The sequence below is a fragment of the Netta rufina genome (assembly GCF_964035555.1).
Source record: "Netta rufina genome assembly, chromosome: 3".
In the NCBI taxonomy this organism is placed as follows: domain Eukaryota; kingdom Metazoa; phylum Chordata; class Aves; order Anseriformes; family Anatidae; genus Netta; species Netta rufina.
This window is the reverse complement of record NC_140125.1, coordinates 96,626,222-96,684,071: the sequence shown is the minus strand read 5'-3', so window position 1 is coordinate 96,684,071 and position 57,850 is coordinate 96,626,222. Positions and strand designations below refer to the sequence as shown.

At 42.6% G+C, this 57,850-nt stretch overlaps 1 protein-coding gene across 1 annotated transcript; it reads right to left on the bottom strand.

The window, feature by feature from the left end:
• Window positions 1-22,907: 22,907 nt before the first annotated feature.
• Window positions 22,908-54,857, bottom strand: GCLC (glutamate-cysteine ligase catalytic subunit). The gene is made up of 16 exons (XM_084284898.1): window positions 54,577-54,857; window positions 42,763-42,875; window positions 41,267-41,449; window positions 39,079-39,192; window positions 38,238-38,296; window positions 38,006-38,142; window positions 35,527-35,601; window positions 34,487-34,603; window positions 33,605-33,743; window positions 32,979-33,091; window positions 32,186-32,278; window positions 31,347-31,451; window positions 28,501-28,582; window positions 28,302-28,405; window positions 28,077-28,197; window positions 22,908-24,634 (listed from the first exon to the last, which is right to left on the bottom strand). The coding sequence occupies exons 1-16, from the start codon at window positions 54,724-54,726 to the stop codon at window positions 24,429-24,431; spliced, it is 1,911 nt and encodes a 636-aa protein (XP_084141024.1). The 5' UTR covers window positions 54,727-54,857; the 3' UTR covers window positions 22,908-24,428.
• Window positions 54,858-57,850: the final 2,993 nt, after the last annotated feature.

The following is a 57,850-nucleotide window of genomic DNA, read 5'->3' as shown; positions in this document are numbered from 1 at the left end:
GCTGAAACCTATTTGTCTCCTTCATAGTTTATTTCCAGTCCTTTGACACAAACCTCATTATTATTAGGGGGTTTATTGAAATAGATATATATATATTTTAAAGGCAGTAGGAGCAGAACTTTAAGTGAATGACATGATTGCACTATTACCAGACACTATGTACCAGCCTGTCACATCAGTCTCTGGTCCTACCAAGCTCCAGTGTGCTGAGTGTATGCTGTGGATTTTGTTAACTACTTCCAAGAGTGGGAAGGTTTAGTAGATCTACACATATGAGCAGTCACTTTAAGAAAATATTGGGATTATGAGACCCAGTTCTTGTTGTGTTTTCTTCTTTCTTTCTTTCTTTCTTTCTTTCTTTCTTTCTTTCTTTCTTTCTTTCTTTCTTTCTTTCTTTCTTTCTTTTCTTTCTTTCTTTCTTTCTTTCTTTCTTTCTTTCTTTCTTTCTTTCTTTCTTTCCTTCTTTCTTTCCTTCTTTCTTTCCTTCTTTCTTTCCTTCTTTCTTTCCTTCTTTCTTTCCTTCTTTTCCTTCTTTCTTTCCTTCTTTCTTTCCTTCTTTCTTTCCTTCTTTCTTTCCTTCTTTCTTTCCTTCCTTCTTTCTTTCTTTCTTTCTTTCTTTCTTTCTTTCTTTCTTTCTTTCTTTCTTTCTTTCTTTCTTTCTTTCTTTCTTTCTTTCTTTCTTCTTCTTTCTTTCTTTTCTTTCTTTCTTTCTTTCTTTCTTTCTTTCTTTCTTTCTTTCTTTCTTTCTTTCTTTCTTTCTTTCTTTCTTTTTCTTGTCTGCCTTTATTTCCTTGCATAACTTCAATTTAAATGAGTCAAGTTCCTCTTTTTGAGACAGTTTTGTCCTCTTACATTTAACACTAATGTTTCCAGTGATTTCTGCAGTAAAAGATTCTATATCTAAATTTGATCTCTTTTTCTTTTTGCCTTTATCAATATCTAATAGCTGTATTGTTATTATTTGCTAACTTTAAATACCAAATTTTTATGTAATCAATTTTAGAGAAAATCTGTGCTGTATGCAATTCTTGAAATTGGCTTTTTCTCATTCAAAAGGAAGAGATTCAATATGATTGTTCTATTATCTGTTTTTATTATTATTATTGGAGTAATATTATGCACTGATTTTTTCTAAAATCGAAAAGCTGTAGCAATATATATCCAACCTCAGATTATGTTTATGTTTTGAAACAGAAACCAGAAGTTGCTTTCAGTGCTCTGAAAAATTGACCAAAGCAGCCCCAGATATATTGAAATCATCAGTCTATTTGAATTTTTGCAGCAGTGAAAGGCAAATAACTTGTATTAAGTGTAAGTAACTCCTGCAGCATGACAAAGCTGTAGGGGTCTCTGGAGTTTATTTTTCTCAAGTTACATCTCGTTTATTAAAATAAGAAAGAAATTAGGTATCTTTGCGTCTACTTCTCTTCAGCTCTGCAATCCTAGACTTTATAAGACCTCAGCTCGTCAGCTTTAAGTCATCCTTGAGTTAACTTATTTCATTAAAACATGGGTAAGAACCAAACATTTCTGAGCAGTCGCTTTGGCTCCAGCCACAGTGTGTGTGGGAATTGCTGCTCTGGGATGTCCCCAGACTCCATCTCTGGGAGGGCTTCTCTGTGTCGGAGGGAAACAGCTGGAACTCAGAAACTCCATGTTACTGACATTTAATGAGTTACCAGGCATCACTTCAACCACGGAAATAAATTGTTTGTACTCTCACTTCCTGTTGGAAATGAGAAATAAAGTATACAGCATAAATCTTCACTGGTTGAAGCTGGCGTGCATTGCTCTTGCTGTGGCCCAAGCTTTTAGCTACTGCTGGTGTGCAGGAACTTGTTCAGCTGCAGGGACTCAATTCAGTGTCTGAGCACTTACATACATTTGAACTATAACTAAATTAGCACTGTGTATACCAAGGACACTTATGGTTGCTAACAGCTCTTCTTGGCACCAGAAGCTCCTCTAGGCATATATATGAGTGCCTCCATACTTGTAATTATAGTATCACTACCGACATGCTATAATTAGACAAGTTTAAATCGCCTGAACTCCTACTTATTGGTGAAGTGTGCTAAATTCCAGATGCAGTTGTTGCTGAGAAAAACCTCTTTGAAGCTTTAGCTTAGCATAGGCGGTGTCCTCACACCCTCCTCACCTTTCACTTGAATGGAGCTTTTTATGTGGGCTTAACCTGCACGAATGGTCACTGTAAACAGCTCTTCTCGTCTTTCTGTTATATACCAGGAGAAGCATCAGAAGCTCAATGGAGTACATTAAAAAAAATGATAATACTCTTTTATGTATAGACACCTACCAGCCTTAAGGGTCAGAATTTTTATTATATTATTACAGCAGTTTCACACTCACACACTCACCTGAATATGTTTATCTTCCGTGCTGGGCTCTGCACAGAGCATCCTCTGAAACACAGGAGGAATAATCAGTTCATCCCTTTATTCTGTGCAAGGACTCTGTGCTCCCCGTCCTTTACCTCTTGCACATTGCAGGTGCATGCTCTGCACAGCATGAACAAGAGGTTCTAGCTTTGAACTGCTGCCAAATTCAATACACTGTCAGCTTCAATATATCTTGCTTTCTTCAACCTACTTTTATGAGGAAAAAAAAGAACCACCATAGCCTATTTGCTTTTCACTATAAACTGCTCCTCCTCGTATCATCTTGACGAGGTAGCTGCCTTGTTACATCTCTTGTATGGATCATTGATTGTGCCTCTTTCTATAAACATCACATTTTTGCTCCAGCTCTGTTGTTGGAGCACCAACCCTACAGGAAAGGCAGCTTGAAGTTTCAGCTTCTGGCCCAGTTCTCGTGACAGCAGTGAATTCATCGTCAAAGGCTCTCATCAGAAATCCCCATTCCTCAAATAGTTTCTTATTTGTCTCCTAGCTCTTGGCAGGTTTTCGGCTTCCACCCACATGGTGAAGGCTTGTCTAATAATGGCAACAGCACGAAACCCATTAAGATCAGAATTACAAGCTAACTGAGCGTAACTCCCCCTTTTGATAATGGAGGGTTGTCTTCTTTAAGGAAAGCAGGGAAGTGCATCATTTTGGTTTAATAATAGTAGGGCTGGCTTCAGACGTCTAAGCAGTAGTGTGTGTGGCCCTGTGAGTGCCTGAGCTGTGTTTGTAGCGTGCCTGGTGCAGTGAGTGAGGCCTTGCTCCCTCTCTGGGGAGCTCCCCTGGGGCCACAGCCTGAGGGCAGGGCTGTTCACCGCCCAGCTGCTTCCAGCAGATAGCTTTGTTATACGCAGATCTTGCGTTTATTTCAAGATACAGCGCTCGCCTTTCCTCTGCCCTTTCCTCAGCCCTAATCTCTGCCTGAGCGACTGGAAAGTCGCAGTCACTCAATCCCACCTGAGGTGCCGGTTCGGACAAGGAGGCCTAGCGTTCCCACCACCAGCACTTCAGAGGACATCTGCCCCCAGGGACAACACCATGGAACGACAACAACTTTTCAGGCCCTGAAAGCCTTTGAAGTCCTCTGCCTATATGTTAGCACCACAGCTTAGTTCCTGTGTTTAACGCTCACATTACTCAGTGTTTCTCATTACGCCAATACACTATGTGCAGTGTGGATTTTGACAGCAGGGCAAGCATATGCTCCCCAAATGAATTAATGTACACAACGTAACTTTGTAAAGTATGCATCCCCAGTTCATGAGTGTTGCCTCCTTGTGCTAAACTCCATATCATTCCTAGGAACTCATCTGGGAGGTGGCCAGAAGTCATTACTTTAATTATTTAAGCAGAGATGCTCAAGCTTCTGTGCCTGGTTACTGTTTCTGGAACAGCTTAATTAAATAAATAGGCATAGTCCATAATGTGGCCGTGTGACTGATCAGCAAACTCCTACCACAAAAGAAGGCTCAGAGGAAGTAGGCAAGGATGATGTTCTTATGAAGCTCAGGAAGGAATGTAGAAAGTGACCACAACGATTGTAAAGGAAAACGAACTTATCTCAACCCAAGTGGACCGGAAGATGATCACTGTTGCAGATAATCAGCTCTATCAGTTGGGTGGATCAACTGGTTGTGTAAATGGCATAAATTCCCTAAAATGGTCAACAGAAAGTATCTTCGTGAGCTAGCCAGGCCAACTTGGGGGAAGTGTATATGCAGCTCAGCACAACATGGGGTATAAAAAGTAAATAACCATCAAAAATGAGTTTTGAAGAGAACAGATTTCATCTGGCTTCAACCCACCTGTTCCTTCATGGCAACTGGGAATGTGCAGCATTGTGGTTGTGTACATGTAGACACCGGTAATGGCAGTCATGTTTGTATAGCGATTCAACTGTATATTGCAATTGCTGTATTGCACTTGTGTTGAGGTTTCAGTATATTGTAATAACTATGTAAAGTCAAATATCTTCAAATAAGTGTATTTGGTATTAAAACATTACACCCTGCTCCCATGGAGTATCTAAAAGAACGTGTTCAGAGAGTAGTGGGCTCTGGCAGGCTTCATGAACACTGATGTGGGTGCAAGGGAGAGGTTGGGAACGAGAGCTGGGAGCAGGGCAAAACCACTCTTCTCTGCTCCAGTGAGCACTTATCCAGAACTAACAGAACATGGAAATACAGCGTCAGTTGTCACTGCAGGCAGATGTGGGTGCTGTGGTGCTTACTGCAACGTGCTCTTGATGATGGTTTCCGTTTCTAGAAGGTACCTAGGATTAGACCTCTCATCTCCACCTCTTGTTTCAAGCAGACTTTTTGCAAGTATTGACTTCTTTTTCTGCTTTAATTGCTTGCAGCCTCTCAAAAACGGGCACCTAACACATTTTCTAATTTTGTTCTTCAGTATGTTTTGTTGTTGTTGTTCTTTTTCTTCCCTGAAAAGGTTTATTTCCCTGCACTAGCTCCTCTTTCATTGCCTGAAATTGCAAGGAGGAAGAAAACTGTACTCTCAGATCTCATACAACAAGAACTGAAAGAAAGCAGCTCTACAAATACATGTATTGACTGGACCTCTCTCAGTTCAATCAGTTTTTCTATTTGTCAGTGAAGCCTTAGAGCAAACGAATGCTGTGACTAGCCCCAGAGAATCACAGCATGTCCGCAGGTGAAGGGAGCAATGGCTGCACTTTGCAGGGTCTCAGGAATGTCTCTGAAGCTTGTTAGGATGTGCAGGGTAAGACCCCCAGAGTCACACAGCTACAAAAAACAGTCACGTTCACTAAAGCTGTCCAGTCCTGTGTACTTTGGAAAATTCACATAGACCTGTTGAAAATCCACAGATCCAGCTATAGGGGTAATATGATATAAAGCAAATATTTGTCAAAGGAGCAAAATGTTTTTGGAATTATCTTTAGAAACGTTTATTTAGAACAGAGTGAAACTTAACGTGGTGTAGATTTGCTGAATTTCTTTCTTAAAAAAGAACTGACCTAAGAGACTGATCTGGTTTAGGTTTTCACAGAAACACATCCCAACTTCTTCTTAAATTGCCATTGATTTTAACTGCAGAAGGAATGAGCCTCACATTGATTTAGACAAAACTAAAAATTAGATTTCATCTGGCAAACTCTTCTTAGATCATGACAAATTGTATCATTTTGGGTAAAAGCTATTAAGAATGCCTTTGGGTAAAAGCTATATGTGTTCCTCTTTTAAATACCATTTTATCTGAAATAATCTCTCATGAAGGTATAAAAATAAAAATTCGTTCTTCAGTTCAGTTGTCATTACTGGACAATAATTCTGCATTCTGTACAGAAATAGAGAAGTGAAATTACAGATACCACGGACGAGGATTGCAGAGCAGTCAGCCTGCCTTTACAAGAAGTCAGCGCTCACCAGCTGAATCACAGAGCATGCCAACGTGCAAATAAAACACATCGTTTTAAAATTCCTTCAAAGACAAGGCTGGGAACATTGCCTCGGGCACTTCTTTAAATTCGGATGACAAATGATTACTTGCCAAACTCTAGTCACCCAGCTGTTTGCAATCCCTATTGTAAAACACCAGGTGCCAACCCCCCAGTCCTTCTCTGATTTTGTTCAGACCACTTTAAATCTAGAGGAATCCCACTAAAGCCAGGGGATGCATTTTGATGCCTTTTTGGGTAAATTCATAGCCTCACCTAGGTTCAAATCTAGGTATTCCCAGCTGCTCTTTCCTTTGCTTTCCACTTCTGCCTTACCACTCTTCTCTAAATAAAGCATTTTTGTTTCTTAGCTGTCTTGTTACTAAACTGACAGTTTCGACAACAGAATTTAAACAGACCATGAATACTGTGAAAGACACTTGTCACGTTCCCACCCAGAGCATAACAAAGACACGTGGCTCTTCCCTTGCAAAAGCTGCTTGGTGGTTGCTGGTTTATAAACTCTGTGCTTGAGGCGGCAGGCTTGTTCAAGTGCATTATCCCTTGGGAAAGGAAGGGGAGCCACTAAATTCCACTTATGGTGGTGATTAAGGGTGGTTTAGGGTGGTTTAGGGCCTGGCTACCCTGCAACCATCTTGTCCTAGGTGTTGGACCTAGGGTATTTTTCTTGAAGGTTCAAAGGGAAGATCTCAGCAGACCACCACTGTTTCTGGTGCCCTGGAAGCTCTGTGTTGTCACAATGTCCCCTGCTGCCTGCCCTGAGAAATCCTGGGTATTTTTGTTTTGCTTTTTGGACTTGAAGAAACAGATAAAGCACAAACCGCACCACTGGTGCCAGCTGAAGCGTTTACCATTTGCACAGATCTCTATGCCAAGAGGAGTGGACGTGATACCCCTTTTCCAAGGGTGTGAAGGAAACGTTGAAGTAGGCAACCCCTGCCAGGGCAGCCGGGCTTTGCACAGCACTGGAGATGAACGAAACGAGCAGGGTTTCCATTGCAGTTTCCTCTCTGAGGGTTGGTGTGCCTGTGGTGCGGGCCGGGCCGGCCCAGGCCAGGAAGCGCGTGGTTGTTTTCCCGGCCGTGAGTCAGGGCTGCCTCTTGGCCTCCTGCCTCGGGATGTGCAGTGGCAGGCCACTCCCTGAGGTACTGCGAGGCATGTTTTCCTGAGGAGGCTGAGGGATTTGGGTTAAACCCACAGACAAGCAGCCATTCGGCTTGGTTCATGCTCCCACCTCACCCCAGCTCTGAGGCGCCCAAGGGCACCACAAGCTGCTGATAACATCAGTGGCGGGGACCAAGATGTTACAGCAGATTTGTAGGGACTAATTGCTCCTGCCCTGTCTTCTTTGCATTGCTTTGGCCTTACCTAACGTGCAAGCGTGCCCTGCCCTGCCTTGGGGCAGGCAATACCAACTGTTTCCCTGAGGTGCGAAGTGGAGGCAGGACAAGTGCATATTTCTTGCAGTGAACAGGAGGTGCGAAGTCCTCCATCCTTCTCTAATATCTATTCTGTTGGTCTCACCCCTTTGCAGGGCAATTTTTTTTGTTAGTAACATGAGCAGATGCTTGGGATTTTCTGCCCCCACAGGCTGTCCTACTGACTAATGTGTCTTCCAGGTTGAGTCCATGCTCTTCTGACCAAGGCTGTTGACTGCAACCTTACAGCCCAGCATTGGGATGTGTGGAATTAGTTCACCAGAGCAACACAGAATTCTCTTTCTTCACACTAAAACTGTGTGGTCATGCTGTCCTCTTAACTTAAGAACAGACTGATCCCTGCGATCAGGAGATTAGCTCCTCCATCAGGCCAAAATTCATCCCTCAGATAAATCCCAGTCATAAAAGCATCCATCCATTGCATACGCAATTCTTCCAGCACCCACATTGTTAGCTTCTCTCTGCAGGTACTTTCAGAACATCCTTTTTTCTTCTAAAATACGTTCTTCCTTTCTGCGCCTCCATTCTTTTTATGTTATAAAGTCACATCACAATCACACATATTTATGGTGTTGGCATTTCATTTTAGTTAGTTGGGAAAAAGGATCAAAAAAGAAGCTCTGAAAGCAAAATTGAAAACCTAAGGAAATGATGCAAAATCCTGGAAAGGGAAAACAGTGAAGAAAACAAAGGAAAGACACCTGTAGAACAATAGCTGCTCAGCAGAAAGAAATTAGATAAGGTTTGAAGAAATTGTAACAAGGAAATGCTGGCTGAAGAAGAAGATGAAATTTTGAACAGACTGAACTGTAATAGCATTAAGAATACAGGCAATCATATAAAATCTGGTTTAATATCCTCTTTTTGAAATACCAGCAGTGAAAAATAAGATCATAAATATCTCACTTTGAACCAGCAATAGAAGCTATAAGCTCAGCTTTCTTGGAAATACTCCCTAGTGCTAGCAACACAGCCTACTGAAGGCAAGGAGCTCAGACTTCACTGGACCTGAATCCTGCTGCCAAAGAAAGGCAGAAGAGAAGAAACAGAAAATACCAAGGACTGTAACTGCTTCCAGTCAGTGCTCAGGCCAGGCCATGGTACAAAGGGCAATCCTTTATGCACCAGCAGTGCTTTACTTTCCTGGGAAACAGAGGGTGTATTAATGTGCCTCAAAGCCCTGTGCATGCCACGGAGAGGGCACACGAGGGTAAGCACCGGGAGAGCCACCGAGCGGGATGGAGAGCACAGCGCTCTGCATGCAGAGCACAGCAGCAGCTAATCAAATAGCCCTGATCATTAGCGATCCCCTGTGGCTTTTTGTAGGGTGCTAATCAGCACCTTGGATATTTTCCAGCCTGTGTGATTACATTCTGCCTGCTGAAATTACTTTCAGCAGTTTAAACCAAATTTGACATCTTTTTTTTTTTTTCTTTTTTTTTCTCCATGTGTTAGTAAAGCAAGCTGGTTAATATTTTTGCTGTGGTTTCCACATGGCTGGAAACTGCTCTCAAAGTACAAAACGTGGCCCCAGCCTTATTAGGGGCCGAGGCCTTCATTGCCATTGCCTTATTTGAAAGCTCTAAGTGCTGTCTAGTACTTAGGGAAGTGTGCAGGCAGGCAATCGGGCAGGTTCCCAGATGACAGTTGGCCTCCACTACCTGTTTGCTGTCAGCCCGCAGGATTATCATGTAAAACCTGTTAGCTGCAGGGATTCAGCTAACTGAGCCTCATTTCACAACTGCCACGGGCTGAGAAGACAAGGCAGAGCTTGCCGGTGCTACACGGGGAGCAGGAAGCTGCCTGCAGGAGCAAGCTGCTGGGAGCCACAGGCTGTGCTCGCTTCCAAATGGCAGGCACCTGCCACCCACCCCGATCACACCTTGTGCCTCAGACCCACAAGCAAAATCCTCTCTGCCACTGCTGCAAGCTTGGATTTTGCTTGTGCTGCTGAGAAGCCTTAAGCTGGCTGTCACACACCCAGTTACTGCGCTCCGGTTGACAAACATTAACTCATTAATCATGGTAATTTACCCTCAGAATACCACTGCAAGAAAGGGGATCAAATTCTCTCAGCTCAGTTTGGATAATTGGGCTACTTTTGGGAGTTTAGCAAGAGGAGTGTCCGACCCTTAATCTCCCAACTGTCACAGTTGCTACACGGAGCTCCTCCTCATGAATCCTCTGGGTTCTCAGGCAGTTCTCCTGGTCCAAATTGCTCTGAAATTAAAATAAATAAAAAAGTAAATCTGTTCAGGCAGGCTTGGCTGAATGTTTCATTGTTCCTTTGTTCCTTTGTTTCTAAAGACATGGAAACACATTTACGTCTGCTGCTGTCTAGCTAGAGGAACAACTACTAAAAAACCCACTGAAAATGCAAGGGGAAACAATGGGGTTTTGAACCTGAGAGGCCATAAGCCCCAAAAGAATAACTTCTGACAAATAAAAAAAAAAAAAAAAAGAGTATAAAAAATATTTATTCCTGCTATATACAAAACAAACTCTATTTTTTTAAAAGCCCGTAAGAACAAATGCCCTTTGTTTTCAATGTGTTTTTGAAAATGGTGGCATCAATAGCAGGGAAAAACAGTTTTAATGCCTTGCTTGGGGAAAATGCATCAGCGCTTCCTGTCTTTGTCAATGAAACGTTCCTCAGCCTTGGCAAACAGGCAGGCCCCTGGGCTGTGCTGCCTGAATACACTTGTCCTTCTCCCAAAAGCCGTGTTCCCCCTTCACTTCCAGCTGTCAAGTTCAGTGTTTGCTCTGAGGTCACCGAGCAAGCCTGTTAGGTAAGCACAAGGTATTGTTAACACAGAAATATTCCTAAGCCAACCTTGTGACAAAAATTTTGTAATACTACAAAGGATATGCCAGCTCAGTACTTTTAGCCAGGCAGCAACTGTGAGGAGCCAAACATTTGATAGTTACAAATGTGTTTTTGTGGGCCATGGAGGGTTTTACTGAAGGCAGAACAATAAACTATAATGTATGCACAATCCTTTTGCTTGATTTCTTACTCTTTCTTCTAGGATCCATGAGAAGCTTAGCTTGCAGCAAGAGGTAATTGGTTTTGCTATGAAAACAGCACAAATGAATAGTTTTCGCCTTAAAAATCTTAAACTGCTCACTAATCTTAAATACCAAAAGATGACAATAATTTAAGGGAAACCACTTGGAGCGTTTTGTGACCTAATTATGCTTTTGTGTCTTCTGGCAGCAAGAAAAAGCTTTAAAATGTGGATACACCTGGGGCTATTTTACCTTGCCAGAAAGATGTGTGTAAGCACATGTGTCAGGAGGGCAATAACCACTGTCTTGTGTTGCAGTGATTTGAAATTGTATGGCATTTTCTTACATCTGCTGTGAAAGGGAAATTAAGGACAAGGTCTAAACTCAGCAAAGTCAAATATCATACCTTCTGAATTTTGCGAAGGATGAAGCTTTTATCAAAATTGAGCTTTTTGACTTTTGTCGAAAAGTCTTTTACTTTCCCTGTTCCTGTAAAAGGCACAATTCATGTGTACAGTTCTGCACAATGCTGAACATTCAAAAGGGGAAAATGTTCCTTTGGAACAGCTTTATCTCTCTGCCCATTTGGTGCTTATATCTGCTGTAGTGGAAAGGACTTGGCAGCAGACAAATGTGCCATACTCCTGGTCTGCCTTCCCTTTGTAAAAATCTTAAACAACATTTTTGCTGAAATAAATTCAGTAAATTTGCAAGAGACTTTAAGGATATTGCCTTTATATGTTTATACAAACCCTGACTGCATGTGTAGGTGATATAACATTGCCAATGAATGGGTAAGCAAGATAAGATCAACAAAAGATAATCTGTTTACCCCTTTCAATTGCAAAACCCTCCTGCTGGATGACATTCTGCTGTCACTTAGCCTAAGCATAATGCTGAGGTAACCTCAGAGCTCTAACCCTGCTTTTATAGCAACACAGGTGAGAGAATTGGAATTTGGCTGCCTGCCTCTTTTTGATACAAAGTGCTCTGGACATCAGTTACCATCAGGCGATGAATCAAAGATCTGCATGGCTCTGCACAGGCTTCACAGATGTGCTGCTTTTAGGCGCTATCTTTTTTAGATAAATGCCATGCAGCTGGTAGAAGTTGAGGGGTGTAAATTTTGGCATTGAAAACGTGCCTTGAACTGGAAATCTGTATGAACAATGAGAGCCTGGAGGAAATGTGGATGTGCGTTTGTGCTTTAAAGATCGGGAAGGTTTCTCCATGTACAGCAAATGGTCTAGAAAATGGGCACCGAGTTGGAATTTGAAAGCAAGCATCAGTGGGAATATTTAGGAGGAGGGATATGAGGACATCATTCATCACGAGGTGGGTATATGAGGACATATAATCTGTTCTGTAACAGCTAAAACCAAATTGCTGATGTGACCACCTGTGTGTCATCTGACACAGGTAAAGGCCCTGCAAAGCCTTTAGATACAAGCAGGCATGTTAAATTTGAGGAAATATAAGAACTCCCATTAAAATGAGACTTTATCTTCTGTCTTTTATCCTCCCTTCTGCACTCCTCCCTCTCTGTTCATCCTTTCCACCATTCTTTCCATCTTAGACCTTCAGAGGAATAAAGATCTACTTTTCTGCTGCCAGCCTCAGCCTTGCCTCCGGCCTCAGGTTGGTCCCAAAGGCAAAGGACATGAAGTGCTCACAGACCTGCAGCTTTCCAAAGGTTCTGGGTTTTTGCATAGGTCCTGGGTATGCTCAGAAACAGGTTCAAACTTAACAAAATAAAAATAAAAATAAAAATAAAAATAAAAATAAAAATAAAAATAAAAATAAAAATAAAAATAAAAATAAAAATAAAAATAAAAATAAAAAGGAGTACAAGAGGTGGAATCGGGGACAGGTGACCCAGGAAGAATATAGAGGAACTGCATGACATTTGAGTCTGGAGAACATCAAGAATGGTAACAAGTCAAGGAACAAAAGGAAGACTATGTGAAGACTATGTGGTCCTGCTTTTGAGTGGGGCAAAGGATGTGGTGACAGAGTGAAAAAGCTGATGTACTCAAAGCCTTCTCACCTTGGTCTCTACTGCTAAGACTGGCCTTCAGAATTTAAACAAATTGGACATATACAAGTCCATGGGACCTATATGATGCACCCATGAGTGCTAAGGGAGCTGGCCAATGTCACTGTGTGGCCACTCTTGATTATCTTTGAAAGATCTTGGCACTCAGGAGAGGTTCCCGAGGACTGAAAGAAAGTAAACATCACTCCTATTTTCAAGAAGTACAAGAAGGAAGATTTGAAGAACTGGGATGGGGCTGGTTAACCTTGCCTCAAACCCTGTAAAGATGATGGAGAAAATCTTCCTGGATGCCAATACCAGACATGTGAAGGACAAGAAAGTGATTGAGAGTAGCTACTATGGGTTTATGAAGGAGACATTTTGCTTAACCAACCTGATAGCCTTCTACAATGGGTGAGTGGCTTGGTGGATGAGGGTGAAGCAGTGGATGTTGTTTGTCCTGCCTTTAGCCAGGCCCTCAGCCCTGTCTCCGGTAACACCCTCATAGACAAGCTGATGAAATATGGGGCTGGGTAGGTGGGCAGTGAGGTGGACAGAAAAAGGGCTGACTTGCCTGGCTCAAAGGGTTGCCATCAGTGGCACAAAGTCCCGACGGGTCCCTAGTGGTGTAACCAGACATTGATACTGAGGCCAATATTATTTAACATCTTCGTTAATAACCTGGGTGCTGGGGCAGAGTGCTCCAGGAAACTTCTGGAAACTCCATCTGAAACTTAAAAAACCGTTTTCACTGTGAGAGAGATCAAACACTGGCACAGGTTGCCCAGAGAGGATGCAGAGTCTCCATCCTTGGAGACATTCAAAACCCAGCTGGACATGGTCCTGAGTGACCTGCTCTGTCTGACCCCACCTTGAGCAGGGGGCTGGACCAGATGACCTCCGGACATCTCTTCCAACCTCAACTGTTTTGTGCTCCTGTTCTGTAATTTCTAAATTGGTGTGCATTTGAACGGCACTTTCCTTTATCAGGAAAGCAAATCAGTTCCTGCTCATGCTGTAGGAAACAGGCAATGCTATTAGACCTTCTCCATGCCTGAGAACATCTGTTTGTTATTTCAGGCACAAAGTCTGGATGTAGCTTTTCAGATGTTTTACCAAAAATTTGACTTGGAGACAGTGTGTACCAGGAACATTTATTATATGAGACTCAAATGCTGCTTGACTTTCACAAGGTTGAATCATAAATTTCTGAGTCTGTGCCATTGCCTGGAGCTGCAGTACTTGACCAGCCTCCTCATCTGTGAAGGGCTCCTTGGGTCCTGTATAGTACACAATGTGGCATCAAGTACTCCTGGATATAACCACAGTAGCATAAAATTCTAGTTTTCTAGAGAGTCAGGTGGCAAAACCAAGAAAATATGGGGGCGCACAGAAGCTGAATGTCATTGTGTCTAATTTATGGCTATAGCCTGCTTTCTCCAGTGGATATTGGTGTGAGGATCTGTAGTAGTAAATGAAACAGACCAAGGAGGCCAACTCACCTTGAGGCCAGTGCAGCTCATGTCCATACAGGCAGATTCTCTCCAGGCAGATTCAGGCAGACTGCTGGTCAGATCAGGCCAGGGCTGTGCCAGGGAGCAAGCTAACCATATGTTTTCTGTGCATATATCGCCACCCAGGACTGTTTGCTTTCCTAGGGCTATAACTGAGCCCCAAACTCTTTGTCCTCTTCATGGGGAGGGCTAGCTGTCTTTATGGTTCAGTGCAACCTGTACTTCCATGGAAGGGGCTAGTTAATTTTAACAGGCTGTTGGACATGATTTCCCAAGATGTGGACTGTACCCATTAAGCAGTTCAGAAGAGATGGTTGGGAAAGTAGCTGGGTATGAGAAAATGTGAGTGTAAGTCCATTAATACATTACTACTGAGGGAGAGGGGCAAGAATGAATGAATTCACCTAGAGCAGGAGCATGGAGTAAAACTGCTGAAAATGCTGCTATGTAGCAAAGTCAGCAGGAAACCATGAGGTTTTCTTACAAAACACTTAGTATTGTTAGAAGGGTAGCACTGTGAGAGCTCTGAGTCCTCTGGAGAAGAAGAGCCTACCTGCTCTGTGTGATTGCTGGAAGAGCTGGGCAGACTTCACCCTTCTGTCAGGGAACATGGCAATGTTGCTGCAGCTGGTCTGGGTGTCTTCTGTACAACACCACTGGGTTTGGAGGGCTCCCCAGAAAGCTGAAGACTTGAATTTAGATGCACCTCAGTCAAAGGATGTTCAAGTCATTAACAACCACCCCACAGAAGGAGCCCTCAGGCTGTGTTCAAGGCTCCCACCAGAGATGAACACATGTAGGCCTTGTGATTGGGAAGTTCACCCGCTAGGTGAGAGGTCTGAGTGGCCCATATCCTCTTTTTCTGTACTCTACTAGTGACTTCTTGAATAATGGACCAGCTCCCCAAACCCAGGACTCCTAACCTAGTACCTGCCTGCTAGGCTGCAGTCCTTCCTGTCTCCTGTGCCCTCTTCTCAGTTAACATTGAATTGTGTAAGAACACAGAAATTGTTTAACTCAGACAGACCAGAGAGACATTATTTTTCCCCTTACAGATGTGGATGCTTAGAAAAGAACATGAGAAACAGCCTGTACAGAATGATCTGTCCCTGACATATTTTCCATCTTCCAGCAGTGGTTTGAGGATTTCCTTGGACAGAGATGGCACCCAGACCATGGCAACCGGAATGCTAAATATTAAAACAAAGAACAACAGCAGTAGTAATAATAATGATGAAGAGCCACTATCTAGCTACTGTAGCTGTCTTCTCTGTTCGTTTGGCTAATTGCTTGCTGAACCATCTATATTTTGGCCTCTACAACATCTTGCAGTGATCAGTTCCACAATTTACTCAGGTGATTTAATTTTATGTACCCCTATCATAGTTACCTCCCAGATGCCTGTTTTCCAAGAGTACAAACTCTAATTTACTTAATCTCTCACTTTTTTTTTTTTTCCCCCCTGAATGTTCTCTTTGGTTTTGGCCATCTCTAGCTCTATTTTATGCTTTTTGGTTAGGCAGGCAGAACATTGCATAGTAATGGAGATGCCAGTACATCATAGAATTATAACGAGGTTTAAAAATAATGAGGTTTAAAAATATATTGTTTTGTTTTCTATGGTAGCAGAGTCCCATGGGGAGGCTCAAGAATTTGCGCCAGTTCCAGAGACCCTTTAGAAAACACATTCATGAATTGGTTTAGGTGCTCTGTGTGGAGATTAAGTGTCTTTGAACCTTCTGAGGCAAGAAAGCATCTGGCCTTTCACTTTCTGAGAAGTCCTAACTGCAAGGGTCTCCTATGAACTTTAAGACACCTTTTTTTTTTCTGCTAAGCCATGTTGAAAAAAGAGGCCACTATTGCAATTTGTGGACTGCTGTTGCTTGTTGTTTGCCTTCCAAACTGAGGCCCTCTGGGATGTAGGCATTGCTGGTTTGGACATTGACTGGATTTACACAGGTCATAGAATAATAGAATTACATAATGGCTTGGGTTGGAAGAGACCTTAAAGGGATCACCTAGATCTAACCATGGGCAGGGACACCACTGACTAGATGAGATTGCCCAGGGCCTCATCCAGCCTGGTCTTGAACACTTCCAGGGATGGGGCATCCACAACCTCTCCAGGCAACCTGTTTCAGTGCCTCACCTCTAATCTAAATCTCCCCTCGTTTAGTTTAAAACCATTCCCTCTTTTCCTGTCATTGTCTGCCCAAGCAAAAAGTTGTTCATCTTTTTTATAAGCCCCCTTTAAGTACTGGAAAGTTGCAATGAGGTCCCCCTGAAGCCTTCTCTTCTCCAGGCTGAACATCCCCAGCTCTCTCAGCCTTTCTTCTTAGGACAGGTGCTCCAGCCTTCTGATCATCACCCACTCCAACAGCCCCACATCCTTCACGTGCTGGGGCCCCAGACCAGGACACAGCACTCCAGGTGGGGCCTCACAAGGGCAGAGAGAAGGGGACAATCACCTCCCTCGCCCTGCTGGCCACCCCTCTGTTGGTGCAGCCCAGGACGCAGTTGGCCTTCTGGGCTGCAAGCACACACTGCTGGCTCATATTGAGATTTTCATCCACCAGAACCCCCAAGTCCTTCTCTGCAGGGCTGTTCCAGGTCTTGTGGTGCTCGTTGCTATCTGGAGGTGCCTGGGAAGGTCGGAGATGAAATGTGAGAGGAATCTGGAGCTCAGGCCCCTGCAGAAGACAGCAAATGAGCAAGTGTCTGACATCTTGGCCCATCGTGGATAAAACTGTCAACATAAGTGGACTTTTGTCACTCCTGATCTAGATAAAACATTGCTCTAAGCATACAAAACCAAAATTTGTGTTAGGGTCACCACTGTGAGTGTGACATAAAGCTTCAGCTGCCATCCCATGGCAGGGTGACACAGCCTGCGCTGGTTGTGCTGGACCCAGCCACTCTCCAGCCTCATCCCCACAAAGCTCTCTTTCCACAACAGCAAGTCCTGAGGCACTTAAAATGAACATTTTACCTCAGAAATGCTGAAGTCCTTTTTGATTTATGTACGTCACACAGGAAGAAGTGGAGGACGGAAAACCAAGCTGTCTTCACTGAGGAGGAATCGTTAGGAATTTCAGAAGAAGTGTTGCTGGTTGCATATCAAAAACCTGCTCCACATTAACCCCACACAGAGAAGCTCTCTGCCTGCCACGCCACATGCCAAAACTAATGAAGTAAGAACGCAAAAACATTCCTTGGCAATCATTTGTGGACCTCTAAGTGGCAAGGAGTGGCTCATAATTGGAGTGGTTGGTTTGTTTTCAGCTGTGTATTTAATTTTCTTGTCAAGATAAAATTTTGCAACCAGAAAGGCCTTCCTTCAGTCCTAACTAGTGCAACAACATTATCTCCTTGGACCATCAGGCTCCACAGACGCCCTCACCCTTGCTCCATTTTGCAGTCTTCCCTGGTTTTCTCTAGTTCTTCCCAGCCTGGGGTTCCCTCCTGGCTACCTCCCCACTGTAACAAGTTGCCTTTGGTGGGTTCTCCTCCTCTTCTCACCTCTCCTATATGCCCTGAGGGCCTCCATGTCTGCCGTCTCTCCTGTCTCTGGATAAAAGCAGAATTTCATTTGCCTGTCTCCTGGCAGACAATTTACAGCTATTTCAGACTTCTTCTGCCCACAATTAAATCTCAGCTTGTTCCTTTGAGATTAGCTGACAGATAAGCTGAGTTTGGCCAAACCGGGACTCTTCAGCATCTCCCTCTTTTTCTTCTTCCTTTTTTTTGGTTAACCATGGACAAAAAAAAGACACACACAAAGGAGCTTGTTGGAACTTGGTCATTTAAACTCTTCCCTCTCCCTCAGTTCCCACGTCCAGACCACCTAAGCCTTGTGGAGTCCTCTTGAGTAACAACAAAAAATAATGAGGTGTTTCAAAGAGGGCTACGGGTGGCTCACTCCTGTGTCTGACTCCACAGCTCTTCCTGTCTTTTCCGTCACTTCAGCTGCGGGAAGAAGTCACCATCTCCTGGTTTGCTTCCTCCTGGTGCAGGATTGCTGGAGGGCAGCTGCAGAAGGACATACAGCCTCCTTCTTCCCAGGCAGTCAAGGCAAAATCAGGAGGCAGAGCTGATGCTGGAGCAAAAGGAGCGCTTGGACAGGAGACTCAGTGGTGGAGAGTCTACCCGGGGAGAAGATAAGGCTGGGAAAGTGGGAAGTAATGATGAAACTAAGCCTTCTTCCCTAAGAAACATCTCTGCATTTCCTCTCGACTAGGTTCAAGAGCTGATGGGAACTCCAGGGGAGTGGCTGAGGTTTGCTCCCATCCCTACCCAGGGAGGAATCATCACATCACAGAACTGGGAACCTCATGTTATGGAAGTTCCCATCAAAGGATCTTTGAAAAGTAGCTGCTAAATCACTGGCTCCTGTTGTAGGGCCTGTCACAGCAGCTCATCTCCCGCTGGAGATATGCCATGAAGGCTCAGCACTAGGATTTAATGATAATTAAATCCATCTTTAATGCCTCCTGGGAGGCACACGTAGCCTGTGGTACCCCAGCACAGCTCACAGATGTCTTTTCAGTGTAGGTGTCAGAGAAACACACATCTGGCAGATTACAAGTCCTCACGGCCAGTGGGCTCTGCTAGTGAAAGATGGCAATGAGGAAAGATGTCAATGAGACCAAATTTGTACACGCTGTATTTTCTCATGATAAAAAGTAGGAAATGGGTGTGTGAGGCTGTCACTGGGTCACCTCTCTCAGACTCCAGGCATGGCTGAGGAAATTCAGTAAAGACAGAGCAGCTCGGTAGATAAAATCAACCATGTTAGTTGCAATTAGGGCACCAGACTCAGCACACCACATCATCTCTAGGGTCTGTTTGGACCAACACTGTGCCTCCAGTTGTCACACATCAATGGGAGGCACAGCGATTCATGCCTCGAGCTGCACATGGCTGCAGCAAGCTGTTACCACAGTTTTCAGACTACTGAACTCCTTTGGTTGCATTGGGACAAAAGGAAGATTAAAAACTCCCTTTCTGGGTGGATGTAAGTCTGGAAACAGATGCCAGATCTGGTGGCATCCCAAACAGTGATGTGCCTGGCAGATTGTCCCTTCCTCTGGACAGCAGGGCCCTGGAGGAAGCATTCCTCTCCCCTTGAAGAACAGCTCACCCTGGTCCACCTTGCCGAGAGTTACAAAGCTTTATAAAAACATGAGCACAGAAGGCAGAGCCTTCCCCTGGATACTCTGGTACACAGCTTGAATCCTTCAAGTTTCCTTTCTGTAGCATGGGTTTTGCTTTTCCAAGGCAGGATGAGGAATAATGTCTTATTCTAGTGCTGGGTTCGGCTTCAGGGCAAGCACCGCGTTGCATCAGCTCATGGCAAGGCCAAACACGCCGTGCTGCTGGAAGCTGGAGTTGCAGCCCGAGGGATGCAGCAGGACTGCCATCTCTCCCAGGCATGCCACACCTTCATATCCCCACAGCCTGAGAGGAAACAGGCACATACTGATGATACCACGCGTGCCTGGATGACAGGGAAGTGGGAAGTCAGAACAAGTTCCCAGGATATTGTGGATGCTTCGGAAAAATCCCTCCTGCCCTGCCTTGCCTTGCCTGGGCTCTGCCTTTCACATCGCTGAGATGCTCACGGTGCAAGCAGCAGCACGGTGGGGATGTGCCCGGGGTCAGGGAGCCCAGCACTTACTTGCTCTCCCCCTCAGAGACTGCCGTGGGTTTCCCTACAGCTACTCCGAAACCAGCCCGAGCCCTTGCCCAGCAAAAGCAGTGGGACCTGTGCCAGTCAGGCTGGCCGTAAATAAAGGGGGAAAGACAAAAATCTGCAAAACGTTAGTTAGTAATTCTCTGAGCTGCCTTAGACAGAGTTGTTTTTATTTATTTATTTATCTCTAAAGTGACGTTTGCTGTCCAGAAGCGAACATTTCAAGAGCAGCACCTCCCTACACTGTGCTTGAAAGCAGAGCTCCCAGGTTCACCCCGCAGAGCTGAGCCGGGTGTGCCGCAGCCGGGAGCACTTGGCAGCTCCGCAGCCTGACTCAGAGGGGACAGTTTTGCTCTCAGCAATGCAATCAGCTGCACTAAACTCCCAGAAGGGACGGGCTGCCCTTCTTGCAGCCCACCAGGAGAGCTGCACGCGAGGGCTGGGAAGCGGCCGGAGACGGCCAGCAGCATGGGCTGGGACTTGGATCGGGGCAGACACTTGGGGACAAAATCCAGAGAGGATTTGGAGCTGAAATCCTGAAGCTGTGGCTCTTTAGTTTTTCTCCTTATTCCTCCCAGGACAGTTATGTTCTCTCCCAGCTCACCGCGTTGCCTCTGAACTTAGGAGGCCACCTAGGGCTGGCCCTGGGCTTAGCAGTGAGCTTTTCCTAACCTCATCCCTCCCCGTGTCGTGAGCAGACCCCCAGCGAGGACTGTGGCTTGTTTGGGGGATTTTTTGCTTTGCCAACAATTTTAACACCATCACAACTTAAGGACCCCATCAGAGTTGAAAGTGCATCTCTGTCGTTCACCCCGGGACGAATTAGAGGCCGGGGAGCTTGGTAGCCTGGTTTACATCTGGGACACGCAGCCACATCTCCCAGCCACCCAACCCAGGCCTGGCCTCCCCCCAGTAACATCCCTTTCCGCGCTGCTTCGATCCGGAGGCTCTCAAGCTGGTGCCAGGGGGCTGAGTACGAGCCAGGCAGGCCGCGGGGTGCTGGCGGTGCGGAGGTTTTGCTGGCACGCCGCCCTGGTTTCCATCAGGCAGCTGCACGATGGGCTCTGGGCACGGAGTCGCAGTGCCTTACACGGCCAAGAGAAACACTCGGAGCTCCCGGCCCCTGAATGCCCATGTCGTGAGTAAACCGGGGAGGGGGGGGTGAGGCGTCCGGCCCTGCGTGTGCGTGCTTCCATGGGAAAGGACTGGGAAGTGTAGAGCCCAGCCTCGTAAGTGGTTTAAGAGAAGGAATAAACTGAGCTGAAAAATGCCGGGGAGCCGGAGGTCATCCTGGCACAGCTGTTGCTGCCTGGGGAAGCAAAGCATGGGAAGGAGCAGGCGGTTTCAGACTCTTCGGCTTCACTCCTTCACGCTCTGTTCCCTACCACCCCCAGCCTCTTTTTCTGCACATGACCTCTCCTTCTCCTTAAATAAATTCCCAGAGCCTCTTCAGGCGGCTCTGTGTCATCACGGGCTCCCCCCGCGAAACAGGGAGAGCTTGGCCGTGAGTGTCCTGCTGCTCTCAGGTCACTTTGCACCACTGAGCAGCAGAAAGTGGGGCTGGCAGAGCTGCGAGCCTGGCAGCATCTTTATTTAATCATGTCATTACTGGCCTCTAGCAACACAAGAGCTCTCAAAAGTGTCTGACCATTGCAGGAAACGTACAAACAACGAACCCTTAATTTATCAACAGGTATTAGACACAAATTTTACTTCTTGTGCAGGACAAAGAAAAATAAAATTTGCACCCTCCCAGGGCAAGAGCAACATACACAACACAACCCCTTGCTATGCACTTGGACAAGGCGCTATTTGGGATGCCTTCCTCAAAATCTGTGCTGTCATCTTCATAACAACCTGCTTTCCTTTTAATCTAATTGCAGTTAATAGGAGCTTGGACTTCCTCCAGAGAAAGAGCAGTTGCTGTTGCTTCAATATTTATAAACTAACATTTTTCTAGCCAAAAAACAAACTCTTGGAAGCCAGCAATGAGGAGCCATCACACATGAGCATGCCTGTTAGCAGCTTGTCTCTGGGCCTTTCTCTCCCTTTGCTGCACCGCAGTCATTTTTACCTTCTCACTGTCGGGATGATTACAGATTTCCCTCTAGGTGTATGCAATGGGCAGATTTTGGAAGAGCTTTGATTAAACTGAAGGGCCAAATTAATAGGTAGATACGCATGGACTTAGAAAAGTTATAGAAATATAACCTTAGAAAATATCTTACTTCACATAAGATGTAGATTTTCACCCGATGTTCAATTCATTGACAGCATTTATGGGCGGTTGAACTTTTCTTCTGGAGGTTGCATTTAGGTTTCCAAAGGGAACATTTCCCCAGGGCTATTTACATGTTTATTGGGGAAACCATGTGGGAAAGCAGCTCTGGAGCTGGCTGCACGAACTGACCCCATCCACTCCCAGAGAAGCAAAGTGCTCGCACTGCTCCGTGCATGCACACACACAGTGAGCCACGTTTTGGAGATTTAGGGCATTGTACAAGCTTAGCAAAAATAATTCAGGAAATAAAAGGTACTTGTACTCACATAGGTTACTGTCAAGAAAAACATGGCTGTCAGGGTATTGTTTATAGTGTTGAGACCTCAGGAAATCAGAAAAAACATCTTCCAGCTGAAAGCCAAGTGGAAGGCAAGAGTCGAATCACTGTGGTTGAACTGGGGCCAGAGCATTGTAGTGTTTATGGGAAATGCAAAGATCACCACGTTAATAGAGTTTTGGGATAAGGAACCAACCACCTTTCACCTCGGGTGCTCTGTGCTTCTTCCCCTCCCTTTGCGGAGGAGTCAGTATCTCCATGAGAGCACCTGGTGACCGCAGGACCCAAATTCCCAAATCCATAACTTGAGGCAGCGTCTCGTGCTTTGTGCTGAAGGTCAGCCAGAGCCTGCCAGCACCAGCTTGGCCTAGGGCTTGCTTCTCCACCTCTGAGTGGGCGAAGACACCGCAGGCTCGTCTCCAAGGGCTTATTCAAAGCCTGCCCTTCCTGCAGCAACTGCGCGCTGCCCCAGGGCCTTCACCACACGCCTAGAACAGGCTGGGGCACATACCTGAGCTCCTCATCCAGCAACCACAGACACCTTAATAAAGGAGCAGCAGCCTCGTGTCCAGCCTTTCCCATCCTTTCTGGAACTATGAACGCAACACATTGGACACCACAACTCAGGGCTTTTAAGTGCCAGGACAACAGCTAATAAAACTTCGGCCACCAGTCCTGAGAAGTTTCACTGTACAAAACCAAAGTCTGGCTTACACGAGCTCTGCTTGCTCCACATGCAGCTCTTCTGCTTCTTTGAATCTGAGCACAGGGGTTCAACTGATGCAAGTGACCAACACATACTGCAAATTTTATTTTTATTTCCTTATTACAGAAACTAAATTAGCATATGCCTACATCTTGATTAAAACAAATTCACCACTGCAGAAAAAAAGCATTTTATTCTCTAAAGCACACCTGTGAACACAGAACAAATTCTAATGTCAGTACATAAAAGCTTCTTCTTAGTGCACCTCTTCATTGCAGTTTCTCCATTAGTTGTTTGTAAAAATTATTACACCTTAGGTAATTATATATGCTTGCATTAAGCTTTGCAATTCACTTTTAGGAGTCAGTTAAGAAGCTAAATTAAAAAGGGACCATTAATTTGCTTTATTTACACTTGCAATGGCTAAATTTTAAATATGCTACAGTCACTCCCAGCACTGGCTCCCAATCCAAAGGATTAGTACACTCCATGATTTCCTTTATCTGCTTTATAGAAGGGATTAAGTTGCCCATACCCACAGCTCCATGGTACCTCAGCTAGCTACATGAAGTACCTTGTCAGAAATAAACTTGCTGACATATTTTAATAAAAAGACAAATGAGAAACTCGAGCTTTAGGAAGAACCAGAAGGTCCTTGGTTTTATGCTGCGGTTGCTGTTAACTGCAGTAACGTGGGAGCAGTGCCACAGTCCAGAGCAGTTGTCTGTGCTATCCTTGTAGAGATCTTTATGTTTGCTTCCCAATTATTCCTCTCTTTCACTGCCTCTCCCCGCTTACTGTTTTTTGTTAAAACATAAAGAAACACTCAGGCAAGCTTCTGAACCATAACAACATACTTGTGAGGGATAAAAATGATGCTGCTACAGGGAGATGTCTTCATGTTAGTCCTTTGCTGCGGGAAATGCAGGTTACTAAACCACAGGGCAGCCCTTACCTAAGACTACAGTTATCAGGAGACAGGCAGAGTTGTGTTATCTGAATAAAGATTGATCTCTTCCTCCCAGTTTTACACTCTATGACTGGATGCAGGTCTTGTGGCAACTGAGAAACTGTTGTAGAGATTGAGAAAGTTGATGCACATGCAGTTATCTGTTCTTACATACTTTCAAAACCAGAATGGAAGGAAGAAGTCTCTGTGAAGCAGGTAGGTCCAAAAGTTTTTTTTTTCTTACACAATAAGGTAGATTACTCAGCACATTCCAGATTAAAAAAATTACAGTAAACATTCAGTAACTGGAATGCATATAATATACAAGTACCATTACATTTACAAAGCTGTCCAGGACAATTTTTCTTTCTAGAATAAGCATAAAAAAGTTACAAGCTAATTCACAATAACTTTAGATACAATGCTTATTAAAATACATTGATGTTAATCATAAAAATATTTTACTATTTACATGTACATTGTATAAACCTTAACAATAAGAATATGCCCTATTTAGGATGCCTTAAATGAATATTTAGGCAGATTGGCCCATTTTATAGTGCAGTATCCCTGTTTTGGTCTTCACACCATGAAGCTGTATCAGATTCACAGTATCTTAGCTAGTGCTTTGCTGAAAGGCTTGAACTCTCTAATATCTGAGAAACATTCATTACAAGGAGCCGGTTTTGTTTCCGCTTTGTTTCTTGTTAAATCCTACCCCCAATAGTTCAGGGCACTCCGCCTGGCCTTGTGCGATCTGGTTGCACTTCCAGATAAGGCTGTAATTCATCTCATCCGTTATCACGCTGTCTTGCTTGTAGTCTGGATGCTGTGCGATGAACTCCCTCATCCAGCGGGCGACTGTCATCAGCTCTCCTGTGGGCAAGATCAAGCCAAATTTCACAGTTTACACATCTAATTTAGCAGTAAAAGCGTTGTGTGCGTTACATACACAATTAGTGAATAGCCTATATTTTTAGGAAACATGCTCCTATGTGTATTTTTTTGCTATACAATGACTAAACTTCAAGTATACTTCAGCTGACATATCACTGATAGTCCAAAACTCACTTATCTGGTATGATCTTCAAACTTTCAGCTCTTTAAATGAGACAGAGCAGAGAGAAGTGTCACACCCAGCTGTTGCAGCAGGTGTTACTGCCTTCTATTCAGGGTCACGAGGTGACACCCACCACTTGCTGGAGACCTGATTTCTCAACAGGTAGCAGCTGGAGGCCAGCTGGATGTCAGTGCTTAGGGAGCTGAACCTTGCTCCTGCACACAGCATCCGTAAGGAAACCTCCACCAGTACAAGTTTAAGGTAACTCTGGAGGTAAGACATTGCTTGAAGAGCCTAGCTAAACTTTTACTGCTCCCTTATTAGAGAGAGGAAAGAGCCGCAGGCTTCTACTACACTTTTTTTCTTAAGAATATTATTAAAAAACAAAAGGAATCAAGTTAGGGAAAGCAAGGATGAACAAACAAAGTAAAAAGCATCCAATGTGTCATCAGTACTACTTGAAGATATCCTATGAGTGGTTTTGAACAGAGGCATCCTAACACAAATAAGAAAAATTATGAAAAGAACAAGAAAGGAAAGTGTAATATGGAAAGTTATTAGAAATAAAAACATCCTCAAAAAACAAGTCATGTTTTTAAACAAATGAAGCCAATGTTATCCACTTCTATATAAAAAAGGGGCAGAAGAAAAATATGCAAGGCACATTTGGTGAAAGCACTAAAAACGTGAGAGGAAGCTCTCAAACAAGTCAGAAGCAGAGGGCTTGCAAGAAAAATCAGCGAGGCCAGGAGATGAGCAGAGCATAACAAGAGACATTCCTGCACTCCCAATGCTGTGAAGCTCATACAACACTGACACCTGGTGGTCACACAGCCCCACCACTCTCCACCGACAATAAATGACATGGTTTCTAGCTCTATACATCTGTATAAAACTGTGTAAAACTTCACCTTGAACTCCTCATGAAGTTCTCAAAAAGAGTATACTAGAATCAGGAAAAAAGCACCACAGACTGACAAACATTTAAGACGACTTCCAAGTGGAGAAAGAAAGGACAAAGAGTATCTCAAGGATGGAAGAGATTTTGAGAAGCTTGCACAATCATCAACATTGATCAAAAGTGAATAGAAACAATGATAATAGACATTATCATCCCACAGTGCAGGAACCAGAAGCCCTATAATGAAGTTATTGGGAAGCACATTTAAACATAAAAAATAAAGGAAATAATTTTTTTTCAAAGAGCATATAATAAAATTGTGGCATTTTTTTTTGACTTTGTGGGAACAAAAATATAGTTGCTTCAAGATGGATCTGACAGAGATTGTGGAAACCATGTTTGTGAGCTGTTATCAGGCACCATGCTAACTGTGCTACCTATGGCTGCAAAAATATAAAAATGCCCATGCTGCAGACAGCCAGAGCGAGCCAGCACAAGGATAACCTGCTGCAGCTCATCCTAACACTACTTTCTGTAGCACTTGGTGGTGGTCAGCAGCTGCTGCTTGCCTAGCACATCTGTAGTCTCACTGAGCGTGGTGACAGTCACAGAGCAGCTACATTGAGACCAGGCAGGGCAATTCCTAACCATGCTGTGAAAGAAGTGACCAACAAACTATGCCAGGGCAAGGTTAAATCCTCAGCAGCTAGGGCACCAGCATTCAACTCTCACAAGTGCTCTGTGTTCACCGTTTGAGGAGAGTAATGTGACAAGTGGCTGTTCTGTGGACATGTCCCATGCTAGACAGCCGGCAATTCAGGAACATTTGATTTCAGATCAATGGTTCACCAGAAAAATCCAGAGCTCATGACTGAGAAATATGGCACAGTAACATGACGCCTAATGCTTCTTATTCTGTGTATTGTTGTTCTTATGAAGCTTTACTTAACAATTATTTCAAGCTTAGAGTTAAGATATACACCCTAGACTATTTGTCCTCGGACCTTCTACATCTGTGTAAGTCTAAAAGGTGACTTCTGCAGGGTCCACAGCTTCACATCACAAAGCAGAGGTTCTTTGGAATGGGAACACCTGTGACACAGGGCTGAGCCTGGGCAATTAGCTCTTCACAAACAAAAAAGAAAAAAAAACTTTATACCATTGCATTCCTTTTTTTTTTTTCCCAGCAGCATTTTTCTGAATGAAAAATATTTTAAAAAAAAGTATTTTTGAAGCATTGCTACTTTGAGGGTTGATGTGCCTCAGATGTTTTCTACCTGCCAGTTTCTTTCCTCTCTCCCTCTGTTAAGCCAGGCATCAAATCCCTGGGCTGTGTTATCTGAGGGACAGAAGCCTCCTGCAAACAAGCAGCCTTAGGACAGAACATTTTCAGTGCAAGCAGGAATTAATTACAACTTGTTAGCATTCTGAAGTGCTACTAAAGTATTAAATTACCAGACAAGGAAGAGTCCTGATTTTCATCTCACCTTTAAAAATGTCTTTATGTAGAAGGCTCTACAGCAATTACCAAGAATTGAAAAGGAATACAACATTTAAAACCAATGAATGCATCATAAATAAAAATCCGTGTCTCAACTTTTAAGACTAAAATTAACTGTCTAGATAAACTTACAGCAAGAAAGGCACATGAGAGATTTACACATCAGTATAAAGCTGCCATGTGCCCGGTTTTGAATGAAAGCATTTAGCCTGCATCTCCTATTCAGGATACTGTTGCATTTTAAGGAGCAGCATAAGAAGTCATTATACCACCTATCTGGGAAAACACTGCAGCAAGAGAAGGGCAGGGAAAGGGCCTGGTTTACTTTGACCTGAAGGCATTTCACTACTTCCAGAAGGGCTGTCTTATTGGGGAGCTAAAGACAAGGCCCTGTGCTCTGGCATATCAGAGCTTAATCCAACTTAATGCCAGCATGTTTAGGAACTGCACCAATTACCTGGCTATCAGACCCAGCCTCCTATACCCTTAAAACATTTGAGTTCCAGGAAAAAGGGATTGAGTAGTTTATGTACAAACTACTACAACATAGACAGTACACTGGCAAAAGCAGCAGTGCTGAAAAAAGTCTTGGAGATATAATTGCAGCTTCGGGGGTAGTGTAACAATTACTCCTGATTTAAGTCCTAAATAGATCATGAAACACTTAGGATCAGAATTAAACAGGACCAAATATAAGCCAGAGAACACATTCCAGTCCTTTGCTCCCACGATTCAGCACTTGCCCAGACAGCCACAGTTGCCACCAGTTTTACCAACTGATAGTTAGAGAATATCCCAATTACTTTCTAAATAGAAAAATGCCAGGAAAACAGATGTCTGAAAGTGTCAAACATACCAGATGCTCTCTTTTTTATTAACTTCAGGTAGTTTAGGATGGTGCATCTTGTGTCCACGTCCACTTCCATATTTTCAAGGTAAGAATTCAAAATTGGGATCAAACCAGGAAAGACTCCCTCCTGTATAGGAGAACACAGTTAACATGAAACATGGTTGATCAGATTTCTGAGAGGATGGAGAGGAGGGGAAGAGGTTGTGTGTTCCAGGTAGAAGAGGTTATGACCTTCCCATTGATAATTGTATCGATGCTCATTAGGATGTACTCTTCTGTGTCTGTGCCTGTCCCATTCTGCGCAGAGCCACATCCATCCACGACGACATTTCCACCTTTATAAGTGACAAAGGGAAAGGAAGCAGCAGTTAGAAGGCAAGAGATACACTAATCATCAACAACTATGTTGCCAGATCACTCGCTGGGATACCTTTGCAAATATCCTTTCTGAAGTAAAACATTCCCTGACGGACAGCATCTCTTTTCTGGGCCACCTTCATATTTTCATCCACCTGGAAAAAGAAATATTGCAGAGATTTGTGATACTTTTGAAAATTAGGATTCTCCAAGCCCTCACATTTTGGTCTTATTAACTGAAATATCCCCTATGTTTTTTATTATCTCACCCCAGAAGGCTAAACTCTGGAGAGAGTTTTTTTTTATTTCCTGTGCAAAACCATGAGGAGATCACATTCTATAAACCTAGGTCTCTTCAGCAGAAAAGGTGATATATAATGTTAGAACATGCCATGCTAAGCTTTTAAGTTGGACTGAAAACAGGCAACAGGTTGCATCCCACCTTAAAGTTCTTTGCATATTCAGATGCAACCTAAATGAGTACAGATGAAGAAACTGCCACTTTCCTAGCAATAGTTTGTTGCTTTTATTAACAAAATCAATGAAATCTTTAGAAAAGTTAATGCTGAATTTGAAAAAAAAAAAAACTTTCAGAAACAGAATCCCAGTAACATTGTATGAGAATTATATCTATCCCGTACCTGAACATCTGTTAAACAAACTGCTAATAAAGTAGTTCTAAGTTACAGGCTTCCCAAAAAGTCTACAAAGTACAAAGCACTGCTCATAAGTTTCCAGACAGATTTTGTCCAAGTTTTTTTTTTTTTTTTTTTAACAGGAATGTTCTTTTGGAATTAACAGCACTTTGCTTTGGGATGCTAGCTTTACTATGTTGTCTTTAGAAGAAGGGATACAATTTGCTGAATTCTTTGCTCCACCTCTAATGGAAATAAAATCTTAACTCTTGCCTTTCAAAGCTTTGTTTTTCAAAAGCCTGGTTTTGTTCATGCTGTATTATGAAATTTGTTTACACAACTAGCTAACTGAAATACAATAGTACTCAGACAGAAAAGATCAGCCCCATAATCCTTTATTCTTTTAATTTTAAGAGGTGGGTTTACCAATGGTTGTGCAATTTGGTGTTGCATTACCTGCTAAATTGCTTGGCAGGCTCAATTTGGTTTCTCCATCAAGAACTCTTCACATTTTTCCTGCACCCAAGCTCTTTTTTGGTCATAACTCGTGTTCATTAGTTAAGATTTTTGCACTTTTAAGACATCCCACTTAACATAACTGTGAACTGTAAGTGCTAATCTACTGTATTAAGTATGAAATCTGAACTCCCCAACATAAGGAAGAGAATTTCTCTTTGTGGTGTTAGTATGATTTCATACAGAAATAGACCATTACAGTAATCATACCATATATATATAGTTGTTAACTGGCAACTTCAGTTTTTTTCTCCGTTTTGATTAAAACCATTAGAAAAGCATCAGGACTATTGCTACGCCACAGCCAGCATCGGCAGTGTTTTTTGTTACACAGCCTGTCAAAAATCTTCTGCTGTACAAGATCTTCTTTAAAGTCACCTGTAACATTGCAGGACTACGCCTTTAAAAAGGTATTTTCTGGTCAGGTGCCTCCGGAAGGCGTACAAAGACGGTTTCCTTCAAAACAGTTCAGCAATTGTGAGGCCAATATTAAGGAAAAAACAAATTTTGCATGGCTAGTTGCAGTTGTGACCAGAATCCAGAGTATCTGTTTTCAATACTGAGTAACACTGAATGTGCTCAGCTTCTTTCCCTCTCACCCAAACAAAAGCAAGATATAAATAATGTGAGATATAGGCCATAGCCACATTAAAATAAATAACTAAGGAAGTTATAGTTTTAGCCTCCACAGATTACTTTTCCCCACAGAAATTCCACCATCAGCAGCAGGCAGGGCTTCAGGGAAATATTTTGTTCAGCTTTCACTAAACAAGCATGAAGCCTCACAGCAACCAAATAGGAAAAGAACAGTACTGCGTGGCTACTGCTCACTGAAATGCAGCAGCAGGTCTGCAGAAAGAGTTTGCAGTTGACATGAAGGCAATGGCGTAATACTTTTGTGAAAAAAAGAATGACAAACTCTCCACAGACCTGTTTCATTTGGCAACTGTGATAACATTTCTTCAGCAAAGCTTATACACTATTTATTCCTTCCTCCCTTTCCAGAACTTGCACTAGAACAGATGCCTGAAGTTTAACTTTTATTCTTGCTCTGGATGCAAGACAACAAGATAAACTTAGGAGGACAGCTAAAGTACCTGGCCACCAGCACTGGATGGCACAAATGAAAATTATTACCGGGAGAATAAATTTAATACAATGCCAAATTTTTAAATATGTAAGTCAAAAGGAAAAAGTGAAGAAAGAACAAGGAGGCATGAATTTGTGTAAGCTGCTGGAAAGGTGGATCTTGGTGGGAAAGCAAACATGGAAAAGTCAACTTTGGCAACCTGAAAAAAAATAGTTTTATAATTTATGTTGAAGTACCTTTGGCAAACATATTTTGGCTTTGTGTAAGAGGAACAAAGAGAAGATGCAGCAAATTTTCTTACTGCTAAAAGCTGAAGGCTAAATTCAGATTATTTCTTCTAAGAACAGGTAAGACATTCTTGCTTCTGATAGCTTAAAAATTTCTGTGAACAGTTTATAAATAATGGTCCATCAGACATTTTTAATGGAACCATAAAATGCAAATGGGAGAAAGCTAACCATTTGTCTGTAAAGCTTAATGCCATTAGATAGTAGTATTTTTTTAATATACTGTAGAAGTGAAGTTGATGCCAATTACTGGTCCAGATGAAAACTGTCTGAAAAAAATGACTGTTCTGAAAGTGTACAAATATTAATTCCTAGCTTGCAGAGGATAACAATCAACTGGGATACAAATATTTTGCAATTAGCTCTAGTACATCTGACCTTTCACACCTACCTTGGACAAAGGAATGAGAAAATCCAGTTTGTATGACAGAATCACTCTGGTTAGCAGTACCACAAACACAACGTATGCAGAGTTTTCGAAGTCTGTTAACTGGACCTAGACATGAAAGGATTAGAGACTGAATTACTCTAGTGGGAACATGCTCATAGAATTAGATGGCTATCTGGGAGAGTTTAAAAGTGTGACTCAAGCACTCATGTTGATACTTGTATTCACACACACACACACTACTAGCAGAGATGGTGATGTACATACTGGAATCAAGGCCTTCAAATGCACAACGCAGTGCACACACTTCAACAAGCTCAACCCTTTAATCCAATGCCAAAGCACACTTGTGTTTCAAAAGGCTAGTAACTTGCATCTTTGGGCTCTCTGTGTAATTACAAATGCAGAACAGCTTTTAAATTTCTACTTAGGGGATTCAGTTCAGACAGCTCTGAAATAGACAGCTATAAAATAAAAGCACTTCCAAAACACAAAATAGTGACTGTGGAATTGTTCAGTACCAACAGAAGTACTGGATAAATAAGGTCCCTGGAAACTAAATGGCTCTTTGTTTGCAATAGCTTTAGTACAAGCCTAATTCCTTTCCCCATCACCCCAAATCCATTAGCATGCTTTGCTGTGCTACAGTGGATTCTCCTGTCAGTCGCATTCCCACAGTCCGTGTCTGATTAAACACTGCTGTCCAGTTCATTTGCGTCTGGCAATTCAGAGGGGAGAAAACACAGCATAAGTAATAAGGGCCTGACACTTGATGACAGCAGGCCCCATACTCTTCCACTTAAAAGTGAACGTGTTTTTGTGCGTATTGACTCTTTCCTTACCTCCATAGGCCTGAATTCCACTCTCCATCCTATATCCGAATTTGGAGGAGGTGGCTTAAATCTCATTGTCTGCCAGTTTGTAGACTGTATGTTCTGCAAAGCACATGAAAAAAATCTGTCACAGTCTAGATATGCATCAACCTATAAGATCAAAGCAAAATGAACAAACAACTACTGTCTTAGTCGTTTCCCAAGAACAGCTCATCAACTTCACAGAGAAATGCTTCCAAACTGAGTTGCTCAACTTCCTAAAAACTATAATGTAACTACTCATCCAAGAAGCAGATATGCTGTACTTTCTCATGCTGTTTTGTTTGAGGATTACATAAAAGATATTAGGATGTGTTGAGATTATGCTGGACTTTCCGTAAGAGATCAATTCATCCAAATGTAAAAATACACAATATTACTATAGCTATTACTTCATAATCATTATAAGATTATACAAATTTTAATAAATATACATAAGACACACACACATGAATCAGAGAAGTCATGCAAAACAGTTTTCAGGAAGTCACAAAAAATACAATTCCCCACAACAATGGGGATAATTAGTTTGGGCCCTTTGTATTTTGTTGGATATAAAATATGCTATCATCTTCTTCAAAGTAAATGGTGAAACAAAAATATGTGCTTACAACTACAAAGTCACATGCTAAGCAAGTAGCTTAAGTGAAAAACTCAAGAAAAAATATTCTTAGCTAACAGTCATCCTCCAATTAAGCAGTACTATAAAACATTTCACACACACACCTCTACATCTATTAAATTCCTCTAAATCAGATACAACCTCAAAATGATCAGATTCATTTGCATCATCAAGATGTATTTTCTCCTCAAACAAAGTCAGTGGGTCTCGAATGAACAAGTGTGCAATATGCTGTGCCAAAAGGTGGTCAATACCTACGAAGTGAAAATTAAGAGAAACATTTCAGACATTGCAAAGCAGGCTCTAGGAAACAACTTGATTTATAAGAACCAAAAATGAAAAATTCCAATTCCGCAATACTATCTTAACCCACCACATCCTGTTAAGGTTTAAATGATTACTTTGGGAAGGAAGGAAATGATTAAAGAGAAAAATGAACAAGTTCTCCTTTGGAAGTGGCAACTGGATATTGGTGTGGCTGCCATTCTTTCCGTTTTCTGATGCAACTCTGTGCCATGTTTCCTAATGCAGTTCTGCTCTCTCCACAAAGATAAACATTAGTACACGAAACACTAAGCTTCCTGAATTGGAATTAGGGACAGTTTCTAATTCTAGTTATTTTTAATTTCTCAATACCACAATGCACAGATACTTTGAGTAGAATCACTATCAGGGAAGCATGATCAAAACAAAAAGTTAAATGTAAAAATATCCCCACACACTGCAAGCATAATTCTAAACCTGCTCATAATGAAGCAAACACTTACCTTCCTTTATTAGGTGCTCGTAGATATCTTTGTCTATTGTCAAATCAATGTCATTGTATTTCTCACCACATTCAGATAGATAACTGTCTATGGAATCATATCTGGATTTACTGATTCTATAATGGTTGTTCTTCAGTGGCTATATAATTTAAGAATACAATATTTTAACAGCTTGTTAACAATGTTACCTAAGTTTTGCTCACTAATGACACTTATGTGAGAATTATTATCCTGTTTAAAATATCCTACAGCCTCAATTAAAATTATTCAAAGTATGAGTCTTAAACGGAAACATTTTCCTGATGTAACAGAACATTATTACCCCGACTGTCTGGAAAGCATTATTATACCTATTGCAACACATACTGATGCAGTTTCATTCACACACATTGTTAGAGATATTCTTAAACTGTGTAGCTCAAGAAGTATTTCTAGTATTTTTGTTTGCTTGTTTTTAATTCCCTAAGTGTCCTGGATGCCAATTCTTGAAGTTCTAGCAACTGGCTCTCTTCACGTAGCTCCAGTTTACACTACTAGATTACTCAGCATCACCCACTATTTAACTCAAAGCAATTTTTGCCTTTTGGGCTTAAGCACAAAATGGAAATTTTAAACACAGAAGGACAATTTTTAGCAAGCTGTGGAGGAGTGAAAGTGGAGTTTTACTGGAATTCCATATCTAACTGAAAACATATTTGCTAACATAAGCTGTACAACCAAGATGACTGTTTGCACCATCTCTCGTGCATTTACCACAACGACTGCCACATTCCCTCATTAGGGATTCTGATGACCACAGGCAGAATTTGATAATAAAGGAAGTTAAAAAAAATTTTTGCCTGGAAAAAAAAAAAATGGACACCTACTACTTAAATAACTTACCTCCAGCCCCCTCTCTTCTCGTGTTCGATCATCTACAGATGCAGAGATTACTCCCCAGCGACAATCAATATCAGACACATAGCCTCTGTAGAACGGAGATGCAGCACTCAATGCCATCTGAAAGAAAACAGCCTGATATGAACACAAAGGACAAGCCAAGGAACCAAACACACTATCTTAATCCCATAGGGAAGGGAAATTTGCCAGTCCAGAAGTAACTGAAGTACAAACTACGGTTTGGCATGTAAATGAAGCCCATACCATAGTCTCTCAATTGTTATCTCCATAAAATGCCTAGACGAAAGGTCAGTATTACTGACACAACAGCTTATGCTTTCCAAATGCACTACCTCTACAGATGAGCATTTAAGGAACAGAAAGTTGATACAGGTAGAAGCAATTGCGTAAGAAAAAAATCAGCAAGGATTGTGCTTGCACACTCCTTTAATCCCTGGGAGTTCACTTGGCAAACATTTTATTTCTGTTTAGCTTATCGGCCAGGCATCTTAGCAACAGAGCTGGAATATACCTCACTGAGAGCAGGAGTTCTTCCTGAACAGGGCAAAACTTTATAACACCCATTTCCACATGTTTACAAAAGGGACAGAAGGTGAATCTATTATATGAGACCAAAGCTAAAATTTTTGAAAATTGTTTAAGGAGCAATTTTAACAAGTTTCCATGGAAGATTCTCCAAAATTTGTTTCTAAAGTAATTCAACTAAAGTCTTTTGCATGTGGGAAGCAGGGTAGAGGTGGAGAAACAGATATCTTCTGCTTTGTGGTATCACACTTTTCTTTAAGGAAGACTGTAACACACAAATACACATGCAATCCAAAGTGATAGCTCAGATGCATTAAACATATTTCATCGTTAAATAAACCATACTGTTAATGTGACAACATAGTAAGAGACACCAATGCTTTCCCCAGAGTATTAAATTTGTTGCTAGTATTTAAGCTCTTAATTCTGATTTTATTTTTCACACGTAGTGGCTTGCACATAACAAATATCTGATGTGACAGAAGTGCATTACTCACCACAATGGGACAGATTGTGGCTAGCTGATCATAGAGATACCTCGCTTCAGAAATGCTGCAAGCCTGGAATGTCACCTGATAGAGAGAGGAAGGACAGTTGTTATAAAAATTTTTATAATCTACCAGCAGCATTTATGTTACAAGGTTCTTTCCCCACACTTCCCATGTGTACTAAAGCATTTTATACCACAGCACTTAGGCTGTGACACCAGATACATAAATACTTGCCAGAACCAAAGAAAACTGAGTTAACATTTACAATACACATGGGCTGATAATGTGCATTCAGGAAACAAGCCAGGAGCCTACTCATTTAAAACAACAGCCAAACTGTTGCACATGCAACATTTATTTTGTGTGACAGCTAGTCCTCTTTTAAAGAGCTGTCTTAATTTCAACATGCCTCTGTTTGATCCTGCAATTGAGAAAAATAAATATTTGTGTGTCTACTGTAATATATATGTTATAGTTTTTAAAGAATACAGTTTTGCCTGTATTAGAGACCAGGATACAACAAAATGAAGCATTACTTGCATAAACTATTAATGATAAGGAAGCTCTACCACACATAAGCCCCTGGGAAGCTATGATTTCTTAGCGACTTTTGGTGAAATTTGCTTAGGGCAGCATCAAACACAATCTCAACACAGATTTTCCTCATCCACAGATTACAAATCTACAGTCTCCAAAACCATACACATTATTCTTGATCTGACACTAAAGTCCTCCTCATCTGCAAGTAAGCTTCAAAAAAAATCCAAATCCATATCCAAAACCTCCTGAGCTTGGCACATGAAGCCTGAATAAGGGCAGAAGCACAGCACTTTGCCTAGACACTTGCAGGGGACATCATCTTTCTCCCCATCTGGCAAGAATTGCACCATCACTGCACATGATCCCAACTGATCCGATCAGGACATTTCTGACCTTGAAAACTCCTTCAACCAAGTCACAGCCTACGTGTGTAGTGAGAAAAAGACAAAAGGAAGTCTGCATAGTACAAACTCCAAAAAATAAGTGGGGAACACATGTTTTTCTTCTAGTTGGCAATTAAGAATTAACAGTTAATATGTAAGCAGCTGCTTACAGAGCCTACCAGCTTTTTCTCCCTTCTCCCTTTGATGGTAACAAGAGTACTGAATTTGAATTCAACCATTGATTTTAAGGATGGTTAATAGTAAAACAGTGTTTAAAAATATATTAAATTCCTAATTTTAGAATAATCTCGTACAATGACTGCAAGTTAAGGCTGCATTGCTATTGTTGGTCTTAAATAATAAAAAGAGATGGTATAAAACAGGCTGTATCAAGCTTAATAAAATGTGTATAATATCGCCTGTTTTTACACTTTACTACTTATTCTCCCTAGTTTACCCAAATGGACAGGAAACCTTACTTAGCTGCAGTCAAAAACATTTTATCTATGCACCTTTTAAACTTTCTTAATCTCAAAGAGACTTGTTTGGAATGTGGTTATTTCTGGCAGTGATGTGAAACAAGAGGAGCTTGGAGAATTTCCTTTCCCTAGGGACTTAACACTAGGCTCTTCCTCACTCTGCTTCGAAGTTAATGGTGGCAACAGGCAGATTTTATTGACAGTTGCACACATTGCTGCTACCTAAGCCGTCATCCCCTAGCATTGGGTTACTGTGATAGAGAAATTATAGCAATAATTAAGAAATATAAAACACAACAACAAAAGATACTGAAAGAATTAAAGCACTCCCAATATACAACACCTGGATTTAAACTAAAGGTACCTGAACTCAGGCAAATGAATGAAAACAATAAAAATAGGGCATGCATTAACAGGAGCAAAGAAGAACCAGAATGTCTTCTAGTATACTGTGAGAGAAAACAGTTACCCACATGGATTTCATGGTACAAGCAATAAGAAGGAGGCCTCTCAGTAGGTAGTTAAAAATATGTATGAATGAGGAATGCGTACACAGGAGTTAACATAGCTTGTAAAGAAAATGAAACTACACAGAACAGAGCTACTTATTTTTTAAAGATGTTCCAATAACTTCTTGTCACTTCGTTTTTGTTGTTCTAAGAATTGGGAAAAGCAAAAAAAAAAAAAAAAAAAAAAAAAGATCAAAATGAATAACCAAAAAACCCACGCATTTGTGCTAGATAGATTGTTTTCATTCCCACTGTGCCCTTTGGTCATGCCTGAAGAAAGAAGTCAGTGGAAGATCTTTCACACCTGAAAAATGCTGGAGTTCCAACAGAAGGTAGTTGATCAAGTGAATGGGATGTGACTAGTTTGAGCAAATCCTTTCAGTAAAGCCTCCAATTCCATTTGAAAATTAGCAGAAAATAAACCTAGATTCCCCTTTTTGCCACTCTGAAAACACAAACTACATTAAGCTAGAGTGATTAGACATAAGGCAAATATTTAAAAAAAAAAAAAAAAAAAGGGAACAGTTTAGGGAAGACGACATTCATTTACATCTCAAAAGCAGATGCATTTTACCTGAAGACAGCAGTTGCCCATTCCAAAACCCATAGCATCCATATAGATATAGTCTGGTTTAGCTGCTTTTGCTGCTTCTCCATCATCGTTGGGAAATGTTTCGATAAATGGTGATGGCGTGTTCTTATCTTTAAATACTGGATGGAAAACACAGGTACTCAGTAATTCAGAGTAACAGACTGAACATTTTTTTTTTTGGAAAAAGAATAAAAGATACATTGGATTTACTCACTTGGTACATTTATGACAACCTTCTCTCCTCTTCGGTGCCGGATATTTCTTGTCAGTGTACTAGAACAAGAAGAATTCAATATCCAAAGGTTTATCTTTATGAAAATAGTTTCAGAGTTAATTCCTCATTAATTTTCATGATTTCAGAATATCAGCTTCCTATTGGTTTTAGGCATTTTCCTTCAGGACCCTTCCTTCCCTGGTTTACAATAGTCTATAACAGACAGCACTGAATTTTTCTTCAGTGAAGTCAAACCCACTTAGAGGAACTTAATAGGCAGAAGCAATAGGCTACTGACCCGAAGAATACAAGGGTGAGTGAAAAGGTATTGCTTAGTTTTTAAACAGAATGATTTTGTTTCTCCTAAGTCCTATCCTTATAATCAAAGCTCCTCTTGAACTACACAAGTAGTAGTATAGTAGTATACAAGTAGCATACAAGTAGTACAACACTCATGCTCCATTCCAGAGTAACTTGGGTAAGTTCAGGACACCGAGATGTTTATGGAATAAAATGGACTGTGACATACCTGAATAAGAGCTAGATTAACTGTGAACAAAGTGGTTAATCATGGGATTTCAAACTGGAAACAATTTTGCAGTAGCATAATCAACACCTTTTGCCCCATAATGGCATGAACTACTATATAAAGTTATTTGAGCTTAACAGTTTACTTTATGTCACTTTGACAGAAAATACACCATCACAACCATTTCTGTCCAAGTCCTTGGGACATGTGCAGCAGCTAGCCAAGTAGTTCTCTATTGCAGGTATTCCTATAATATTACAGCACAGAAAAAAAAAGTTCAGTTTCTCATTCAGACTCCTGAAATGCTCTTACCTAAACCTAGGATGTTTATTGATGGCTTCATCTGGAAAGAAGAGAGATTTTGAAGCTCCTCCTTCTACTGGCGTTGGCTTATATTCTGGCACCGTAAATCCAGGACACCCTAACCTATATAACACAACAATGAGAGTCCAAGTTGTAATGAATACAGACTGTGATTTTAAAAGGGTCAGCTGACCTAAGATTAGGATCTCAGTATACAAAGGAAAAAAAAAAAAAAAAAAAAAGGATTTTTAAAAACTTGAATCTACGTCTGATTACTTCTAAAGTGCTTTTCAAGACTGTTACCTACCCATCTGGAATTGCCAGAAAGAGTTACCATAAAAAGGTCAGTGCTTGTCAACAGCTGGCTTCTGTTGTAGTTAAAACAGACTTATTTTTTAAAATGTATTACTTCATCTCTGAACACTAAATGCAGACCTTTTCAGTGGCCAAATTAGGAAACTTCACAGCATTATACAGAGTAAGCTCACATATTTTTAGGGCATTAGTACCTGTCATTAGTAGTGACACACACTGGCATTCAGTGCCTCAGTTTCTCTACACGCTGCTGGTTAACATTCAATTTCTGACATATGTAGTTTACCCAGTTCTGCCCCCAACAAACCACCTCTGTTAAAAGGACGTACCTAACTAATAATTAGAGGTAGTTTCATGTGTTACACACAAGGAAATGTCATAGCAATTTGTGATTTTGGAACTTTGAAGAACCCCCTAATGGGAGAAACCTAGGAAGTAACAAAAAGTTACACCTATAAGGCATAAAATGCTGAGATATGAGCAAGAAAATCAAAATAAAACCCTCCTCTTTGGAGCCTTGGAGGATGTAACAACAGGAAAAAAAATCCTGGAAAAGTAAGTTAGCAAGACTCCAACAAACATGGATTTGAATGGCAAAACAGTTAAAGGCAGAAATAAGAAATATGTTCTCCCTACGCAGCCTAGGGAGAACAATCTCTGAGGGATGAAACTATGAATCATTCCAAAGATAAGTCATATGCAGACTGTACATATTATTTGCCAGCTTCTACTGAATGAAGTCTAATGTACTGTTTCCACAGTCATGTAAAAACTATTTATCTGTATCTCTTTAGTCCTTGTGAGACTGGATGTGAAATCTTTTATACAAAATTTATTGGAGTAATCTTTTTGTAAGGTTGCAGGGCAAAAATGCAATTCTGCAACACACTGAAAACTGCTTACTATAGGAGTTTAAAAAAGCGCTCATTACTATAGACATATCTAGTCTAGTTCCCATAAAGAAGAAGCATAGTTTAATCAATAGAGAGACCTCAGGGTAGAATACATGAGGTATTTTGGTACCTGATTTTCGCTGCTAAATCACATTTTGTACTGTTCACGCTCCCGGCAACAATTCAGGGCGTTCTGTACTACACAAGAAACCAGCCAGTAAGGCCAAATGCTTCTGTTTTATTGCAGATTTTTTTTTTGAACTATTTTAAGCATAATTATCTTCATTCGTTTGACTGACCAGGCTAGTTCAAATGAACACATTAAATCCCCCCTCAGAATTATGTTTGAAAGTCACAAAGTTCAGTTTCTCCTAGGCAATGAGGAACATCCTGAATGTACTTTTTCAAGAGTCTCCTTACAATAAGATGAAATCTACCCTTTGTAAGGATGTTATGACCTCAGGAGAGGTCTACCTTTTCTAGATTCAATAAATACAGGACTATAGAAGCTTTACATCTCCATTTTGTAAAGGTAATCACTTTCCTTTTCTACTGTGTTCAAAGTAATAAAAGGAAGTATGCATGTGCTTCAGTGAATATGTAGTATTAAAAAATAGATCAGGTTAGCCAAGTTTTATAGAACTGCTATTTATAAAGATCAAAGCTTGGAAAATCGGTAAATGGAAACCTTTACCATATCAATTCAAGATTGCAGGCTACTCTGCATACTATCCTTTGTTATGAATAATCAAATTTTCTCTCCTACTGCAAAACTATCATAGATTAGAAGCTTAAAAATATAAAAGATGCAGATTTATTTCTGTCTCACAGCAATAAAAAAAATTTGAAAACATGACTGGAACATTAACTACTTTAGTGGAGTCATATTTTGCTCAGTTTCATTGTACTGTTTAGCTATACAGTAAAAGAGAAAAAGCATATATGGAGAATAAGGAGACGGTGTTACACTTCTCAAACAACAATCTCACCTTGGAAAAGATGTCACAGTGCAAACGGCCTCATTTTCTTTCAGCACAGAGGCAGCCTCTTGCCTCCTTTTCCTCATGTTGTCTTGTACAGTGTTGAATTCAGACATGGTTCCTCCATATGGCTGCCCAGGTGTCCCTTCAATCATATAGCTTCCATATTCTGGTCGCCAGAGCGTTGGGTGGCTTTAGTAAATAAATAGCATTATTTAAGTATTTATGCAACTTCAAAAAAGATAGGTTATCAGTATAAATTTCAGACAAAGGCAACTTGTAAGAAAAACCTCCTAAAGCTGATTATTTGGTGGAGTAGAGTGGTACGATGTACCTTCAAATGGATGGAATCACTTGGAGACAGTTGAGAGAAATTAAGGTACAGTTTTTCCACTAGAACTGTTGTATAATGCAGTAAGCAGAAACTGCCTGGGCTGACAGCTTCAGTGTCTGTCTCAAACTTTGTTTCTTGGGGTTGTAACACGCTACAGAAAAAGCCAAACAAATTATGCTCCATTTCTTATTCCTACTGCCTGTGGAAACCTGGTCAGATTTCACAAATTTATTGGGCTAAGAAATGAAATAAAGTTTAAGCACACCATTAACCCGTGAAAAGCATCTTTCTTTCCTGACAAGCCACCCCACCTCTATGGAGCACAAAGGCAGAGCAGCATTGTCCCTACACTCCTCTGTACATGAATAGTTTGAAGCACAAAGTCTTAAAAGAAGAGAAATTGCTTCTTGTAGGCTTTCAACAGCTCCTCTAGCCTGGAAGAAAAATAGGAAAGCCTTGCTGGATACCAGGCGTTCCCAGCAAGGAGCAGACAGGCCCAGGGCACAAAGGCCTTTTATCACCACAGCAGTTTCTCCAACTTCCTGTAAGCTTTTGGCTCTCTTCAGCCAAAACACTTCAATATCTCTGGTCTCATTCCTCTGCTTTGGAAAAATACATCTGGTGCCATGAATTAGAAGGGAATTTGCAGTTCCCTGGCTAGCTGAAGTAGGGATATGATCCACTTATTACTGCAAACTCCACAGGAGAGGATGGGGAAGAACTGCCCTGCCACCTTACGCCCAGCCTTCTGCCAAAAATAGGATAGTGTTCCTACAGATAGCAGCTCTCTTACACAGACCTCATTCACTCCTGTAGCCAGGGATGCATGGCTCAGTGCACACATGCACTTCAGCAGGGAAGGAAGGTCTGGTATACAATTACTGAGTACACACAGACACAAAACCAGAGCAGGACAAAACAAACACTGAAACTGCAGCTTCTGTGGGCTCACCATTACACCCTTCATTTTCACAAGGCATAACATGAAAGGTGCACGGACTGCCTGCAGGTGCGCTCAGAGCCTTTCACTTCCTGCACCCCAGTTTAATCTGCAAATATTGGTACCGGTGGTTTATGGTTTTACAAAGAGCAGACTTGAAAGTTAACTGTACAAAATTCTGTACGGTATCATAATGGGAAGAAGAAAAAGTAACAGGAAACAGCTACTCACTTGGGGTTTATCTTCTCCCCCTTGTCTTGCAGCGTCTGAAGAACTTCTTCGCCACACAGCAGTAAGCGTACTTTCTTATTCTCATGGTCAAATTTCACTAGCATATACTCCACCTTGTAAATAATAAAAACAGAACAACCAGTTAAAGGATGGGATTTTCTTCACACACAAATTCATTGGTGCATGAATTTAAGTATCAGCTATAAAGGGATGACAGACGTCAGACTGGACTTCACCTCTAGAGAGGCTTAAAACCATAGCTAACTATGAATGTGGTAAACAATACTGAAGAAGACAGCTGCTTGCTCATTTCATCTTGAATGAAGAACCGAAAATTCCTTGAAATCTGATTTGAAAATCCTCAGTTTTTAACTGTGCTCACTTCAGAGATTCTGAATTTGCATTTGCCTCCATTATTGGCATTATTTGCTAAACCATGCAAACTATTAACCACAAGCGTGCCTCTGTCATCCCATGGGTTACAGTCTACAGCTGACTAAAATAAAATAAAATAAAAAAGATAAATCCTCACTTAAAAACAGGATGTCCATTTACATCAGCCACTTGTTGGAGCTATAAAGCCTACAGCCACAGAGCCTCAATTACAGCACAGAAAGCCCAGGGTTGTAACGAACGGCACCAGCCCTGCCATGAATACACTCCAGCTCTTGGTAGAGCACAGGGGCTTCCACCCTTTCTTGGTTCAGCCTTGCTTCCACGGCCCTTCTTGCCTCCCTGCCCCACGGCCTGCCTTCCTGACCCCACGGCACCTTGCTCCAGGCCTCTGCCCCTCCATGTCCCCAGGGCTGTCACCTCCACCTGCTCCTGGCACCACACCGGTGGAGAACTCGACCCAAGAAGCCGCTAAAGAAAGCGGTGCCAGTGCTGTGCTCCAGATCCGAAGGAAATGGTTTTTGCCCAACAGAGATTACCTGAAAGCCATCAGACCCGGAACACCCACACTTCAAACCTTCTAATCTCGATGCATACTTGCTATCAAAACTCCCTTAAGGCCTTTTAGAGCACCACCTGACAGTCACCTGGACATTATAACCCTTCTGTACTTACTGATATAACTATTTCCTGACACATATTTGGAAGGGGATGCTTTGCCTGCCAAGTAAAATCAGAAATCATACATGGAAATGCATCACAAGGGCTGTGAGAACTCCTGGCTGGCCCAGCAGTGATACACAATGCTTTCTGTTTGCAGCTCTCAAACCCCTGCTTCCATGACTTTCACGACTAATCTAATGCAAACATCAAGCTCGAGTTGTGAACTGTAAATTCACTGCTAGAATTTATCAGTCTTTGTGCTGTGCTATTCAGTCATGTTTTCTGACTTTGTGTAGGATGCCATCCAGCAGTACTTACTGAACTCAGCTGCTTCGATGCCAGAGGCTCAGACTCACCACGACAGATTTTGGAGCTGCTGGGTCCAAGCTGGCAGCAACTTCTTTTTGTACAGAAGTCTGTGAGTATAGGAAAACGGGCTGCCAAAGCACAGGAAAGCTTGTGCGGTGCTTTCCAGCACACTGTAAGTGGATTTGTGGGCTTCCCAGTCTTTGGTTACTTTGGCATTCACAGAAGAGTTGTTGCTAGCCGCAGTGACAATGAATGTAATCCTCTGTTGGGATTTGTGATTAAATCTGAAACAGCATTACCCGAGAATGTTTGTAATTCTACAGAATCTGATTAGACAAATCCTGCAGGGACTCATTGAGCAATTATGCATGTTCTCAGTATTTTTTAAGATCAAATCTTAATCCCCTAAAGAAAAATGATTTCTAGTTTCCGTGCAAGACGCTATTTCTTTGCGCAGCATGTTTTGTGGTTTGTGTGTATTGTGCCACAACAATCTACTCGAGATAACTGCAGACAACAGTCAACCAGAACGCACTCGAGCACTGATTTAGTTATTACTGAGTACCAGTCTCTCACTCTCAAGTGACACTTGACCTGTGATTAGTGGGGATATAAAAGGACTTTTTTCACACCTTCTGGTTTTCCTACCACATCTCTTCCCGCTTTGGAAAAGCTTCAGCCAACTTATCCTTGCTCAGACCCAGCCCGAACTAGCGGAGGTACATAACTGCAGTTCTCCAAGTTATAAAGACAGACGTGTGACAGGATATATTGAGCCTGCTGCCCTCTTGGCATCCCACCACACAGTCCTTGTGGTGCCTTCAGGATGGACTGAAAGCAGAAACATGGCAGAGTAATTGCAGCTGTGTTTGAGTGACACCAAAGGCCAACACTTGTCCACTATTCTAATTTATGTTCCTGTGATTAGCCTCCTATCTCAGTAATCCCTCTCCAAATCTAATTACAACAAGCTGGTAGAGTGAACACTGTACTTCTCTATAAGCTGTATTATATACAGCTTAAAAGTTCCACAAAAGAAAATTAGCCAAAAGAATGTAAAGAAGCATTAAGCCAAGAAGGCAACAAGAAAGAATCCAAAACGTTTCATGATCTGAGTGCTGTAGTGAATATATTTCATTTATGCAAACAGCTTTAGAAACAACTGCTACTCTTGCCTCTGGAAACATTTGACTAAACCTTCAAAGTTGTCTTCACACACAGAAGATCTGCCATTAATTTTAATGAGAGAAGAAGAAAGCTTCAGACAGCTGCCAACGATTCCGAGTAACCCACAGAATATCTTGCCAACAGAGGGACTGACTGAATGGGCATCCTTGAAGAATTTAATTTAAGCTCATCAAAAGATTTAGCCTCCAGCTAGAAAAAGGGAAACAAATCCACAGTTCACACATTTTTACATTTAACTTCAGCTCTTCGTTTACAGACTTTGCACATGTTTTTTATCCACAGTGAAGTTCAGAGAGCTGCGGCCTAGCTGAAAGCATCAGTATGCCCATGAGAGCTCTGACTCTGAAGGCCAAGCGTGTGGGGCTTCACCCAGCCTTTGTAATTCATCGTTTTGCCAGACTCCTTTATAGTTCACTTTTCTCCCTGTTTTTAACTAGTTTATCTGCAAGGGAAGCACACCTTGCCACTGTAAGGAAGGCAGACACCACGGATCCTTGTGTCTAGCTGTGGCTCTTGTCCCAAAGCAAACCAAACCCTAGACGTCACTCTTCTCCAGCTAGAACATGATGCATGAGGAGAAAAAAGCCTGCCACTTGGCTCCCTCCTGCACAGAGGGGTGTACAACATGGTTTCAGTGGCCTAAACCCTCCGAACAGCAAGAGTCTGTCCAGCTCACAGAAGTGTGGTGGACACCTCACCAGGAGAGGGACAAGAGCTTGGCCAAGAAGATTGTGAAGTGAAAGCTGTAAATCCCTCCACATATACAACAAGCCTAGAAAAAAGTTAAATGCATTCAAATGGCAAATAAATTCTACATACAAAATTAATAATATTCAAGTGCAACAGGTCTACCTCTGAGCCAAAAAAAACCCTGTTCTTTACCAGCTTCCTTCAACTACTAGTTGCAGTATCCTGCAGGTTACAGAATATTTCCACATCAGTTTCACTCCATGGCCTTGTCTTCTAAGAGGGAGGCCTTCACCAGCAGCTCGCTGTCAGGACAGTACCTAGAATAGCCTTGCTTCATTTGTCAGGATTACTTCTCATAGCTGGCTACTGGAGAAATGTCAGGCTTTCAAAATTCTTAATGCTGCTTCTGTAAATGTGACTGCAAACAAGACCTTGAATCACCCTCAACTGGGGAAGAGCCAAACCACTCTCCCCACACGAAGCCAAATAGTTGTTACTGGACTTGCCCGGCAGCAACATGAAAGCTAATAGTCCTCTGAAAATGGGCGAGCATGTCTAAAGCTGTGTTTGAGTGCTAGAGTTCATGGAGTTTTATTTGACCATAATTGCATGTATTCTTCCTGCAGAGAACTCGCTACTTAAGCCTGAAGAAATATCCGTCAAGCAACTCTTCAGCAGCAGCAACGCTACGAGCTGAGGAGGACTTAAGCTGATGCAAGTCCCACAGGGTATCATTGTCCAAATACACACCTGGGCAGCGGCCAGTTTCCCAGTATCAGCTCCCCTCCCAGCACACAACTAACACCGTTATGCCAGGTACACCAGGAACAAAGCCTGGCTAACATTTGGGCAAAAGCCTTTGCTCCAGAGCGTAGTTACTCAGGTGCTTTTAGCATACCAACTATTTGCCATGAGGCACATCTGTATGTAAATACACAAGTAGGAATTTGGTCTCGCAGCTCGGTAAGGTCAGGCATGAGGTGCTGAGCAGGCTGAGATTCTAAAACAGAGGAAGATGTGTCAAAAAGAGTTACCTGAAAAGGAGCTGCTTTTGAGAGGAAAGTGGGCAAGTTTGCATGCTCTCTGCCCTGTCCATCCTCCTGGGAAGATCAGCCCTGTGCACTCGCCTTTTACCTGGGCTTCTGATCGCCTGCCTCCGGCTAGACCTGATCACAGATGAGTCACTGGAGACACAGCAGAGTCCTGGATGACTCACAGCCGACCCTTCTTCCTAGAATAAAATCTTAGTGATGCTTTCTTCTCTAGCAGTGCCTTCACTGGGCAGCCACTGCCACAAGGATCTGGAGCAATTGCTGGAGTCACCTTATAATGCCAGCTCTCTTTATGCATACTTCACCCCTGGCCTGGAGCTTTTAAGAAAGATCTAAGGTTTTCCTGACTTTTCTTGGCTTTTGCTAACTATTCCCAGAAGCCACTAGAACATTTAATTCACATCTCTTCACGTAGTACGCCTCATATATTTATGTACACAATAAATAAAAAAGCAACCTTTCCTCTCAAGAGCCTCAAACAAAACAAAACTAATTTCACCAGTTATTAAACTACATCATAGCAAGAAAACATAATTCCTGATACATTTATTGGTCAGTTAATGCATCATTAACATGCCACATATCATTAAAATAACAGCCTACAGAAGAATAAAGTTTTAATAACCTGACTGCTCATCAAAAGACCTCTACTACAAGTATTCAGTGCTAAAGTGCAAAAAGTAGGTTTTTCCGTAAGCATGCGTATTTGCAATATATGTAGAGTTTTTTAAACACAGCTATTTTCTCACCACTGCTGTCATAAAACGTGGAGCCACAGTAATAACCAGATCATGATGCACCCTTAATGAAAGGTTTACTGGCCCACAAAGGGCAACCTAACCCCCGAGGGAGTGAACTTAGGAGGAAAACAACTCTGGGATCACAGCAGAAGCTATCTTCCCCATTTCTCATCAGCAAATCTCCAAACTGCTCACTGGCACAATGCAGAGCACTCCCGTGTTCATGGGATTACAATGGCTATTTTATGTTGTAAAACTTCTTTTTTTTTTTTAATCTGCTACTCAAACTTATTTTCTGAAATGCTTAATTTTGATCAAGCAGACTTAAAGTGGCTAATCCAATAACCAAAGCAGTCTGCAGCTCTCCATGAAACCAACCTACAGAAATTGTGCACTAAAAACCAGTAACAATAACAACAAAAAAAACAAACAGCATAACCGATGTTCATTACACTGAGTTTGTACAAACCTGAAGTACTTTCATACCACACTAAGATGACCACAGATACAGAAGAGGATGCAGCACTCCTCATCCCAGGCAACCCAAGCAGCCCCCATGAAGTGCTGCTGCCCGCCGCCCTCCCGCTTGCCGACATCAGGGCTGCAGATTTTCTTCTTTTGCATGTGATAGAACGCAACTAGAGGATGTCCTGCGCTGCACATACCACAAACCAGGAAGCTGGGTTATTGAAAACTAAATTTAGAGGTCATAACTCTTTGCATGCGTCTCCAGAACAAGATATGGCACATTAGAGAACAAGGTGCCTCCTCTTTGACCACTGCACTGCGTCACATCTGAGGTAAGACTGTAAAAGATTAGGATAACGTTTAGATTTCTGTAGCAAGAGCAAATTTATGGCACTCACAGATTTTTAGATTTAAGACAAAAAGGCACAAGTGTTTTCGGCACAACTATTTTCTAATCCACACAAGCTAGATGTTTTAATAGACTAATAGCAGACCATTTCTCCAACTGTGAAGCAAGACGTTACAAGCTTCCAAGTTTCCTCTTGCATCACAAAGAGAAAAAAATAAAAACAAAAAAATCCTTCCTGTACTCATCCTTCCTACTCAGCTTTTCTAACACTATTAACTAAAACAATGCATCTGCACAGCACGAAGAGGAAGTCCCGTGGCAAAAGAGGAATTATGCTGAAGCAATAGACAGTAACTCCATGACAAGATTATAACAATTCATTTGACATCCACAAAAGGCAGGAAGTTCACTGTGAACAGAGTATTTCTCTATCTGAAATACAACCAGCGGATAATTAAAATTCCTCTTATTGAGATCCGCGATTGCAGAGGAGGATATCAATGCATATCACAGGGCTTGGTCACTATTTATGACAAATTACAGTTTGTTTACGGAAAATAAGCGATTAAAAACCCTTCCAAAATGTTTTCCATGAATTGCAAAATTAGCTTTAGTTTTCAGTGGGATGCTTTTTCTATTTGCTGCAACATTCAGTCTAGTTCAGCCCAATACCAGTAGGATTAGACTAATAAACTTTATGAAAGCAATTCGAAACGAATAGAGAGCAGTTTATAGAAGAAAAGTAAAAGCAGAAGCATAACATGAGCAGAAACAAGGACTGGAAAAGACGTAAGGCAAAGGACCTATAGATATATCTGCATTTTCATCTGCTAGGATTGGAGTTGAAAATTGCTTTTGCTTTCCTATCAGCCTGGGGTAAAGAAAATATCACGATGTACAAGTTCTTTTATTTTTATTTTTAGTAGTCAGGGACAGCTTCCCAAATCCCAGCCCCTTCCTGTTGCTCTGGAGCTAAACTTCTCAGATGTTTTCTCTCTAAATCTGAACTTCTATGTTTTCTTCAGCATAATGGCTCTAGACTTGTGGATATTAAGTATTTTGCAGTTTTCTCCCTGTTTGTTTGCTCCCCTTTTTTACAGTCTAAGCAGTTTTAAGCCCAGGACAGGCCACTCTAGCAATACCAGGTATAAAGAAACTTAACAGAAACCCATGCTTAGAAGTTAGTAATTTCCATAAATACAACCACTAAAAAGAGGTCATCACTTCACGCATGTTTTGAGAGCTGGAGGCTTTAGGTTCAGTTCCCTTTAGGCATTTCCCACAGGATTAAGGCAGGGCAGAGAGGTAGTACAACAACTATCAGCCGACACATCCATTGTAGCCACACCTGCTGCTTGTTCTAAAATAAAGGAAGCACAAATTATTTGTAAATAAACAACGTCACCCTCCCTTTATCTAGTCAAAGCTCGAAGTGTGATCAGGCAGGCACATGAGGGATAACCAAATGGCTCTCGAGTGCTGCCCTTCCTCACGCGGTGGGCACATCGGGTAGGACAGCCACCATCCAGAGGCATCCAGACAGGCTGCATCTGGCAGGGGGCCATCGCGGGGAATTTCTGCATGAAAGAAATTGAAAAATGCATTCCGTGGGGGGAATTTTGCTGGGAGAGGGAGACCAGAAGCCATTGCCCTTAAAGTGGCAAGGGCTCAATGTAAAACAATATATATACTATTATCTAAGTGGCTATGGACATATATCTTCCAGCATGTGGATATAAAAAAAATGTTTTGAATAAAAAACATGATAAACTGTATGCTTGTCATCCACCTAAGTGTCCACCTTAGCTTTAAAGCTACCATTTGGCATCCTATTCCACAGGACACCCAGACTTCGTAATTATCTTAAAAGGACATCTGCTGCTTTTCTGCTCCACTAGCTTACCCAAATTTCTTGTAAAATGAGAAAAGCTGAATGCTTTTCCTGCACACCGTGATGCTCTCTGAACCTGTTCCTTTGAACAGTCAGTGTCTTTTCTTGTCTCCACCTGAATTCCTCTTTGCATTCACTTTTGAGCAAGTGTGTCTCTCTCTAGGTCTCTTTATTGTCTTTTAGTAGCCAAAACTTCACCTGTGTGTTTTAGGGACAGGAGCTGTACTTATTTCCTGCAGTAGGTGAGCTAGATTCATCACTGTTAAGAACACCCTGGATTGCTCCTGGATTTACAGGAGTAACAGACATCAAACAGGAGCCTCAGTGTGTGTGCGTCTGAACCCCACACCATGTCCTTCAGTAGCAACAAGTATTTCACCAGTCTGAAAATCCACGGGCTGTGATGCAGTGTCGCTGAGCACTGTGCTGTTGCTGCCCTGAAAAACACATACAGGCTGTGAACAGCAAGACGTTAATGCTGTAGCTAGGTCCCTGGGAAAAAATCGTTCAGAAGGAAAAGGAGCTCTTCTCACAGCCCAGGCTTTCCTTAGGAAAAAGGAGAAAACTTTAAAGATTGACCAGGTGGAATACCTGTGGGTCATTGTGGTAAGAGGCCTTTGGTTTCTCTTCTTGCAGCGTCTGAGAAAGGCTGCTTTGCTGCTTGCATTAGGAAGTGCTGAGCAGCAAGTGGTCATTTTTTTTCTAATCCATTTCACGGTATAATTAAAAAAAAACTAATGAACAAGGAGCAGAGTAAATCAAAAGTAAGAAGAAAGATAAGGAAAGAGTACAGATCAAAAGAACATGAGAGAAAGGACTGAGAAAGAAACAAATGCAGAAAGAAAAAAAAGAAAAAAGTCAGGAAGATTTCAGCTTGCAAGCAGCAGTGGCACATTTTTCACGATGCCTCATGGAATTCAGCATCAAACCCATTTTAAAGATGGCCAAACTTCACCTTAATTTTCCACGAAGACAACAGCTCCCTACAAGTTGAAGATGCCTGTTATGCTCCGTGCCCCAGCGCTGGCAGTAGCCAGCCCCATGCCACAGCAGGGTCATTACGTCCAACTGCACTGAACAAGGCCAGGCAAGTCAGATTGCCCTTTAATCCACACACGCTTTCAAATAAAGCCATGTTCTGCCCATGCTTGCTTTCTACAACCCTCCTTCTGAGGGGATCTCCCTCTAGCATACTTTTCTTCACACTTCCACAAGCCGAAGCAGCTCTCCCTTCCTCTCTACAGTATTTGCTCCCTTCAACTTCTCTTTTCCAACTCTTCTGCCCAGTCCAGACAGGGACTCAGCCTGCAGAGCAGTCAACCTGTCCCTTTTAGCAGTTAAACAGAGTAGAAAAACTTAAAGCATCCCATACATGTACTCGTGTGTGTGCCTGCACATGTGCACGTTGATGTCCTTGCAGACTCACGTGCGCATACAGCACAAAGGATGGAGCTGAGTTAGCCGAGAGCCTCCCATTCCACTTGCCTGATCCCAGCATCCCCATTAAGCTGCAAAGGGAAATTTAAGCAACATCCGTCAGCTGCAGGAATGCAATCAGCAGACACGAGGTGCTGTGCAGCACAGGAGGTTTGCTGTGCACGAGCACCCGAGCCAGTTTTTCAGCAGAAAAGCTGGAAAGCAACAGCATAGACTTTGCCTTACTCTCAAAAGCTCCAAACAAAACAGTTTTTACCATAAGAGGTACCACTAACATCTGCCAAGCATCCCCAACTAGTTGTTTTACGTAGTACCTGCTACCTCTGCTGGACTTGTAAAACACAGCCCTGTTTTTTTTTTTTTTCCCTCATTTGCTGCACGAGGAAAAAAAATATTAAAAGACAATCTAATGACTCCTTACTCTGGAAATTCACAGATGAGCAGACACTGCTGTGTGGGAAACAAAGATGGAAACACAAGGAAAATGTGCGACAGTACTGGCAGACCTACTTGCTGCCCAACTTTCGTGGGCATTAAGGCAAGGATAGGAAGGAGGGGTTTGATGAGGGATAATAAAATAGCCCAGTATTTTGTATTTCCCACAGCCAGGAGAAGCCAAGCATAAAGAGGGAGGCCAATGATCAGTCTGAAACTAAATGAGGCAGAAGGATGATTAAGAGGCAGAGGACCTTCACCTGCAAACGTGGGTTCAAAGAGACCTTTAGGAAGATTTTTTAAGCAAGTCTTATTCTGTGCTACACTTGTGGCTTTTTTTTTTAAAAAAAAAAAACAAAAAAAAAAAAAAACCACCTGTTGCAAGAACTTTGTGGTTGTAGAAAACAGTCCAAAACATAGAGACCCCCCAGAAAACAGGATTGTTTTGGTAAACCCCTTGGTTCTCCTACTACAAGGCATTACAAGGGCACTAGCTAGGCAATCTTTAAAAATAATCACATTACAGTAGAAGACAAACTCAGCAGGCATGATGAAAGTTGGGTTTTCCTCCTAGCAGTCATTAAAAACAAAGTAAAACAAGGTACCTTTTGCCAAACCTGGTCTCAGTAACGTCTTGGGAATACAAAAGTAATTTTCTTTACCCTGATTTCATCGCTACCATTATGTGAGGCCTGTCATCTTCATTCTTGATTTCTATCTTCAAGAGGTTTTCAGACAAGAGCAAACCCTCGGGCTATGACTACACACAAGAAGGTCGAAGGGCACAGAAGGCTTTTTAATGAAAATTGTCCAGCTAGTCAGCTGAATCATCTAAGCGGCATATAAATGTGGCTATCTAATAACTAGCTATTTGCAAGAAAAATGAAAAATGAGTTTACGGTTTTCCCCACTACCTACAGCACAGCTGAGCAAGTTGTAGAGAGGGGTATGTTTCTGTGCTCGCAGAGCAGCAGACAGGCAACAAGCCTCTGCTATGCTAATACACTCCTAAACGCTGTTACATAAAAAATTGCACAATAAGGCAGAATAAAGATAAATTGCCACACCTAGGATTAGTATCATTTGCTAAAGTAATGTGTAGATTATGAGCCCAGTTACTCGAACTTCTGAGTGTTCACAGTCACTTTGAACGTGGCTCCAAGCTCCTCGTGGAGTGTGGCAGGCAGCAAATCATGCTGCCCCTAAAATTTCGCCCTATCACCCCGGGCAGGACAAAACGTGAGTCTTGTTAAAGAGCACCACGCTTTACCGTGCAGAAATGCTTCAGTAAGCTCTCTGCCACGGCTGGGATGAGGTTTGCAGGGTGCAGCCCTGCCATACGGCCAGGCTCACCAACAACGAGCTGCTGCTGCAAGGGGCACTCTTGCTCGCCCCTTTCCTCCACAAGGTCCCGTTACTTTCCCTACGTTAACTTGCTGGATCTCGCAGGGGAACAGCGGAGGCTGTGCCGAGGAAAAAAAGCCAGCCTAAAAAGCTGGATGGGGGCACAGCTTTCGGCTGGTTTGTTTCCTCGGAGCAGGAACCCCAGGGAGAGGAGGGGAGCTGAGCCGAGCCAGCTTGCTTGCAGATCAACCTGGGCTGCATGATGAAACCCTCCAGCTAACCCTCAGAGCCTCAGGGACACCGTCAGCTCCGGTTTTATTCCCGATCCCATGTGTGTGCGTGGCTGTCAGCCCAACTTCACAGCTGTGTACTGAAGGATCCCAAACCCACACCGCTCCGGCTGCGAGACCCTACAGCACGCAGCGGCCACCCCACAGCGCAACTCCCCTCACAGGGCAGCTTCTTATGGCGCAAAGCCCCCAAAACCTCACTTTCTCCTCTGGAGAGCGGCTCCTTGGCTCGGGTGCGTGCCCCGCTGATGTCCCGCAGCCTGTCGGTGGGACGGGGCATGTCGGCGACAGGGCATGTCGGGGGGCAGCGAGGGAGGCCCCAGCTCTCTCCGCCAGGCTCTATCGCGACAGGCCAAGCCTCCCCGGCTCCGATAACGCCAACAACAGCGTTAATCGCGGCTCTCCCCTCCCTCCCCCCCGCATTATTTCGGCGTTTTACAGCCCCGCGGCCCCCCCCGCGGCACCTGCGCGGTGCCGGAGGAAGAGGCAGGGAGGAAGAGGAAGGCGGGGGGGGATGAAGGAAGGAAGGAAGAAGGGAAGGAGGGAGGGAGGGGGTGCCGCTCACCTCGTCGCCCCACTTGAGGACGTCCTTGTGGCGGTCGCGCAGGGCGCGGTAGATGTGCAGGAACTGCAGGATGCCGTGCTTCCGCACGTGCTCGGCGTGCCGCCGCGTCTCCTCCCAGCTCAGCGGCGAGCCCTGCGACAGCAGCCCCATGCCGGGCCGGGCAGGGTGGCAGGGACAGGGACGGGGATAGGGACGGGGACAGGAGCAGGGCTGCGGGGCGAGGGGCAGCGGCAGAAGAAGCGGCGGCGGCGGCCAGCCCGTGCCCGGCGCCACACGTGATGGCGGCGTCGGGCCGTGACTCAGCACTTGGCGCCGCTCGCTCCGCCCCGCAATGCCGGGCCGGGCCGGGCGTGGTGCTGCTGCTGCTGCTGCTGCCGCTGCTCGGAGTACCACGGCTCGGCTGCTGCTGGGGCCTCGGGTGGGCCAGAGGGGGGTGGTGGGGTGGGTTAATTGCGGTTGTTTGGTCTGGAGGGGGAATAAAGGTGTTTGGAAGCGAGGCTTGTGCGTGCGGTCTCTCTGCTAGGGGGTGGGCGGCGGGGGGGTGAGGGAGGTGGAGGGGCTGGGTGGCTAGGGGCAGGGGGAAGGGAGAGCAGCCAGGCCGGGCCTGGCACGAATGGAAGCCGAAAAGACAAAAAATGGGTGAACGGCCACCCCCTGCTGCAGGGGTGAGCTTCTGCACCGACACGCTTCGTCAATATAGTCCCTAATGCTACAGCCAAGTGGCCTCAGTGAGTGCCTCAGTGAGGCACTCGAGTCCTCTTGAGACATACACGCATACATATTTCAGATTTAGAATGAGATTCCTCTTGAGACACATGTATATATTTCAGATTTAGAATGAGATTCCAACTTGTTACACGCTTAACATGCTCAGATGCACGGTCTGATTTTCAGATGGTGCTGTGTGGAGTCGGGAGTTGGACTCGATGAGCCCTGCGGGTCCTTTCCAGCTCGGGATATTCTGTGCTCCCTGTGTCTGCGGTATCAGAGAACGCGATAAATAATGGTATATTCAGGTGATCCTCCAGTTAATGGGCTTTTCTCAGGCTGCAAAGTGAAGTACGGCCAGCACGTGTTAGCACAGCTGGGTCTGGGGAAAATTTCTTCCTCAGTACCAAATCCAGCCATCACCATGAGCCTGGATATGTGAGCAAGGGGGGTCAGCCAGGAATGTAGAGCTGTGTGTAGGCAGGAAGACATCTTCTGGGTGTCACCTTGGCCAGGCTGATGTTCCTGATGAAAAAGGATGCTTCTGTGGTAAAGGGGCTACCAACTGTCCTAGCTCGGTGTCCCAACTAAGAGCTCCTAAAATGTGGACAGTGTACAGAAAGCTGTTGCATATTTTTTAGAGATCAGAGCATACCTCTGAAAAGAAAAAAAAAAAAAGAAAAAAGTGCATACAGATGTTTTGAATGGATTGAATGAGACTCAGACACCTCACCTTCCCAAGCCATTTCTGGTCAGGCTGCAGCACCCAAGTGAGCTGTGACTGCACCCTCTTGTGCCAAGAAGAGGCCTGGCTATGACGAGGCTAAAAATAAGTTCATTATCTGAGAGCTGCCTTGAAGGGAACCTGAACAATATTCATCTCAGCAAAGAGGAAGGAGGGAAATGTCATGTTGGGTATTTTAGATTTGATACAAAATAGAAGAAGGGCTGTATCAGTGTTATTGAGAGTGTTTTCTAAATGACGAGACAGAAAAAAGGAACGGAATGTTACATGAAGAGAAAGACTTGCTTCTGAGAAGAGTGTCCTTTATGGGTACCATTAAAAAGTGAGGGCTATAAGCAAGTCTGCAAAGGGAAATTCATTCTGCCTGAGCCCTAGTTTTTCCTTTTATTTACACAGCTATTTCTTCGTAGGCCTTTGAGAAAAGCATGGCTGGTATGCAGTAGGATTGCATAGTTAAGGGTCTGAGGATTAGTAGAATATTTAAAATGTGGTACAGCTTACTAATGGATTAATTATATTATTAGATATTTCATTAACTGAATGACTATCGACAAAAATTGCCTAATTGTCTTTATTCCAGGATACGAGGTACCTCAAGGATAGTACAGACTCCCAACACATTAAAATAATAAATCTAAAATGCATTAGTGGAAAGTAGAAAACAGTAAAGTAAACCCACTTCAATTTAAAATGTTTTGTGTCTTGGGTTATTTTTTAATGACTAAACTTTGCATAAAAAGGGCAGCATTGGCAAAACCATTACAACAAGAACAGCTGTGACCACTATAATTACAATTCCAGGTTTCATTTCTAATGCACCAGTTTTATGACTTTTTTAAAACTCATGGTTTTGGCTAAGATTTTCATTGCTGATCTCTAACTTGAAAACAATTTTGTTGCTGGTACAGTTGCAGATCTGGAGAAGGCCTGTTGAGTTTGAAGGAAAAGAATACAATCTTTTCCTTCAGCTAAAAAAAAACCACAAATTTCTCATTTCTGAAAAAATAGGAAGTAAAAAAATCTTACAATTGGCAACAGAAGCCTGATGAGGAGTATCCCTCATGTGAAAGGCAACTTCTACTTTATTTTTGGTCTGAGAGGACAAAGAGACTTTATGCACTGCCCTGTGTGTTTGAGGCCAATTGCACCAAAGGATGAAGATTCACATGTCAGTGCCACCATGCTGCCACCTGGTCTTATTTTTTCCATAACTTTAAGGTTCAAATGGAGCACCTGAGGACTGTGCTGCTGAGAGGGAAGTCTGTGAAAGAATTGGGTATTTGTTATGATCCCAAGGTGCTTTGAGTGCACCGCTGTGTATTATTGACCGTAATTGTTCTGTACGTTTCCAGCAACATACACAAATTTTCCAAACTACAGTCAGCTTTATGATAATACAGGGTGCAATTAAGCAGTGTCTTCATCTCTTCAGCTGACCGCTAATGCTACTCTTCGTCCTGAAATTCAAGAGCACATTTTCAGTGGCTATCTCTCCACAGTTATTTATGTTATGCTAATTCTTGAGTTATTTCAGTGTCACTGTCCACTTTCTTTTTCCCCTCATTCTTGTGCGCCTTATCAGCTATCAAGCTAGTACACTGTTTATAACAGAAAACCCAGATACTTTCCTTCTGCACCAGTAAAACTGATGAAAATGTAAACTCCTTTCTCACATTGTAATCTTTGGCCTAACAGTGTGACAAATCTGCTTTGTTTATGAGGTGTTTACTGTCTTCAGCTGAAGCTCTTTTTTCCTTCAGTTCTAAAAGTACGTGTTCTGGCAGCGTTGGGGTATATGTAGCCTTTTTTCTTTGTAGGGGA

Bases quoted from the DNA above. Each gene is read 5' to 3' on its own strand.
- GCLC (XM_084284898.1), bottom strand. From the start codon at position 54,726: ATGGGGCTGCTGTCGCAGGGCTCGCCGCTGAGCTGGGAGGAGACGCGG. The intron at 42,876-54,576 runs GTGAGCGGCACC...ATTATTTACAAG, and splicing joins TCCTCAAGTGGGGCGACGAG to GTGGAGTATATGCTAGTGAA. The intron at 39,193-41,266 runs GTGAGATTGTTG...TGTGTTATATAG, and splicing joins ACTGTGACATCTTTTCCAAG to GTTAGGGTGTCCTGGATTTA.